Source organism: Idiotropiscis lumnitzeri, unplaced genomic scaffold (assembly GCF_059441095.1).
Source record: "Idiotropiscis lumnitzeri isolate Australia: NSW breed Sydney's pygmy pipehorse unplaced genomic scaffold, RoL_Ilum_1.0 HiC_scaffold_244, whole genome shotgun sequence".
In the NCBI taxonomy this organism is placed as follows: domain Eukaryota; kingdom Metazoa; phylum Chordata; class Actinopteri; order Syngnathiformes; family Syngnathidae; genus Idiotropiscis; species Idiotropiscis lumnitzeri.
In genome coordinates this window covers 1-64,095 of record NW_028283782.1, presented here as the reverse complement: position 1 = coordinate 64,095, position 64,095 = coordinate 1, and the positions used below count along the sequence as shown (strand labels likewise).

Genomic DNA, 64,095 nt, shown 5'->3' with positions numbered 1-64,095 from the left:
TCCATTCCTTTTCAGTGCTCCCAAAACAAAAAAGACAAGAAGTCAACTTAGTAAAGCTATTTAATGATTGTGAAACCTTATGGGACATGCTGAAATGTCTTCACACCACAATCCCTTAAAAAAAAAATATATATATATATATATATTACCGTATAGAACATCAGAAAAAGGCAGGTCTCGGCGCTTGTTCTTGCTACGATGTCCAAAGAGATTGTACTTCAGAGACAGAGGATTTGTCATGATGAACGCCATCATTGTTCTGACACTATCGTCCAATCCACCAATACCTGCAACCATTATAACATGGGTGTCACTCGATCCAGATAATCATCACACACTTAAAAATATTTTGGCAGTTAAACTGGGTATGATAAACGTCACAGGAAAGGAATTGTCGATTAAGTGAACAGCTTCGGTAACGCCATATACACTCAAAGGGCAAGAGCCCAACATTCTACCAAAATGATTATGATTAGGGAGGTAACGATTCACTCTAGCCCCAATTCGATTTTTGATTTTCAGTTCCCGATTTCGATTCGATATTTTAATTGTTTTAAGTTGCTGCCACGTTTGTCTCTGTGCGCTCGTGTGATGCTGCAGCGATCCACAAACAAAATATGTCTATACGTCTTGTGCATTTTGAATGGAACCAAAAAACAATACACGATGCCAAATTGTACTATTATTATGAAACTGCCTATGAGTAGTAAAAGAAATACTTGTAAAAATATTTCACATTTTTAGAGCCCCAATACATTCTTTTAAATATAGAAGGGACTGAAATCATGTGAAAATTGAGTCTTTTTCTCAGTTTCCGACTTGGGGTGAACACATTCGGCTTATCATAGTTGCAGTTGACCATCTTGAACTCTGAAGTCTTTCAACTCGGCCTTCCGAATCAGGGTTTTAGAGGTGGGGCTATTTAGTGATACAGTAGGATGGTTTGATCTCTGTAGCTCCAGAATCAGGAATGTACTGGGACTGGGGTTCCTACTTGGGTTTAGGGTACCTAATTTTATATTTCAAGAAATTAAATAATTATTTATAATTTTGAAGATAATACATTAAAATGTCATCATTTTCATACCTGCATTAGATCCTGCAGTAGACTCACAGACTCAACACGTTGGACGTACTCAAGGACCTTCTGCAGCGCCTCTCTTGGTTAGGAAGCTTTTTCTCTGTGACAATCCATGGGGAGGTGTAGATGGTACTTCGTCATCACAGGCTTCAGACTCGTCACTTGAGAAAACATCCCTGCAATGGATGCATAGACACTTGGGCATGAATGTCATTTAACAACAAAAGCTAGAACAAAAAGCTTTGCATTTAAAAGAATACATCTGTGATGGGGAAGCCAGGTTAAAGTGTTAATTTTATAATTATGTAATTAGCTGCAGGTTAGTCTAGTGAAGGTGTAATCACTTCTATTTTGGAGCATAGCTTTTGCTCTGTCCAATCATTGCCTCACCGGCTGAAACCCACATTCGGGTATTTTACAAACCAAAAACTTAAATACCTGTACAGCTCTCATTTTTAACTTATTTTCTCTAACCTTTACCCACAAAATTTGAATATTCAAAATAAAAGTACACAAAGAAGTCACAATTTTTCCACATTAGTTACTTACGTAGTTCCTCTCAAATGCAGCTCAACACTGCATTGAATTAGAGCTTGATAAGCCTAAACACAAAACATACAAAGCACATTGTGGCATGATTCTGAATGAGCCAATCTAGCATTTCAACATCTGTTCAACTGTTGGAACTATTATCTGACTCTATTAACCAACATTCATCCAACAATTATGCGCGCTCGTTTTGGACACTGCATTGAATTAGAGCTTGATAAACCCACACACAAAACATACAAAGCACATTGTGGCATGATTCTGAATGAGCCAATCTAGCATTTCAATATCTGTTCAACTTTCATCTTGAATTTCTATTATTTAAATAACAGGCAACATTCAACAGTTAATATGTTTTGCTTTACTTACCCAAATCAAACACATCACAAAAAAGCCTTAAATGAGCTAGTGGAGTAGATTGTATTAATTTGAGTGAAAGCTTAAGTCTTTTGGAGAATTTTGGAGAGAGATCGAGGGACACTGTGTTTAGCGTCGTAGGCCCAATGCTAACAATATGTAGCTCGTTGTAAAGGTCCTCATAAAAATAAATAAAACACACAACGCTTATCAGTATTATTAAAAGGGTGATTATAATGTACTTAAGTTTTCCCCAAAATAATTCGAGTACGTACGTTGTTGATATACCCTCTGTGTTCTCGTCACTTATCATTTTAGCATACTGTGTTTTAGCTAACGCACCAAGCAGTTTTCCAACACAGGCAACCTTGAAAAATTACAAAACACATTGTAAAGTAAGTCTAAAAAATGAGAGCCAGACATTTACCCAAGATTAATTAATTAATTCAATTATCGTTCGGGACTCACCGTGCTTTCAGCTCTTCTGCCGCACCTCAAAGACCGCGTAGCTTGCATTCGCTCCTTTTCTCACAGTTTGAATATGCTGCCTTCAAAAGAATCTGTAATTTTGACAACTCCGAATTGAATCTACAAAAATCAAGCAATAAGGTAGAAATAACTTCAAATATACTTTGAATAAAGATCTTTCACAGCATACAGAATTAATAAAATAACATTAATTAATAATGTTGATTTTGTTTATTTAAAAAAAAGTAACTGTGTTGACTGTTGGATGTGGCTGACAATGCTGGACCTGCCTTGTCAAATAGTTCATAGATGACAATCTTAGCTGTCTGGTATATTATAAAATGTTATCTTGTCCCTTAAGGGTTATTAAGTCACAGTTGGGGGTACATGTAAATTCACAAAATATAACGTCCAGCCTTGTTAAATTTAGCATAGATAAATACATGAATTTAATTTTAATAAATCAATCAATCCTCTGTACTGCTTCTTGTCCTCACAAGGGTCCCCGGGAGTGCTGGAGCCTATCCCAGCTGTCTTCGGGCAGTCGACAGGGTACACCCTGAACTGGTTGCCAGTCAATCGCAGGGCACACAGAGACAAGCAACCATCCGCTCTCACACTCAGACCTTGGACCAGTGACCAATCAACCTATCATGGATGTTTTTGGAAAGTGGGAGGAAACCGGCGAAAACCCTAGCAGGCACAGGGAGAACCTTGCACTTCTGTACTGTGATGCGGACTTGCTAACCAGTCCGCCACCGTGCCGCTTGTTCTAAAGAGTCCCAGAAAATAAAAACACCCGTCCATTAGTCAAAAGCGGAAAAAGTCCAACAACAACCCGACCATAATTTGCATTGTTCCATAAGTTAAATCAATGTCAAACCTAATAAAAGCTGACTTCTGGTCCTCAAAAATCCTACACTTATTTTAGTCCTTTCACAATCTCGCAGCATAGGCTCCATGGCCATGTCTCTATCGTTTTGGCATCCATTGAATAGTTCTACTGAGAATAGTCTTCGGGTGGTTACTATTAGCATAGCATGCATTAAATATCAAAAAGGCTCCAGAACAAATTTTCAAACCCATGCCCGCTTAGCTCATCTATAACCCATAACAGGACCCAGACATGGTTGACCAGCTCTAACCTATGCCCACTTATCCCACACATAACCCAAACAGGACCGATAAATGGTGACCACTTCTAACCCATGCCCACTTAGCCCACACATAACCCAAATAGGACCCAGACATGGTTGACCAGCTCTAACCCATGCCCACTTGGCCCATATACAGCCCATATGAGACCCTCACATGGTTGACCAGTTCTAACCCATGCCCACTTAGCCCACACATAACCCAAATAGGACCTATAAATGGTTTCAGTAGTAGATTCAGTAGTTTTTATCATTACAGCATTTTCCCCTCTGTATAATGGACAGACATTAGGAGTCTTTCCTTACACTTAGATACGTTTATACTGTGTATATTTGCATGCTTTTTATGAATGTCTGCTGCTAATGTTATACATTAACGGCTACATTACGCCGCCGACTCTGTGTGAGCTATATCTTTGCTGCTGTAACACCTCAAATTTCCCCATTGTGGGACTAATAAAGGACATCTTTATCTTTATCTTTACCAGTTCTAACCCATGCCCACTTAGCCCATACACAACCCGTATTGCACCCACAACATTTGCCCAGTTTAAGCCCATGCCCACCAATCCCAGATGGCGCCCACATGGAACCCTGTACCATTGCCCACTTCTAGCCCATTCCCACTTGGTACCCAGGAATCCCGCATTTACCCCATTTGGGGCCCAGTTGGACATGTTGGCTGGGTACAGTACTTTTATTCTTGCAGTATTTTTATCATTGCAGTATTTTCAATCATTCAGTATTTTTTTTTATCATTGCAGCGTTTTTATTTATTTCCCCTCTGAACCATAGACAGGCATTAGGAGTGTTTCCTTACACTTGTATATGTTGTGGGCTGTAAGTGTGTATATACATGGGGATCTGTGTATATACGTATATACTGTGTATATTTGCATGCTTTTTATGAATGCCTGCTGCCAATGTTATACATTAACGGCTACATTACGTCGGTGCCACTGTGTGATGTATATCTTTGCTGCTGTAACACTGCAAATGTCCCCGTTATGGGACAATTAAAAGACATCTTTATCTTTAGAAATTGAAGATTCACTTGCGAGGCCATTTTCAACACGGACCTTTCAAGAGAAGCTATATCGTCCAACACTCGGTCAGTGCTGTCTAAGTGCTTTTCTGTATATTGTTTGTCCACCCGTGGTGTCATAAATTATGGTATTATGAGGGGGATTTATTCAAGTAGGACGAAGTAGGACTTCATTGAAGGCCCAGGTGTGAAATGCATGGCCCTCCACTGGTTCAAATAATATCTAAAACTAAATTACCAGTTACATGTGCAATTTCAATATTCAACAATTATCTCAACAAAAAAGGACAATCTGAATTTTTTTTAAATGCACAATAAAACAGAAAAGCCATTTCCGGGTATTTTACAATTCAGTCTTCATTGGGGAAAAAACATTCAACAATTTGCTTTTCTTATTTAATACATAGTTCAGCACAGCAGGTGGCGGACAAGCACCTTAAAACGTCATTCGCCTACACAAGGAAGAAGAACATGCCCGAGGCGCTCCCGTGTCCTCGTCTTTCGGTCAACCTGAGAATAATGTTCTTGAGGATTAAAGTTTATAAATGTAAGTATGATGTGATTTTTTATTTTATTTTATGTTGTTGAACAGTGTTTTTGTTTATTTTATAATTTCGTCATTAAAAGGCTGTGGCGGTTGGAGAGTCAGCTTCGTGTTAGGGCGTGTTAAAGATCCCGATACCCACACTACACCCTCATTGAAGTATATACGAGTAAAATTATTCGAGCGCGCAGCCAAAGTATATTGTTCACTATTATTTGCGGACTTAACCAAAATCCCATTGAACTGGCGATGTTCGGTGGAATTCTTGTGCCCATGCTGAAAAAAATTATACACACAGCGCCGCCAAGTGGAATCAAAAATTTTTTTTAATTTTAATTTTCACGTACTGCACGGTGCCCTTTTGACGAATCCGACTGAAAATTAGTCAGAAAAGACTCACTTACTCTCTGCCGAATTTTGTGACGTTTTGGCAAAAGGCGTGGCTATTACGGTGCTGAAAAGTCCGATTGTACTCTGTGGCAACAAAAGCTCCGGCAACATTACTCAGATGATACTATCTTCTCGAAGTTGTACACATTTGAGGATACTTCAGCCCTGAAGACATCCACCAACTTATTTTTCATCGTAGTAGTAGCGCCACCAACTGGTAAAAGCTAATACAAGTTATTTTTTTGGATGTTTTTCTCCGTGCAACTCAACAAGGTCGCCCTCATATATGCTCGGATGACTGTTTCGGCCATGAGGATGTCACAATACGAAATTCATCCTTTTTCGTGAAAAGTTGTGGGCAATAAAACAACGCTGATTATGAGGTTCTAAATATGAACGACAACTCGTGAAACTTTACACACACATCAGGCAGAGCAAATTTATCAATATTTTATACGTTAGTTGTGCAGCTATTTTGAAATGGCTCGCCATGGCCCTCGAGAAATGTTAAAAAAAGCAGCCCTGGTTGAGTGTTTCACCTCGCTTTTTGTAAATTTTATGGAGTACAGTGAACCCTCGGTTATCGCGGTTAATGGGGACCGAGACCACCCGCGAAAACTGAAAATCCGCGAAGTAGCGGCGCACCTTCAAAAATGCTTAAAAAAAAATACAATATATATAATATATATATATATATACGGGGAGAGAGAGAGAGAGTGAAATTCATGTTAGAACAAAAAAAACAAATTATTATTAAAACGTATTATTTTTTTATTCCCCAGCCATTCTTTTTGTATTTATTTAATTACTCAGACTTTTACCTGCTGGTACGCCGTCTGGTGTGCCCTGTGAAATGAAAGGTGCCATTCTTTATTTATTTATTTATTTATTCATTTATTCATTCATAACTGACAGCTTCGCGCTCCGCTCGTGCCCGGGCGGAAGAGGTGCTCCAATTCGGCTTAACTGTGACACACGCCCACCCTCCTCCCCCGGAGCTTCCATTCGGTTAAACTTAGGGGCCGCTTGGCACCGCCCGTGCCCGGGGAAGGTGCTCCTCTTCGGCTTACTGTGACGCGAGCATGCCCTCCTCCTCCGGAGCTTCCATTCGGTTAAACTTAGGGGCCGCTTGGAACCGCCCGTGGCCGGGGAAGGTGCTCCTCTTCGGCTTACTGTGACGCGAGCATGCCCTCCTCCTCCGGAGCTTCCATTCGGTTAAACTTAGGGGCCGCTTGGAACCGCCCGTGCCCGGGGAAGGTGCTCCTCTTCGGCTTACTGTGACGCGAGCATGCCCTCCTCCTCCGGAGCTTCCATTCGGTTAAACTTAGGGGCCGCTTGGCACCGCCCGTGCCCGGGGAAGGTGCTCCTCTACGGCTTAACTGCCACGCGAGCATGCCCTCCTCCTCCGGAGCTTCCAATCGGTTAAACTTAGGGGCCGCTTGACACCGCCCGTGCCCGGGGAAGGTGCTCCTCTACGGCTTAACTGCCACGCACGCTGGCCGGAGCTCTGGTACTGTCCGAACCGCGCGAAACGTCGCCACCGATCGTGTCCGGGGGAACGTGCTCTTCTTCGTCCACTCTCCTCTTCGCCCACGCTCTTCTTTGGTGCACGCCGGCCGTCTAACCGCTCCAGCGCCCCGTCGTGCCGCTCGGCGAAACTACAATGCCCCCGAATATTTTTTAGACCCGCGAAGCACTGAACCCGCGAAAGGTGAACCGCCAAGTAGCGAGGGTTCACTGTATGTATAAGACCAAGACCTACAAAAAAGACTCTTGGAGCAATGAGCTAGGTTTTACAGGAAGTCGGCCATTTTGAATTTACTTAAAAGGGGGCGGGTCACCACAATGGACTTTGTGTAGAAATTATTATTGGGGCCCGAGCCGCGACCGCGGCGAGGTCCCTATTGTTTTTGTAGAAATTATTATTAGGGCCCGAGCAGCGACCGCTACGAGGTCCCCATTGTTTTTGTGGAAATTATTATTATTATTATTATTAGGGCCCGAGCAGTGACCTGTTTATTTTTTTTAAGCATTTTTGAAGGTGCGCCGCTACTTCGCGGATTTTCAGTTTTCGCGGGTGGTCTCGGTCCCCATTAACCGCGATAACCGAGGGTTCACTGTACTCCATAAAATTTACAAAAAGCGAGGTGAAACACTCAACCAGAGCTGCTTTTTTTAACATTTCTCGAGGGCCATGGCGAGCCATTTCAAAAAAGCTGCACAACTAACGTACATCGGCCTGATGTGTGTGTAAAGTTTTACAAGTTGTCGTTCATATTTAGAACCTCATAATCAGCTTTGTTTTGTTGCCGAACAGTGCAATGCCACTCCCACAACTTTTCATGAAAAAGGACGAATTTCGTATTGTGACATCCTCATGGCCGAAACAGTCATCCGAGCATATATGAGGGCGACCTTGTTGAGTTGCACGGAGAAAAACATCCAAGAAAATAACTTGTATTAGCTTTTACCAGTTGGTGGCGCTACTACTACGATGTAAAATAAGTTGGTAGATGTCTTCAGGGCTGAAGTATCCTCAAATGTGTACAACTTCGAGAAGATAGGATCATCTGAGTCATGTTGCCGGAGCTTTTGTTGCCACAGAGTACAATCGGACTTTTCAGCACCTTAATAGCCACGCCTTTTGCCAAAACGTCACAAAATTCGGCAGAGAGTAAGATCATTGTCTTGAATCTTTTCTGACTCATTTTCAGTCGGATTCGTCAAAAGGGCACCGTGCAGTACGTGAAAATTAAAATAAAAACAAATTTTTGATTCCACTTGGCGGCACTGTGTGTATAACAAAATAATAACATTAAGATGTCTTCAGGTCGGGACGTTTTATTTACAGGTGAAGGTTTGGATTTTTAGGAGCATGTGCAGGGGAGTTATTAAGCATTCATTTATTTGTATTAGGTTCATTTTGTCTTCTTATTATTGATATTTGACTGATTCATTAAAAGCAGACAATTATGTTTTAGGTTAATTTTTTACCTGACATGTTTCGGCGAGTCTTTCGCCTTCTTCAGAGTGTCGCATGATGGTGTCTTGAGCTGATGTTCCATGAGGGTGTGACTTACCTGTCAAAACAATGAAAAAATCAGAGCAGTAAAAGAACAAGCACAACATGAACATTACAAATCAGCAATCACTGACCACTGCAAAAGGGAAAACCACATCATGGACCGGGAGAAGGGCAGGGTCATCCGCACAGAAGAGAACAAACAACAGCGCTGGATCAGAGAGGCCATTGAGATCTGCAAGCGAGGCATAAAAACCATGAACAGAGACAAGGGAGCCTTCATCCTCTCTACCACCTGGACCAGCATCTTGGCGGAGTGAACGGACAGCGGGGGGCGTGACTTGCCTTCATTCTTGTGACAGGTAAGTCACGCCCTCATGGAACATCAGCTGATAAAGACGGGTCACAAGACAGCATCATGTGACACTCTGAAGAAGGCGAAAGACTTTCGTATTGTGACATGCTCAAGGCCTAAACACTCATCCGAGCAAATATAAGGTAGATTTTGTTCACCTGCCCGGAGAAAAACATCAACGAAAATAATTTGTATTTGTTTTAACCAGTTGGTAGCACTACCACTGCGATCAAAAATAAGTTGGCAGCCGTCTTCAGGGCCTGAATATCCTCAAATGTGAAAGATTTCCAGAAGATGGATCATCTGAATCATTTTGCAGGAACTTTTGTTGCCACGGAGAATAATCAGACTCTGCGGCACCGTAATAGCCACGCCCTTTGAAGGAAAGTCGTAAAAATAGGGATAGAGTAAGATCAATGTCTTGAGTCTTTTCTAGCCAATTTTCAATCGGATTCGTTAAAAGGGCACCGAGCAGTACGTCAAAATGTAAAAATTGATATTGATTGGCGCAAGGTGTATAACTGAATATAAACATATAGATGTCTTCAGGTACCGACTCTTTATGTACATGTGAAGTTTTGGATTTTTAGCAGCATGTGCAGGAGAGTTATTAAGCATTTTGTCCATTGCGGCGAAGGAAATCTTAAGTGAAAACTTTGAAGCCCCGCCCCCGTCATATAGTATTTCGGAAACAAAAAATTTTAGCCCCAGTGTTTGTCCCAGGTCTTAAGATGCTCCAGACAGAACTTTAAGGCAATCAGATGAAGCCTTTAGGATCAGGGTGCAAAAGAATGACCCCTGTAAACATGCAAAAAAGGGCAAAAGTCGGACTTTCAAAAATTCATAACTCACTTCCTGTTCATATTAGACGTTAAAAAATATAAAATTTTTCGCCATGCCCGATGAGACTGCCAAGTTTGGTGAGTTTTTGTGCATGTTTCGGGGGTCAAAAATGCGATCGAACAATCGGAAAAATAATAATAATACTAATTTCTACAAAAACAATAGGGAATTCGCAGCGGTCGCTGCTCAGGCCCTAATAATAATAATAATAATAATAATAATAATAAAAGTAATAATATTTTCGACAAAAACAATAGGGACCTCGCCGTGGTCGCTGCTCGGGCCCCAATAATAATTTCTACACAAAGTCCATTGTGGTGACCCGCCCCCTTTTAAGTAAATTCAAAATGGCCGACTTCCTGTAAAACCTAGCTCATTGCTCCAAGAGACTTTTTTGTAGGTCTTGGTCTTATACATACAGTGAACCCTCGCTACTTCGCGGTTCACCTTTCGCGGGTTCAGTGCTTCGCGGGTCTAAAAAATATTCGGGGGCATTGTAGTTTCGCCAAGCGGCACGACGGGGCGCTGGAGCGGTTAGACGGCCGGCGTGCGCCGAAGAAGAGCGTGGGCGAAGAGGAGAGTGGACGAAGAAGAGCACGTTCCCCCGGACACGATCGGTGGCGACGTTTCGCGCGGTTCGGACCGTACCAGAGCTCCGGCCGGCGTGCGTGGCAGTTAAGCCGTAGAGGAGCACCTTCCCCGGGCACGGGCGGTGCCAAGCGGCCCCTAAGTTTAACCGAATGGAAGCTCCGGAGGAGGAGGGCATGTTCGCGTCACAGTAAGCCGAAGAGGAGCACCTTCCCCGGGCACGGGCGGTTCCAAGCGGCCCCTAAGTTTAACCGAATGGAAGCTCCGGAGGAGGAGGGCATGCTCGCGTCACAGTAAGCCGAAGAGAAGCCCCTTCCCCGGGCACGGGCGGTTCCAAGCGGCCCCTAAGTTTAACCGAATGGAAGCTCCGGAGGAGGAGGGCATGCTCGCGTCACAGTAAGCCGAAGAGGAGCACCTTCCCCGGGCACGGCGGTGCCAAGCGGCCCCTAAGTTTAACCGAATGGAAGCTCCGGGGGAGGAGGGCGGGCGTGTGTCACAGTTAAGCCGAATTGGAGCACCTCTTCTGCCCGGGCACGAGCGGAGCGCGAGGCTGTCAGTTATGAATGAATAAATGAATAAATAAATAAAGAATGCCACCTTTCATTTCACAGGGCACACCGGACGGCGTACCAGCAGGTAAAAGTCGGAGTAATTAAATAAATACAAAAAGAATGGCTGGGGAATAAAAAAATAATACGTTTTAATAATAATTTGTTTTTTTTGTTATAACATGAATTTCACTCTCTCTCTCCCCGTATATATATATATATATATCTATATATATATATATATATATATATATATATATCTATATATATATATATATATATATATAGATATATATATATATTTATATATATATATATTTCTATATTTATTATATATATTGTATTTTTTTTTAAGCATTTTTGAAGGTGCGCCGCTACTTCGCGGATTTTCAGTTTTCGCGGGTGGTCTCGGTCCCCATTAACCGCGATAACCGAGGGTTCACTGTACTCCATAAAATTTACAAAAAGCGAGGTGAAACACTCAATCAGGGCTGCTTTTTTTAACATTTCTCGAGGGCCATGGCGAGCCATTTAAAAAAAGCTGCACAACTAACGTATAAAATATTGATACATTTGCTCGGCCTGATGTGTGTGTAAAGTTTCACGAGTTGTCGTTCATATTTAGAACCTCATAATCAGCGTTGTTTTATTGCCGAACAGTGCAATGCCACTCCCACAACTTTTCACGAAAAATCACGAATTTCGTATTGTGACATCCTCATGGCCGAAACAGTCATCCGAGCATATATGAGGGCGACCTTGTTGAGTTGCACGGAGAAAAACATCCAAGAAAATAACTTGTATTAGCTTTTACCAGTTGGTGGCGCTACTACTACGATGTAAAATAAGTTGGTAGATGTCTTCAGGGCTGAAGTATCCTCAAATGTGTACAACTTCGAGAAGATAGGATCATCTGAGTCATGTTGCCGGAGCTTTTGTTGCCACAGAGTACAATCGGACTTTTCAGCACCTTAATAGCCACGCCTTTTGCCAAAACGTCACAAAATTCGGCAGAGAGTAAGATCATTGTCTTGAGTCTTTTCTGACTAATTTTCAGTCGGATTCGTCAAAAGGGCACCGTGCAGTACGTGAAAATTAAAATAAAAACAAATTTTTGATTCCACTTGGCGGCACTGTGTGTATAACAAAATAATAACATTAAGATGTCTTCAGGTCGGGACGTTTTATTTACAGGTGAAGGTTTGGATTTTTAGGAGCATGTGCAGGGGAGTTATTAAGCATTCCTTTATTTGTATTAGGTTCATTTTGTCTTCTTATTATTGATATTTGACTGATTCATTAAAAGCAGACAATTATGTTTTAGGTTAATTTTTTACCTGACATGTTTCGGCGAGTCTTTCGCCTTCTTCAGAGTGTCGCATGATGGTGTCTTGAGACCCGTCTTTATCAGCTGATGTTCCATGAGGGTGTGACTTACCTGTCAAAAAAATGAAAAAATCAGAGCAGTAAAAGAACAAGCACAACATGAACATTACAAATCAGCAATCACTGACCACTGCAAAAGGGAAAACCACATCATGGACCGGGAGAAGGGCAGGGTCATCCGCACAGAAGAGAACAAACAACAGCGCTGGATCAGAGAGGCCATTGAGATCTGCAAGCGAGGCATAAAAACCATGAACAGAGACAAGGGAGCCTTCATCCTCTCTACCACCTGGACCAGCATCTTGGCGGAGTGAACGGACAGCGGGGGGCGTGACTTGCCTTCATTCTTGTGACAGGTAAGTCACGCCCTCATGGAACATCAGCTGATAAAGACGGGTCACAAGACACCATCATGTGACACTCTGAAGAAGGCGAAAGACTTTCGTATTGTGACATGCTCAAGGCCTAAACACTCATCCGAGCAAATATAAGGTAGATTTTGTTAACCTGCCCGGAGAAAAACATCAACGAAAATAATTTGTATTTGTTTTAACCAGTTGGTGGCGCTACCACTGCGATCAAAAATAAGTTGGCAGCCGTCTTCAGGGCCTGAATATCCTCAAATGTGAAAGATTTCCAGAAGATGGATCATCTGAATCATTTTGCAGGAACTTTTGTTGCCACGGAGAATAATCAGACTCTGCGGCACCGTAATAGCCACGCCCTTTGAAGGAAAGTCATAAAAATAGGGATAGAGTAAGATCAATGTCTTGAGTCTTTTCTAGCCAATTTTCAGTCGGATTCGTTAAAAGGGCACCGTGCAGTACGTCAAAATGTAAAGATTTATATTGATTGGCGCAAGGTGTATAACTGAATATAAACATATAGATGTCTTCAGGTACAGACTCTTTATGTACATGTGAAGTTTTGGATTTTTAGCATCACGTGCAGGAGAGTTATTAAGCATTTTGTCCATTGCGGCGAAGGAAATCTTAAGTGAAAACTTTGAAGCCCCGCCCCCGTCATATAGTATTTCGGAAACAAAAAATTTTAGCCCCAGTGTTTGTCCCAGGTCTTAAGATGCTCCAGACAGAACTTTAAGGCAATCAGATGAAGCCTTTAGGATCAGGGTGCAAAAGAATGACCCCTGTAAACATGCAAAAAAGGGCAAAAGTCGGACTTTCAAAAATTCATAACTCACTTCCTGTTCATATTAGACGTTAAAATATCAAATTTCTCGCCATGCCCGATGAGACTGCCAAGTTTGGTGAGTTTTTGTGCATGTTTCGGGGGTCAAAAATGCGATCGAACAATCGGAAAAATAATAATAATAATAATTTCTACAAAAACAACAGGGACTTCGCAGCGGTCGCTGCTCAGGCCCTAATAATAATAATAATAATAATAATAAAAGTAATAATATTTTCTACAAAAACAATAGGGACCTCGCAGCCGTCGCAGCTCGGGCCCTAATAATAATCTCTACACAAAGTCCATTGTGGTGACCCGCCCCCTTTTAAGTAAATTCAAAATGGCCGACTTCCTGTAAAACCTAGCTCATTGCTCCAAGAGACTTTTTTGTAGGTCTTGGTCTTATACATACAGTGAACCCTCGCTACTTCGCGGTTCACCTTTCGCGGGTTCAGTGCTTCGCGGGTCTAAAAAATATTCGGGGGCATTGTAGTTTCGCCGAGCGGCACGACGGGGCGCTGGAGCGGTTAGACGGCCGGCGTGCGCCGAAGAAGAGCGTGGGCGAAGAGGAGAGTGGACGAAGAAGAGCACGTTCCCCCGGACACGATCGGTGGCGACGTTTCGCGCGGTTCGGACCGTACCAGAGCTCCGGCCAGCGTGCGTGGCAGTTAAGCCGTAGAGGAGCACCTTCCCCGGGCACGGGCGGTGCCAAGCGGCCCCTAAGTTTAACCGAATGGAAGCTCCGGAGGAGGAGGGCATGCTCGCGTCACAGTAAGCCGAAGAGGAGCACCTTCCCCGGGCACGGGCGGTTCCAAGCGGCCCCTAAGTTTAACCGAATGGAAGCTCCGGAGGAGGAGGGCATGCTCGCGTCACAGTAAGCCGAAGAGGAGCACCTTCCCCGGGCACGGGCGGTGCCAAGCGGCCCCTAAGTTTAACCGAATGGAAGCTCCGGGGGAGGAGGACGGGCGTGTGTCACAGTTAAGCCAAATTGGAGCACCTCTTCTGCCCGGGCACGAGCGGAGCGCGAGGCTGTCAGTTATGAATGAATAAATGAATAAATAAATAAAGAATGCCACCTTTCATTTCACAGGGCACACCGGACGGCGTACAAGCAGGTAAAAGTCGGAGTAATTAAATAAATACAAAAAGAATGGCTGGGGAATAAAAAAATAATACGTTTTAATAATAATTTGTTTTTTTTGTTATAACATGAATTTCACTCTCTCTCTCCCCGTATATATATATATATATATCTATATATATATATATATATATATATATATATATCTATATATATATATATATATATATATATAGATATATATATATATTTATATATATATATATTTCTATATTTATTATATATATTGTATATTTTTTTTAAGCATTTTTGAAGGTGCGCCGCTACTTCGCGGATTTTCAGTTTTCGCGGGTGGTCTCGGTCCCCATTAACCGCGATAACCGAGGGTTCACTGTACTCCATAAAATTTACAAAAAGCGAGGTGAAACACTCAACCAGAGCTGCTTTTTTTTAACATTTCTCGAGGGCCATGGCGAGCCATTTCAAAAAAGCTGCACAACTAACGTATAAAATATTGATAAATTTGCTCGGCCTGATGTGTGTGTAAAGTTTTACGAGTTGTCGTTCATATTTAGAACCTCATAATCAGCTTTGTTTTATTGCCGAACAGTGCAATGCCACTCCCACAATTTTTCACGAAAAATCACGAATTTCGTATTGTGACATCCTCATGGCCGAAACAGTCATCCGAGTATATATGAGGGCGACCTTGTTGAGTTGCACGGAGAAAAACATCCAAGAAAATAACTTGTATTAGCTTTTACCAGTTGGTGGCGCTACTACTACGATGTAAAATAAGTTGGTAGATGTCTTCAGGGCTGAAGTATCCTCAAATGTGTACAACTTCGAGAAGATAGGATCATCTGAGTCATGTTGCCGGAGCTTTTGTTGCCACAGAGTACAATCGGACTTTTCAGCACCTTAATAGCCACGCCTTTTGCCAAAACGTCACAAAATTCGGCAGAGAGTAAGATCATGTCTTGAGTCTTTTCTGACTAATTTTCAGTCGGATTCGTCAAAAGGGCACCGTGCAGTACGTGAAAATTAAAATAAAAACAAATTTTTGATTCCACTTGGCGGCACTGTGTGTATAACAAAATAATAACATTAAGATGTCTTCAGGTCGGGACGTTTTATTTACAGGTGAAGGTTTGGATTTTTAGGAGCATGTGCAGGGGAGTTATTAAGCATTCATTTATTGGTATTAGGTTCATTTTGTCTTCTTATTATTGATATTTGACTGATTCATTAAAAGCAGACAATTATGTTTTAGGTTAATTTTTTACCTGACATGTTTCGGCGAGTCTTTCGCCTTCTTCAGAGTGTCGCATGATGGTGTCTTGAGACCCGTCTTTATCAGCTGATGTTCCATGAGGGTGTGACTTACCTGTCAAAAAAATGAAAAATCAGAGCAGTAAAAGAACAAGCACAACATGAACAGTACAAATCAGCAATCACTGACCACTGCAAAAGGGAAAACCACATCATGGACCGGGAGAAGGGCAGGGTCATCCGCACCGAAGAGAACAAACAACAGCGCTGGATCAGAGAGGCCATTGAGATCTGCAAGCGAGGCATAAAAACCATTAACAGAGACAAGGGAGCCTTCATCCTCTCTACCACCTGGAGCAGCATTTTGGCGGAGTGAACGGACAGCGGGGGGCGTGACTTGCCTTCATTCTTGTGACAGGTAAGTCACGCCCTCATGGAACATCAGCTGATAAAGACGGGTCACAAGACACCATCATGTGACACTCTGAAGAAGGCGAAAGACTTTCGGATTGTGACATGCTCAAGGCCTAAACACTCATCCGAGCAAATATAAGGTAGATTTTGTTCACCTGCCCGGAGAAAAACATCAACGAAAATAATTTGTATTTGTTTTAACCAGTTGGTGGCGCTACCACTGCGATCAAAAATAAGTTGGCAGCCGTCTTCAGGGCCTGAATATCCTCAAATGTGAAAGATTTCCAGAAGATGGATCATCTGAATCATTTTGCAGGAACTTTTTTTGCCACGGAGAATAATCAGACTCTGCGGCACCGTAATAGCCACGCCCTTTGAAGGAAAGTCATAAAAATAGGGATAGAGTAAGATCAATGTCTTGAGTCTTTTCTAGCCAATTTTCAATCGGATTCGTTAAAAGGGCACCGTGCAGTACGTCAAAATGTAAAAAATGATATTGATTGGCGCAAGGTGTATAACTGAATATAAACATATAGATGTCTTCAGGTACAGACTCTTTATGTACATGTGAAGTTTTGGATTTTTAGCAGCATGTGCAGGAGAGTTATTAAGCATTTTGTCCATTGCGGCGAAGGAAATCTTAAGTGAAAACTTTGAAGCCCCGCCCCCGTCATATAGTATTTCGGAAACAAAAAATTTTAGCCCCAGTGTTTGTCCCAGGTCTTCAGATGCTACAGACAGAATTTTAAGGCAATCAGATGAAGCCTTTAGGATCAGGGTGCAAAAGAATGACCCCTGTAAACATGCAAAAAAGGGCAAAAGTCGGACTTTCAAAAATTCATAACTCACTTCCTGTTCATATTAGACGTTAAAATATCAAATTTTTCGCCATGCCCGATGAGACTGCCAAGTTTGGTGAGTTTTTGTGCGTGTTTCGGGGGTCAAAAATGCGATCGAACAATCGGAAAAATAATAATAATAATAATTTCTACAAAAACAATAGGGACTTCGCAGCGGTCGCTGCTCAGGCCCTAATAATAATAATAATAATAATAATAAAAGTAATAATGTTTTCTACAAAAACAATAGGGACCTCGCCGCGGTCGCTGCTCGGGCCCCAATAATAATTTCGACACAAAGTCCATTGTGGTGACCCGCCCCCTTTTAAGTAAATTAAAAATGGCCGACTTCCTGTAAAACCTAGCTCATTGCTCCAAGAGACTTTTTTGTAGGTCTTGGTCTTATACATACAGTGAACCCTCGCTACTTCGCGGTTCACCTTTCGCGGGTTCAGTGCTTCGCGGGTCTAAAAAATATTCGGGGGCATTGTAGTTTCGCCGAGCGGCACGACGGGTCGCTGGAGAGATTAGACGGCCGGCGTGCGCCAAAGAAGAGCGTGGGCGAAGAGGAGAGTGGACGAAGAAGAGCACGTTCCCCCGGACACGATCGGTGCCGACGTTTCGCGCGGTTCGGACCGTACCAGAGCTCCGGCCGGCGTGCGTGGCAGTTAAGCCGTAGAGGAGCACCTTCCCCGGGCACGGGCGGTTCCAAGCGGCCCCTAAGTTTAACCGAATGGAAGCTCCGGTGGAGGAGGGCATGCTCACGTCACAGTAAGCCGAAGAGGAGCACCTTCCCCGGGCACGGGCGGTGCCAAGCGGCCCCTAAGTTTAACCGAATGGAAGCTCCGGGGGAGGAGGGCGGGCGTGTGTCACAGTTAAGCCAAATTGGAGCACCTCTTCTGCCCGGGCACGAGCGGAGCGCGAGGCTGTCAGTTATGAATGAATAAATAAATAAAGAATGCCACCTTTCATTTCAAAGGGCACACCGGACGGCGTACCAGCAGGTAAAAGTCGGAGTAATTAAATAAATACAAAAAGAATGGCTGGGGAATAAAAAAATAATACGTTTTAATAATAATTTGGTTTTTTTGTTATAACATGAATTTCACTCTCTCTCTCCCCGTATATATATATATATATATATATATATATTTATTATATATATTGTATATTTTTTTTAAGCATTTTTGAAGGTGCACCGCTACTTCGCGGATTTTCAGTTTTCGCGGGTGGTCTCGGTCCCCATTAACCGCGATAACCGAGGGTTCACTGTACTCCATAAAATTTACAAAAAGCGAGGTGAAACACTCAACCAGAGCTGCTTTTTTTAACATTTCTCGAGGGCCATGGCGAGCCATTTCAAAAAAGCTGCACAACTAACGTATAAAATATTGATAAATTTGCTCGGCCTGATGTGTGTGTAAAGTTTTACGAGTTGTCGTTCATATTTAGAACCTCATAATCAGCTTTGTTTTATTGCCGAACAGTGCAATGCCACTCCCACAACTTTTCACGAAAAAGGACGAATTTCGTATTGTGACATCCTCATGGCCGAAACAGTCATCCGAGCATATATGAGGGCGACCTTGTTGAGTTGCACGGAGAAAAACATCCAAGAAAATAACTTGTATTAGCTTTTACCAGTTGGTGGCGCTACTACTACGATATAAAATAAGTTGGTAGATGTCTTCAGGGCTGAAGTATCCTCAAATGTGTACAACTTCGAGAAGATAGGATGATCTGAGTCATGTTGCCGGAGCTTTTGTTGCCACAGAGTACAATCGGACTTTTCAGCACCTTAATAGCCACGCCTTTTGCCAAAACGTCACAAAATTCGGCAGAGAGTAAGATCATTGTCTTGAGTCTTTTCTGACTAATTTTCAGTCGGATTCGTCGAAAGGGCACCGTGCAGTACGTGAAAATTAAAATAAAAACAAATTTTTGATTCCACTTGGCGGCACTGTGTGTATAACAAAATAATAACATTAAGATGTATTCAGGTCGGGACGTTTTATTTACAGGTGAAGGTTTGGATTTTTAGGAGCATGTGCAGGGGAGTTATTAAGCATTCATTTATTTGTATTAGGTTCATTTTGTCTTCTTATTATTGATATTTGACTGATTCATTAAAAGCAGACAATTATGTTTTAGGTTAATTTTTTACCTGACATGTTTCGGCGAGTCTTTCGCCTTCTTCAGAGTGTCGCATGATGGTGTCTTGAGACCCGTCTTTATCAGCTGATGTTCCATGAGGGTGTGACTTACCTGTCAAAAAAATGAAAAATCAGAGCAGTAAAAGAACAAGCACAACATGAACATTACAAATCAGCAATCACTGACCACTGCAAAAGGGAAAACCACATCATGGACCGGGAGAAGGGCAGGGTCATCCGCACCGAAGAGAACAAACAACAGCGCTGGATCAGAGAGGCCATTGAGATCTGCAAGCGAGGCATAAAAACCATGAACAGAGACAAGGGAGCCTTCATCCTCTCTACCACCTGGAGCAGCATTTTGGCGGAGTGAACGGACAGCGGGGGGCGTGACTTGCCTTCATTCTTGTGACAGGTAAGTCACGCCCTCATGGAACATCAGCTGATAAAGACGGGCCACAAGACACCATCATGTGACACTCTGAAGAAGGCGAAAGACTTTCGTATTGTGACATCCTCAAGGCCTAAACACTCATCCGAGCAAATGTAAGGTAGATTTTGTTAACCTGCCCGGAGAAAAAAATCAACGAAAATAATTTGTATTTGTTTTAACCAGTTGGTGGCGCTACCACTGCGATCAAAAATAAGTTGGCAGCCGTCTTCAGGGCCTGAATATCCTCAAATGTGAAAAATTTCGAGAAGATGGATCATCTGAATCATTTTGCAGGAACTTTTGTTGCCACGGAGAATAATCAGACTCTGCGGCACCGTAATAGCCACGCCCTTCGAAGGAAAGTCACAAAAATAGGGATAGAGTAAGATCAATGTCTTGAGTCTTTTCTAGCCAATTTTCAATCAGATTCGTTAAAAGGGCACCGTGCAGTACGTCAAAATGTAAAAAATGATATTGATTGGCGCAAGGTGTATAACTGAATATAAACATATAGATGTCTTCAGGTACCGACTCTTTATGTACATGTGAAGTTTTGGATTTTTAGCAGCACGTGCAGGAGAGTTATTAAGCATTTTGTCCATTGCGGCGAAGGAAATCTTAAGTGAAAACTTTGAAGCCCCGCCCCCGTCATATAGTATTTCGGAAACAAAAATTTTTAGCCCCAGTGTTTGTCCCAGGTCTTAAGATGCTCCAGACAGAATTTTAAGGCAATCAGATGAAGCCTTTAGGATCAGGGTGCAAAAGAATGACCCCTGTAAACATGCAAAAAAGGGCAAAAATCGGACTTTCAAAAATTCATAACTCACTTCCTGTTCATATTAGACGTTAAAATATCAAATTTTTCGCCATGCCCGATGAGACTGCCAAGTTTGGTGAGTTTTTGTGCATGTTTCGGGGGTCAAAAATGCGATCGAACAATCGGAAAAATAATAATAATAATAATTTCTACAAAAACAATAGGGACCTCGCCGCGGTCGCTGCTCGGGCCCCAATAATAATTTCTACACAAAGTCCATTGTGGTGACCCGCCCCCTTTTAAGTAAATTCAAAATGGCCGACTTCCTGTAAAACCTAGCTCATTGCTCCAAGAGACTTTTTTGTAGGTCTTGGTCTTATACATACAGTGAACCCTCGCTACTTCGCGGTTCACCTTTCGCGGGTTCAGTGCTTCGCGGGTCTAAAAAATATTCGGGGGCATTGTAGTTTCGCCGAGCGGCACGACGGGGCGCTGGAGCAGTTAGACGGCCGGCGTGCGCCGAAGAAGAGCGTGGGCGAAGAGGAGAGTGGACGAAGAGAGCACGTTCCCCCGGACACGATCGGTGGCGACGTTTCGCGCGGTTCGGACCGTACCAGAGCTCCGGCCGGCGTGCGTGGCAGTTAAGCCGTAGAGGAGCACCTTTCCCGGGCACGGGCGGTGCCAAGCGGCCCCTAAGTTTAACCGAATGGAAGCTCCGGAGGAGGAGGGCATGCTCGCGTCACAGTAAGCCGAAGAGGAGCACCTTCCCCGGGCACGGGCGGTTCCAAGCGGCCCCTAAGTTTAACCGAATGGAAGCTCCGCAGGAGGAGGGCATGCTCGCGTCACAGTAAGCCGAAGAGGAGCACCTTCCCCGGGCACGGGCGGTGCCAAGCGGCCCCTAAGTTTAACCGAATGGAAGCTCCGGGGGAGGAGGGCGGGCGTGTGTCACAGTGAAGCCGAATTGGAGCACCTCTTCTGCCCGGGCACGAGCGGAGCGCGAGGCTGTCAGTTATGAATGAATAAATGAATGAATAAATAAAGAATGCCACCTTTCATTTCACAGGGCACACCGGACGGCGTACCAGCAGGTAAAAGTCGGAGTAATTAAATAAATACAAAAAGAATGGTTGGGGAATAAAAAAATAATAAGTTTTAATAATAATTTGTTTTTTTTGTTATAACATGAATTTCACTCTCTGTCTCTCTCTCTCCCCCGTATATATATATATATATATATATATATATATATATATATATATATATATATATATATATATATATATATATATATATATATATATATATATATTTATATATTTATTATATATATTGTATATTTTTTTTAAGCATTTTTGAAGGTGCGCCGCTACTTCGCGGATTTTCAGTTTTTGCGGGTGGTCTCGGTCCCCATTAACCGCGATAACCGAGGGTTCACTGTACTCCATAAAATTTACAAAAAGCGAGGTGAAACACTCAACCAGGGCTGCTTTTTTGAACATTTCTCGAGGGCCATGGCGAGCCATTTCAAAAAAGCTGCACAACTAACGTATAAAATATTGATAAATTTGCTCGGCCTGATGTGTGTGTAAAGTTTCACGAGTTGTCGTTCATATTTAGAACCTCATAATCAGCTTTGTTTTATTGCCGAACAGTGCAATGCCACTCCCACAACTTTTCATGAAAAAGGACGAATTTCGTATTGTGACATCCTCATGGCCGAAACAGTCATCCGAGCATATATGAGGGCGACCTTGTTGAGTTGCACGGAGAAAAACATCCAAGAAAATAACTTGTATTAGCTTTTACCAGTTGGTGGCGCTACTACTACGATGAAAAATAAGTTGGTAGATGTCTTCAGGGCTTAAGTATCCTCAAATGTGTGCAACTTCGAGAAGATAGGATCACCTGAGTCATGTTGCTGGAGCTTTTGTTGCCACAGAGTACAATCGGACTTTTCAGCACCGTAATAGCCACGCCTTTTGCCAAAATGTCACAAAATTCGGCAGAGAGTAAGATCATTGTCTTGAGTCTTTTCTGACTAATTTTCAGTCGGATTCGTCGAAAGGGCACCGTGCAGTACGTGAAAATTAAAATAAAAACAAATTTTTGATTCCACTTGGCGGCACTGTGTGTATAACAAAATAATAACATTAAGATGTATTCAGGTCGGGACGTTTTATTTACAGGTGAAGGTTTGGATTTTTAGGAGCATGTGCAGGGGAGTTATTAAGCATTCATTTATTTGTATTAGGTTCATTTTGTCTTCTTATTATTGATATTTGACTGATTCATTAAAAGCAGACAATTATGTTTTAGGTTAATTTTTTACCTGACATGTTTCGGCGAGTCTTTCGCCTTCTTCAGAGTGTCGCATGATGGTGTCTTGAGACCCGTCTTTATCAGCTGATGTTCCATGAGGGTGTGACTTACCTGTCAAAAAAATGAAAAATCAGAGCAGTAAAAGAACAAGCACAACATGAACATTACAAATCAGCAATCACTGACCACTGCAAAAGGGAAAACCACATCATGGACCGGGAGAAGGGCAGGGTCATCCGCACCGAAGAGAACAAACAACAGCGCTGGATCAGAGAGGCCATTGAGATCTGCAAGCGAGGCATAAAAACCATGAACAGAGACAAGGGAGCCTTCATCCTCTCTACCACCTGGAGCAGCATTTTGGCGGAGTGAACGGACAGCGGGGGGCGTGACTTGCCTTCATTCTTGTGACAGGTAAGTCACGCCCTCATGGAACATCAGCTGATAAAGACGGGCCACAAGACACCATCATGTGACACTCTGAAGAAGGCGAAAGACTTTCGTATTGTGACATCCTCAAGGCCTAAACACTCATCCGAGCAAATGTAAGGTAGATTTTGTTAACCTGCCCGGAGAAAAAAATCAACGAAAATAATTTGTATTTGTTTTAACCAGTTGGTGGCGCTACCACTGCGATCAAAAATAAGTTGGCAGCCGTCTTCAGGGCCTGAATATCCTCAAATGTGAAAAATTTCGAGAAGATGGATCATCTGAATCATTTTGCAGGAACTTTTGTTGCCACGGAGAATAATCAGACTCTGCGGCACCGTAATAGCCACGCCCTTCGAAGGAAAGTCACAAAAATAGGGATAGAGTAAGATCAATGTCTTGAGTCTTTTCTAGCCAATTTTCAATCAGATTCGTTAAAAGGGCACCGTGCAGTACGTCAAAATGTAAAAAATGATATTGATTGGCGCAAGGTGTATAACTGAATATAAACATATAGATGTCTTCAGGTACCGACTCTTTATGTACATGTGAAGTTTTGGATTTTTAGCAGCACGTGCAGGAGAGTTATTAAGCATTTTGTCCATTGCGGCGAAGGAAATCTTAAGTGAAAACTTTGAAGCCCCGCCCCCGTCATATAGTATTTCGGAAACAAAAATTTTTAGCCCCAGTGTTTGTCCCAGGTCTTAAGATGCTCCAGACAGAATTTTAAGGCAATCAGATGAAGCCTTTAGGATCAGGGTGCAAAAGAATGACCCCTGTAAACATGCAAAAAAGGGCAAAAATCGGACTTTCAAAAATTCATAACTCACTTCCTGTTCATATTAGACGTTAAAATATCAAATTTTTCGCCATGCCCGATGAGACTGCCAAGTTTGGTGAGTTTTTGTGCATGTTTCGGGGGTCAAAAATGCGATCGAACAATCGGAAAAATAATAATAATAATAATTTCTACAAAAACAATAGGGACCTCGCCGCGGTCGCTGCTCGGGCCCCAATAATAATTTCTACACAAAGTCCATTGTGGTGACCCGCCCCCTTTTAAGTAAATTCAAAATGGCCGACTTCCTGTAAAACCTAGCTCATTGCTCCAAGAGACTTTTTTGTAGGTCTTGGTCTTATACATACAGTGAACCCTCGCTACTTCGCGGTTCACCTTTCGCGGGTTCAGTGCTTCGCGGGTCTAAAAAATATTCGGGGGCATTGTAGTTTCGCCGAGCGGCACGACGGGGCGCTGGAGCAGTTAGACGGCCGGCGTGCGCCGAAGAAGAGCGTGGGCGAAGAGGAGAGTGGACGAAGAGAGCACGTTCCCCCGGACACGATCGGTGGCGACGTTTCGCGCGGTTCGGACCGTACCAGAGCTCCGGCCGGCGTGCGTGGCAGTTAAGCCGTAGAGGAGCACCTTTCCCGGGCACGGGCGGTGCCAAGCGGCCCCTAAGTTTAACCGAATGGAAGCTCCGGAGGAGGAGGGCATGCTCGCGTCACAGTAAGCCGAAGAGGAGCACCTTCCCCGGGCACGGGCGGTTCCAAGCGGCCCCTAAGTTTAACCGAATGGAAGCTCCGCAGGAGGAGGGCATGCTCGCGTCACAGTAAGCCGAAGAGGAGCACCTTCCCCGGGCACGGGCGGTGCCAAGCGGCCCCTAAGTTTAACCGAATGGAAGCTCCGGGGGAGGAGGGCGGGCGTGTGTCACAGTGAAGCCGAATTGGAGCACCTCTTCTGCCCGGGCACGAGCGGAGCGCGAGGCTGTCAGTTATGAATGAATAAATGAATGAATAAATAAAGAATGCCACCTTTCATTTCACAGGGCACACCGGACGGCGTACCAGCAGGTAAAAGTCGGAGTAATTAAATAAATACAAAAAGAATGGTTGGGGAATAAAAAAATAATAAGTTTTAATAATAATTTGTTTTTTTTGTTATAACATGAATTTCACTCTCTGTCTCTCTCTCTCCCCCGTATATATATATATATATATATATATATATATATATATATATATATATATATATATATATATATATATATATATATATATATATATATATATATTTATATATTTATTATATATATTGTATATTTTTTTTAAGCATTTTTGAAGGTGCGCCGCTACTTCGCGGATTTTCAGTTTTTGCGGGTGGTCTCGGTCCCCATTAACCGCGATAACCGAGGGTTCACTGTACTCCATAAAATTTACAAAAAGCGAGGTGAAACACTCAACCAGGGCTGCTTTTTTGAACATTTCTCGAGGGCCATGGCGAGCCATTTCAAAAAAGCTGCACAACTAACGTATAAAATATTGATAAATTTGCTCGGCCTGATGTGTGTGTAAAGTTTCACGAGTTGTCGTTCATATTTAGAACCTCATAATCAGCTTTGTTTTATTGCCGAACAGTGCAATGCCACTCCCACAACTTTTCATGAAAAAGGACGAATTTCGTATTGTGACATCCTCATGGCCGAAACAGTCATCCGAGCATATATGAGGGCGACCTTGTTGAGTTGCACGGAGAAAAACATCCAAGAAAATAACTTGTATTAGCTTTTACCAGTTGGTGGCGCTACTACTACGATGAAAAATAAGTTGGTAGATGTCTTCAGGGCTTAAGTATCCTCAAATGTGTGCAACTTCGAGAAGATAGGATCACCTGAGTCATGTTGCTGGAGCTTTTGTTGCCACAGAGTACAATCGGACTTTTCAGCACCGTAATAGCCACGCCTTTTGCCAAAATGTCACAAAATTCGGCAGAGAGTAAGATCATTGTCTTGAGTCTTTTCTGACTAATTTTCAGTCGGATTCGTCGAAAGGGCACCGTGCAGTACGTGAAAATTAAAATAAAAACAAATTTTTGATTCCACTTGGCGGCACTGTGTGTATAACAAAATAATAACATTAAGATGTATTCAGGTCGGGACGTTTTATTTACAGGTGAAGGTTTGGATTTTTAGGAGCATGTGCAGGGGAGTTATTAAGCATTCATTTATTTGTATTAGGTTCATTTTGTCTTCTTATTATTGATATTTGACTGATTCATTAAAAGCAGACAATTATGTTTTAGGTTAATTTTTTACCTGACATGTTTCGGCGAGTCTTTCGCCTTCTTCAGAGTGTCGCATGATGGTGTCTTGAGACCCGTCTTTATCAGCTGATGTTCCATGAGGGTGTGACTTACCTGTCAAAAAAATGAAAAATCAGAGCAGTAAAAGAACAAGCACAACATGAACATTACAAATCAGCAATCACTGACCACTGCAAAAGGGAAAACCACATCATGGACCGGGAGAAGGGCAGGGTCATCCGCACCGAAGAGAACAAACAACAGCGCTGGATCAGAGAGGCCATTGAGATCTGCAAGCGAGGCATAAAAACCATGAACAGAGACAAGGGAGCCTTCATCCTCTCTACCACCTGGAGCAGCATTTTGGCGGAGTGAACGGACAGCGGGGGGCGTGACTTGCCTTCATTCTTGTGACAGGTAAGTCACGCCCTCATGGAACATCAGCTGATAAAGACGGGCCACAAGACACCATCATGTGACACTCTGAAGAAGGCGAAAGACTTTCGTATTGTGACATCCTCAAGGCCTAAACACTCATCCGAGCAAATGTAAGGTAGATTTTGTTAACCTGCCCGGAGAAAAAAATCAACGAAAATAATTTGTATTTGTTTTAACCAGTTGGTGGCGCTACCACTGCGATCAAAAATAAGTTGGCAGCCGTCTTCAGGGCCTGAATATCCTCAAATGTGAAAAATTTCGAGAAGATGGATCATCTGAATCATTTTGCAGGAACTTTTGTTGCCACGGAGAATAATCAGACTCTGCGGCACCGTAATAGCCACGCCCTTCGAAGGAAAGTCACAAAAATAGGGATAGAGTAAGATCAATGTCTTGAGTCTTTTCTAGCCAATTTTCAATCAGATTCGTTAAAAGGGCACCGTGCAGTACGTCAAAATGTAAAAAATGATATTGATTGGCGCAAGGTGTATAACTGAATATAAACATATAGATGTCTTCAGGTACCGACTCTTTATGTACATGTGAAGTTTTGGATTTTTAGCAGCACGTGCAGGAGAGTTATTAAGCATTTTGTCCATTGCGGCGAAGGAAATCTTAAGTGAAAACTTTGAAGCCCCGCCCCCGTCATATAGTATTTCGGAAACAAAAATTTTTAGCCCCAGTGTTTGTCCCAGGTCTTAAGATGCTCCAGACAGAATTTTAAGGCAATCAGATGAAGCCTTTAGGATCAGGGTGCAAAAGAATGACCCCTGTAAACATGCAAAAAAGGGCAAAAATCGGACTTTCAAAAATTCATAACTCACTTCCTGTTCATATTAGACGTTAAAATATCAAATTTTTCGCCATGCCCGATGAGACTGCCAAGTTTGGTGAGTTTTTGTGCATGTTTCGGGGGTCAAAAATGCGATCGAACAATCGGAAAAATAATAATAATAATAATTTCTACAAAAACAATAGGGACCTCGCCGCGGTCGCTGCTCGGGCCCCAATAATAATTTCTACACAAAGTCCATTGTGGTGACCCGCCCCCTTTTAAGTAAATTCAAAATGGCCGACTTCCTGTAAAACCTAGCTCATTGCTCCAAGAGACTTTTTTGTAGGTCTTGGTCTTATACATACAGTGAACCTTCGCTACTTCGCAGTTCACCTTTCGCGGGTTCAGTGCTTCGCGGGTCTAAAAAATATTCGGGGGCATTGTAGTTTCGCCGAGCGGCACGACGGGGCGCTGGAGCAGTTAGACGGCCGGCGTGCGCCGAAGAAGAGCGTGGGCGAAGAGGAGAGTGGACGAAGAGAGCACGTTCCCCCGGACACGATCGGTGGCGACGTTTCGCGCGGTTCGGACCGTACCAGAGCTCCGGCCGGCGTGCGTGGCAGTTAAGCCGTAGAGGAGCACCTTCCCCGGGCACGGGCGGTGCCAAGCGGCCCCTAAGTTTAACCGAATGGAAGCTCCGGAGGAGGAGGGCATGCTCGCGTCACAGTAAGCCGAAGAGGAGCACCTTCCCCGGGCACGGGCGGTTCCAAGCGGCCCCTAAGTTTAACCGAATGGAAGCTCCGCAGGAGGAGGGCATGCTCGCGTCACAGTAAGCCGAAGAGGAGCACCTTCCCCGGGCACGGGCGGTGCCAAGCGGCCCCTAAGTTTAACCGAATGGAAGCTCCGGGGGAGGAGGGCGGGCGTGTGTCACAGTGAAGCCGAATTGGAGCACCTCTTCTGCCCGGGCACGAGCGGAGCGCGAGGCTGTCAGTTATGAATGAATAAATGAATGAATAAATAAAGAATGCCACCTTTCATTTCACAGGGCACACCGGACGGCGTACCAGCAGGTAAAAGTCGGAGTAATTAAATAAATACAAAAAGAATGGTTGGGGAATAAAAAAATAATAAGTTTTAATAATAATTTGTTTTTTTTGTTATAACATGAATTTCACTCTCTGTCTCTCTCTCTCCCCCGTATATATATATATATATATATATATATATATATATATATATATATATATATATATATATATATATATATATATATATATATATATATATATATATATATTTATATATTTATTATATATATTGTATATTTTTTTTAAGCATTTTTGAAGGTGCGCCGCTACTTCGCGGATTTTCAGTTTTTGCGGGTGGTCTCGGTCCCCATTAACCGCGATAACCGAGGGTTCACTGTACTCCATAAAATTTACAAAAAGCGAGGTGAAACACTCAACCAGGGCTGCTTTTTTGAACATTTCTCGAGGGCCATGGCGAGCCATTTCAAAAAAGCTGCACAACTAACGTATAAAATATTGATAAATTTGCTCGGCCTGATGTGTGTGTAAAGTTTTACGAGTTGTCGTTCATATTTAGAACCTCATAATCAGCTTTATTTTATTGCCGAACAGTGCAATGCCACTCCCACAACTTTTCACGAAAAATCACGAATTTCGTATTGTGACATCCTCATGGCCGAAACAGTCATCCGAGCATATATGAGGGCGACCTTGTTGAGTTGCACGGAGAAAAACATCCAAGAAAATAACTTGTATTAGCTTTTACCAGTTGGTGGCGCTACTACTACGATGTAAAATAAGTTGGTAGATGTCTTCAGGGCTGAAGTATCCTCAAATGTGTACAACTTCGAGAAGATAGGATCATCTGAGTCATGTTGCCGGAGCTTTTGTTGCCACAGAGTACAATCGGACTTTTCAGCACCTTAATAGCCACGCCTTTTGCCAAAACGTCACAAAATTCGGCAGAGAGTAAGATCATTGTCTTGAGTCTTTTCTGACTAATTTTCAGTCGGATTCGTCAAAAGGGCACCGTGCAGTATGTGAAAATTTAAATAAAAACAAATTTTTGATTCCACTTGGCGGCACTGTGTGTATAACAAAATAATAACATTAAGATGTCTTCAGGTCGGGACGTTTTATTTACAGGTGAAGGTTTGGATTTTTAGGAGCATGTGCAGGGGAGTTATTAAGCATTCATTTATTTGTATTAGGTTCATTTTGTCTTCTTATTATTGATATTTGACTGATTCATTAAAAGCAGACAATTATGTTTTAGGTTAATTTTTTACCTGACATGTTTCGGCGAGTCTTTCGCCTTCTTCAGAGTGTCGCATGATGGTGTCTTGAGACCCGTCTTTATCAGCTGATGTTCCATGAGGGTGTGACTTACCTGTCAAAAAAATGAAAAATCAGAGCAGTAAAAGAACAAGCACAACATGAACATTACAAATCAGCAATCACTGACCACTGCAAAAGGGAAAACCACATCATGGACCGGGAGGAGGGCAGGGTCATCCGCACCGAAGAGAACAAACAACAGCGCTGGATCAGAGAGGCCATTGAGATCTGCAAGCGAGGCATAAAAACCATGAACAGAGACAAGGGAGCCTTCATCCTCTCTACCACCTGGAGCAGCATTTTGGCGGAGTGAACGGACAGCGGGGGGCGTGACTTGCCTTCATTCTTGTGACAGGCAAGTCACGCCCTCATGGAACATCAGCTGATAAAGACGGGCCACAAGACACCATCATGTGACACTCTGAAGAAGGCGAAAGACTTTCGTATTGTGACATCCTCAAGGCCTAAACACTCATCCGAGCAAATGTAAGGTAGATTTTGTTAACCTGCCCGGAGAAAAAAATCAATGAAAATGATTTGTATTTGTTTTAACCAGTTGGTGGCGCTACCACTGCGATCAAAAATAAGTTGGCAGCCGTCTTCAGGGCCTGAATATCCTCAAATGTGAAAAATTTCGAGAAGATGGATCATCTGAATCATTTTGCAGGAACTTTTGTTGCCACGGAGAATAATCAGACTCTGCGGCACCGTAATAGCCACGCCCTTCGAAGGAAAGTCACAAAAATAGGGATAGAGTAAGATCAATGTCTTGAGTCTTTTCTAGCCAATTTTCAATCAGATTCGTTAAAAGGGCACCGTGCAGTACGTCAAAATGTAAAAAATGATATTGATTGGCGCAAGGTGTATAACTGAATATAAACATATAGATGTCTTCAGGTACAGACTCTTTATGTACATGTGAAGTTTTGGATTTTTAGCAGCATGTGCAGGAGAGTTATTAAGCATTTTGTCCATTGCGGCGAAGGAAATCTTAAGTGAAAACTTTGATGCCCCGCCCCCGTCATATAGTATTTCGGAAACAAAAAATTTTAGCCCCAGTGTTTGTGCCAGGTCTTCAGATGCTACAGACAGAATTTTAAGGCAATCAGATGAAGCCTTTAGGATCAGGGTGCAAAAGAATGACCCCTGTAAACATGCAAAAAAGGGCAAAAGTCGGACTTTCAAAAATTCATAACTCACTTCCTGTTCATATTAGACGTTAAAATATCAAATTTTTCGCCATGCCCGATGAGACTGCCAAGTTTGGTGAGTTTTTGTGCATGTTTCAGGGGTCAAAAATGCGATCGAACAATCGGAAAAATAATAATAATAATAATTTCAACAAAAACAATAGGGACTTCGCAGCGGTCGCTGCTCAGGCCCTAATAATAATAATAATAATAATAATAAAAGTAATAATATTTTCTACAAAAACAATAGGGACCTCGCCACGGTCGCTGCTCGGGCCCCAATAATAATTTCTACACAAAGTCCATTGTGGTGACCCGCCCCCTTTTAAGTAAATTCAAAATGGCCGACTTCCTGTAAAACCTAGCTCATTGCTCCAAGAGACTTTTTTGTAGGTCTTGGTCTTATACATACAGTGAACCCTCGCTACTTCGCGGTTCACCTTTCGCGGGTTCAGTGCTTCGCGGGTCTAAAAAATATTCGGGGGCATTGTAGTTTCGCCGAGCGGCACGACGGGGCGCTGGAGCGGTTAGACGGCCGGCGTGCGCCGAAGAAGAGCGTGGGCGAAGAGGAGAGTGGACGAAGAAGAGCACGTTCCCCCGGACACGATCGGTGGCGACGTTTCGCGCGGTTCGGACCGTACCAGAGCTCCGGCCAGCGTGCGTGGCAGTTAAGCCGTAGAGGAGCACCTTCCCCGGGCACGGGCAGTGCCAAGCGGCCCCTAAGTTTAACCGAATGGAAGCTCCGGAGGAGGAGGGCATGCTCGCGTCACAGTAAGCCGAAGAGGAGCACCTTCCCCGGGCACGGGCGGTTCCAAGCGGCCCCTAAGTTTAACCGAATGGAAGCTCCGGAGGAGGAGGGCATGCTCGCGTCACAGTAAGCCGAAGAGGAGCACCTTCCCCGGGCACGGGCGGTGCCAAGCGGCCCCTAAGTTTAACCGAATGGAAGCTCCGGGGGAGGAGGACGGGCGTGTGTCACAGTTAAGCCAAATTGGAGCACCTCTTCTGCCCGGGCACGAGCGGAGCGCGAGGCTGTCAGTTATGAATGAATAAATGAATAAATAAATAAAGAATGCCACCTTTCATTTCACAGGGCACACCGGACGGCGTACCAGCAGGTAAAAGTCGGAGTAATTAAATAAATACAAAAAGAATGGCTGGGGAATAAAAAAATAATACGTTTTAATAATAATTTGTTTTTTTTGTTATAACATGAATTTCACTCTCTCTCTCCCCGTATATATATATATATATATATATATATATATATTTATATATTTATTATATATATTGTATTTTTTTTTTAAGCATTTTTGAAGGTGCGCCGCTACTTCGCGGATTTTCAGTTTTCGCGGGTGGTCTCGGTCCCCATTAACCGCGATAACCGAGGGTTCACTGTACTCCATAAAATTTACAAAAAGCGAGGTGAAACACTCAACCAGAGCTGCTTTTTTTTAACATTTCTCGAGGGCCATGGCGAGCCATTTCAAAAAAGCTGCACAACTAACGTATAAAATATTGATAAATTTGCTCGGCCTGATGTGTGTGTAAAGTTTTACGAGTTGTCGTTCATATTTAGAACCTCATAATCAGCTTTGTTTTATTGCTGAACAGTGCAATGCCACTCCCACAACTTTTCACGAAAAATCACGAATTTCGTATTGTGACATCCTCATGGCCGAAACAGTCATCCGAGCATATATGAGGGCGACCTTGTTGAGTTGCACGGAGAAAAACATCCAAGAAAATAACTTGTATTAGCTTTTACCAGTTGGTGGCGCTACTACTACGATGTAAAATAAGTTGGTAGATGTCTTCAGGGCTGAAGTATCCTCAAATGTGTACAACTTCGAGAAGATAGGATCATCTGAGTCATGTTGCCGGAGCTTTTGTTGCCACAGAGTACAATCGGACTTTTCAGCACCTTAATAGCCACGCCTTTTGCCAAAACGTCACAAAATTCGGCAGAGAGTAAGATCATTGTCTTAAGTCTTTTCTGACTAATTTTCAGTCGGATTCGTCAAAAGGGCACCATGCAGTACGTGAAAATTAAAATAAAAACAAATTTTTGATTCCACTTGGCGGCACTGTGTGTATAACAAAATAATAACATTAAGATGTCTTCAGGTCGGGACGTTTTATTTACAGGTGAAGGTTTGGATTTTTAGGAGCATGTGCAGGGGAGTTATTAAGCATTCATTTATTTGTATTAGGTTCATTTTATCTTCTTATTATTGATATTTGACTGATTCATTAAAAGCAGACAATTATGTTTTAGGTTAATTTTTTACCTGACATGTTTCGGCGAGTCTTTCGCCTTCTTCAGAGTGTCGCATGATGGTGTCTTGAGCTGATGTTCCATGAGGGTGTGACTTACCTGTCAAAAAAATGAAAAAATCAGAGCAGTAAAAGAACAAGCACAACATGAACATTACAAATCAGCAATCACTGACCACTGCAAAAGGGAAAACCACATCATGGACCGGGAGAAGGGCAGGGTCATCCGCACAGAAGAGAACAAACAACAGCGCTGGATCAGAGAGGCCATTGAGATCTGCAAGCGAGGCATAAAAACCATGAACAGAGACAAGGGAGCCTTCATCCTCTCTACCACCTGGACCAGCATCTTGGCGGAGTGAACGGACAGCGGGGGGCGTGACTTGCCTTCATTCTTGTGACAGGTAAGTCACGCCCTCATGGAACATCAGCTGATAAAGACGGGTCACAAGACACCATCATGTGACACTCTGAAGAAGGCGAAAGACTTTCGTATTGTGACATGCTCAAGGCCTAAACACTCATCCGAGCAAATATAAGGTAGATTTTGTTAACCTGCCCGGAGAAAAACATCAACGAAAATAATTTGTATTTGTTTTAACCAGTTGGTGGCGCTACCACTGCGATCAAAAATAAGTTGGCAGCCGTCTTCAGGGCCTGAATATCCTCAAATGTGAAAGATTTCCAGAAGATGGATCATCTGAATCATTTTGCAGGAACTTTTGTTGCCACGGAGAATAATCAGACTCTGCGGCACCGTAATAGCCACGCCCTTTGAAGGAAAGTCATAAAAATAGGGATAGAGTAAGATCAATGTCTTGAGTCTTTTCTAGCCAATTTTCAGTCGGATTCGTTAAAAGGGCACCGTGCAGTACGTCAAAATGTCAACATTTATATTGATTGGCGCAAGGTGTATAACTGAATATAAACATATAGATGTCTTCAGGTACCGACTCTTTATGTACATGTGAAGTTTTGGATTTTTAGCAGCACGGGCAGGAGAGTTATTAAGCATTTTGTCCATTGCGGCGAAGGAAATCTTAAGTGAAAACTTTGAAGCCCCGCCCCCGTCATATAGTATTTCGGAAACAAAAAATTTTAGCCCCAGTGTTTGTCCCAGGTCTTAAGATGCTCCAGACAGAACTTTAAGGCAATCAGATGAAGCCTTTAGGATCAGGGTGCAAAAGAATGACCCCTGTAAACATGCAAAAAAGGGCAAAAGTCGGACTTTCAAAAATTCATAACTCACTTCCTGTTCATATTAGACGTTAAAAAATATCAAATTTTTCGCCATGCCCGATGAGACTGCCAAGTTTGGTGAGTTTTTGTGCATGTTTCGGGGGTCAAAAATGCGATCGAACAATCGGAAAAATAATAATAATAATAATTTCTACAAAAACAATAGGGACTTCGCAGCGGTCGCTGCTCAGGCCCTAATAATAATAATAATAATAATAATAATAATAATAAAAGTAATAATATTTTCTACAAAAACAATAGGGACCTCGCCGCGGTCGCTGCTCGGGCCCCAATAATAATTTCTACACAAAGTCCATTGTGGAGACCCGCCCCCTTTTAAGTAAATTCAAAATGGCCGACTTCCTGTAAAACCTAGCTCATTGCTCCAAGAGACTTTTTTGTAGGTCTTGGTCTTATACATACAGTGAACCCTCGCTACTTCGAGGTTCACCTTTCGCGGGTTCAGTGCTTCGCGGGTCTAAAAAATATTCGGGGGCATTGTAGTTTCGCCGAGCGGCACGACGGGGCGCTGGAGCGGTTAGACGGCCGGCGTGCGCCGAAGAAGAGCGTGGGCGAAGAGGAGAGTGGACGAAGAAGAGCACGTTCCCCCGGACACGATCGGTGGCGACGTTTCGCGCGGTTCGGACCGTACCAGAGCTCCGGCCGGCGTGCGTGGCAGTTAAGCCGTAGAGGAGCACCTTCCCCGGGCACGGGCGGTTCCAAGCGGCCCCTGAGTTTAACCGAATGGAAGCTCCGGAGGAGGAGGGCATGCTCGCGTCACAGTAAGCCGAAGAGGAGCACCTTCCCCGGGCACGGGCGGTTCCAAGCGGCCCCTAAGTTTAACCGAATGGAAGCTCCGGAGGAGGAGGGCATGCTCGCGTCACAGTAAGCCGAAGAGGAGCACCTTCCCCGGGCACGGGCGGTGCCAAGCGGCCCCTAAGTTTAACCGAATGGAAGCTCCGGGGGAGGAGGGCGGGCGTGTGTCACAGTTAAGCCGAATTGGAGCACCTCTTCTGCCGGGCACAAGCGGAGCGCGAGGCTGTCAGTTATGAATGAATAAATGAATAAATAAATAAAGAATGCCACCTTTCATTTCACAGGGCACACCGGACGGCGTACCAGCAGGTAAAAGTCGGAGTAATTAAATAAATACAAAAAGAATGGTTGGGGAATAAAAAAATAATAAGTTTTAATAATAATTTGTTTTTTTTGTTATAACATGAATTTCACTCTCTCTCTCTCTCTCTCCCCCCGTATATATATATATATATATATATATATATATATATATATATATATATATATTTATATATTTATTATATATTTTTTTTAAGCATTTTTGAAGGTGCGCCGCTACTTCGCGGATTTTCAGTTTTCGCGGGTGGTCTCGGTCCCCATTAACCGCGATAACCGAGGGTTCACTGTACTCCATAAAATTTACAAAAAGCGAGGTGAAACACTCAACCAGGGCTGCTTTTTTGAACATTTCTCGAGGGCCATGGCGAGCCATTTCAAAAAAGCTGCACAACTAACGTATAAAATATTGATAAATTTGCTCGGCCTGATGTGTGTGTAAAGTTTCACGAGTTGTCGTTCATATTTAGAACCTCATAATCAGCTTTGTTTTATTGCCGAACAGTGCAATGCCACTCCCACAACTTTTCATGAAAAAGGACGAATTTCGTATTGTGACATCCTCATGGCCGAAACAGTCATCCGAGCATATATGAGGGCGACCTTGTTGAGTTGCACGGAGAAAAACATCCAAGAAAATAACTTGTATTAGCTTTTACCAGTTGGGGGCGCTACTACTACGATGAAAAATAAGTTGGTAGATGTCTTCAGGGCTGAAGTATCCTCAAATGTGTGCAACTTCGAGAAGATAGGATCATCTGAGTCATGTTGCTGGAGCTTTTGTTGCCACAGAGTACAATCGGACTTTTCAGCACCGTAATAGCCACGCCTTTTGTCAAAACGTCACAAAATTCGGCAGAGAGTAAGATCATTGTCTTGAGTCTTTTCTGACTAATTTTCAGTCGGATTCGTCGAAAGGGCACCGTGCAGTACGTGACAATTAAAATAAAAACAAATTTTTGATTCCACTTGGCGGCACTGTGTGTATAACAAAATAATAACATTAAGATGTCTTCAGGTCGGGACGTTTTATTTACAGGTGAAGGTTTGGATTTTTAGGAGCATGTGCAGGGGAGTTATTAAGCATTCATTTATTTGTATTAGGTTCATTTTGTCTTCTTATTATTGATATTTGACTGATTCATTAAAAGCAGACAATTATGTTTTAGGTTAATTTTTTACCTGACATGTTTCGGCGAGTCTTTCGCCTACTTCAGAGTGTCGCATGATGGTGTCTTGAGCTGATGTTCCATGAGGGTGTGACTTACCTGTCAAAAAAATGAAAAAAATCAGAGCAGTAAAAGAACAAGCACAACATGAACATTACAAATCAGCAATCACTGACCACTGCAAAAGGGAAAACCACATCATGGACCGGGAGAAGGGCAGGGTCATCCGCACAGAAGAGAACAAACAACAGCGCTGGATCAGAGAGGCCATTGAGATCTGCAAGCGAGGCATAAAAACCATGAACAGAGACAAGGGAGCCTTCATCCTCTCTACCACCTGGACCAGCATCTTGGCGGAGTGAACGGACAGCGGGGGGCGTGACTTGCCTTCATTCTTGTGACAGGTAAGTCACGCCCTCATGGAACATCAGCTGATAAAGGCGGGTCACAAGACACCATCATGTGACACTCTGAAGAAGGCGAAAGACTTTCGTATTGTGACATGCTCAAGGCCTAAACACTCATCCGAGCAAATATAAGGTAGATTTTGTTAACATGCCCGGAGAAAAACATCAACGAAAATAATTTATATTTGTTTTAACCAGTTGGTGGCGCTACCACTGCGATCAAAAATAAGTTGGCAGCCGTCTTCAGGGCCTGAATATCCTCAAATGTGAAAAATTTCGAGAAGATGGATCATCTGAATCATTTTGCAGGAACTTTTGTTGCCACGGAGAATAATCAGACTCTGCGGCACCGTAATAGCCACGCCCTTCGAAGGAAAGTCACAAAAATAGGGATAGAGTAAGATCAATGTCTTGAGTCTTTTCTAGCCAATTTTCAATCAGATTCGTTAAAAGGGCACCGTGCAGTACGTCAAAATGTAAAAAATGATATTGATTGGCGCAAGGTGTATAACTGAATATAAACATATAGATGTCTTCAGGTACAGACTCTTTATGTACATGTGAAGTTTTGGATTTTTAGCAGCATGTGCAGGAGAGTTATTAAGCATTTTGTCCATTGCGGCGAAGGAAATCTTAAGTGAAAACTTTGATGCCCCGCCCCCGTCATATAGTATTTCGGAAACAAAAATTTTTAGCCCCAGTGTTTGTCCCAGGTCTTCAGATGCTACAGACAGAATTCTAAGGCAATCAGATGAAGCCTTTAGGATCAGGGTGCAAAAGAATGACCCCTGTAAACATGCAAAAAAGGGCAAAAGTCGGACTTTCAAAAATTCATAACTCACTTCCTGTTCATATTAGACGTTAAAATATCAAATTTTTCGCCATGCCCGATGAGACTGCCAGGTTTGGTGAGTTTTTGTGCATGTTTCGGGGGTCAAAAATGCGATCGAACAATCGGAAAAATAATAATAATAATTTCTACAAAAACAATAGGGACTTCGCAGCGGTCGCTGCTCAGGCCCTAATAATAATAATAATAATAATAATAAAAGTAATAATATTTTCTACAAAAACAATAGGGACCTCGCCGCGGTCGCTGCTCGGGCCCCAATAATAATTTCTACACAAAGTCCATTGTGGTGACCCGCCCCCTTTTAAGTAAATTCAAAATGGCCGACTTCCTGTAAAACCTAGCTCATTGCTCCAAGAGACTTTTTTGTAGGTCTTGGTCTTATACATACAGTGAACCCTCGCTACTTCGCGGTTCACCTTTCGCAGGTTCAGTGCTTCGCGGGTCTAAAAAATATTCGGGGGCATTGTAGTTTCGCCGAGCTGCACGACGGGGCGCTGGAGCGGTTAGACGGCCGGCGTGCGCCGAAGAAGAGCGTGGGCGAAGAGGAGAGTGGACGAAGAAGAGCACGTTCCCCCGGACACGATCGGTGGCGACGTTTCGCGCGGTTCGGACCGTACCAGAGCTCCGGCCAGCGTGCGTGGCAGTTAAGCCGTAGAGGAGCACCTTCCCCGGGCACGGGCGGTGCCAAGCGGCCCCTAAGTTTAACCGAATGGAAGCTCCGGAGGAGGAGGGCATGCTCGCGTCACAGTAAGCCGAAGAGGAGCACCTTCCCCGGGCACGGGCGGTTCCAAGCGGCCCCTAAGTTTAACCGAATGGAAGCTCCGGAGGAGGAGGGCATGCTCGCGTCACAGTAAGCCGAAGAGGAGCACCTACCCCGGGCACGGGCGGTGCCAAGCGGCCCCTAAGTTTAACCGAATGGAAGCTCCGGACGGAGGAGGACGGGCGTGTGTCACAGTTAAGCCAAATTGGAGCACCTCTTCTGCCCGGGCACGAGCGGAGCGCGAGGCTGTCAGTTATGAATGAATAAATGAATAAATAAATAAAGAATGCCACCTTTCATTTCACAGGGCACACCGGACGGCGTACCAGCAGGTAAAAGTCGGAGTAATTAAATAAATACAAAAAGAATGGCTGGGGAATAAAAAAATAATACGTTTTAATAATAATTTGGTTTTTTTGTTATAACATGAATTTCACTCTCTCTCTCCCCGTATATATATATATATATATATATATATATATATATATATATATATATATATATATATATATATTTATTATATATATTGTATATTTTTTTTAAGCATTTTTGAAGGTGCGCCGCTACTTCGCGGATTTTCAGTTTTCGCGGATGGTCTCGGTCCCCATTAACGGCGATAACCGAGGGTTCACTGTACTCCATAAAATTTACAAAAAGCGAGGTGAAACACTCAACCAGAGCTGCTTTTTTTTAACATTTCTCGAGGGCCATGGCGAGCCATTTCAAAAAAGCTGCACAACTAACGTATAAAATATTGATAAATTTGCTCGGCCTGATGTGTGTGTAAAGTTTTACGAGTTGACGTTCATATTTAGAACCTCATAATCAGCTTTGTTTTATTGCCGAACAGTGCAATGCCACTCCCACAACTTTTCACGAAAAATCACGAATTTCGTATTGTGACATCCTCATGGCCGAAACAGTCATCCGAGTATATATGAGGGCGACCTTGTTGAGTTGCACGGAGAAAAACATCCAAGAAAATAACTTGTATTAGCTTTTACCAGTTGGTGGCGCTACTACTACGATGTAAAATAAGTTGGTAGATGTCTTCAGGGCTGAAGTATCCTCAAATGTGTACAACTTCGAGAAGATAGGATCATCTGAGTCATGTTGCCGGAGCTTTTGTTGCCACAGAGTACAATCGGACTTTTCAGCACCTTAATAGCCACGCCTTTTGCCAAAACGTCACAAAATTCGGCAGAGAGTAAGATCATTGTCTTGAGTCTTTTCTGACTAATTTTCAGTCGGATTCGTCAAAAGGGCACCGTGCAGTACGTGAAAATTAAAATAAAAACAAATTTTTGATTCCACTTGGCGGCACTGTGTGTATAACAAAATAATAACATTAAGATGTCTTCAGGTCGGGACGTTTTATTTACAGGTGAAGGTTTGGATTTTTAGGAGCATGTGCAGGGGAGTTATTAAGCATTCATTTATTTGTATTAGGTTCATTTTGTCTTCTTATTATTGATATTTGACTGATTCATTAAAAGCAGACAATTATGTTTTAGGTTAATTTTTTACCTGACATGTTTCGGCGAGTCTTTCGCCTTCTTCAGAGTGTCGCATGATGGTGTCTTGAGACCCGTCTTTATCAGCTGATGTTCCATGAGGGTGTGACTTACCTGTCAAAAAAATGAAAAATCAGAGCAGTCAAAGAACAAGCACAACATGAACATTACAAATCAGCAATCACTGACCACTGCAAAAGGGAAAACCACATCATGGACCGGGAGAAGGGCAGGGTCATCCGCACCGAAGAGAACAAACAACAGCGCTGGATCAGAGAGGCCATTGAGATCTGCAAGCGAGGCATAAAAACCATGAACAGAGACAAGGGAGCCTTCATCCTCTCTACCACCTGGAGCAGCATTTTGGCGGAGTGAACGGACAGCGGGGGGCGTGACTTGCCTTCATTCTTGTGACAGGTAAGTCACGCCCTCATGGAACATCAGCTGATAAAGACGGGCCACAAGACACCATCATGTGACACTCTGAAGAAGGCGAAAGACTTTCGTATTGTGACATCCTCAAGGCCTAAACACTCATCCGAGCAAATGTAAGGTAGATTTTGTTAACCTGCCCGGAGAAAAAAATCAACGAAAATAATTTGTATTTGTTTTAACCAGTTGGTGGCGCTACCACTGCGATCAAAAATAAGTTGGCAGCCGTCTTCAGGGCCTGAATATCCTCAAATGTGAAAAATTTCGAGAAGATGGATCATCTGAATCATTTTGCAGGAACTTTTGTTGCCACGGAGAATAATCAGACTCTGCGGCACCGTAATAGCCACGCCCTTCGAAGGAAAGTCACAAAAATAGGGATAGAGTAAGATCAATGTCTTGAGTCTTTTCTAGCCAATTTTCAATCAGATTCGTTAAAAGGGCACCGTGCAGTACGTCAAAATGTAAAAAATGATATTGATTGGCGCAAGGTGTATAAATGAATATAAATATATAGATGTCTTCAGGTACAGACTCTTTATGTACATGTGAAGTTTTGGATTTTTAGCAGCATGTGCAGGAGAGTTATTAAGCATTTTGTCCATTGCGGCGAAGGAAATCTTAAGTGAAAACTTTGATGCCCCGCCCCCGTCATATAGTATTTCGGAAACAAAAAATTTTAGCCCCAGTGTTTGTGCCAGGTCTTCAGATGCTACAGACAGAATTTTAAGGCAATCAGATGAAGCCTTTAGGATCAGGGTGCAAAAGAATGACCCCTGTAAACATGCAAAAAAGGGCAAAAGTCGGACTTTCAAAAATTCATAACTCACTTCCTGTTCATATTAGACGTTAAAATATCAAATTTTTCGCCATGCCCGATGAGACTGCCAAGTTTGGTGAGTTTTTGTGCATGTTTCGGGGGTCAAAAATGCGATCGAACAATCGGAAAAATAATAATAATAATAATTTCTACAAAAACAATAGGGACTTCGCAGCGGTCGCTGCTCAGACCCTAATAATAATAATAATAATAATAATAAAAGTAATAATATCTTCTACAAAAACAATAGGGACCTCGCCGCGGTCGCTGCTCGGGCCCCAATAATAATTTCTACACAAAGTCCATTGTGATGACCCGCCCCCTTTTCAGTAAATTCAAAATGGCCGACTTCCTGTAAAACCTAGCTCATTGCTCCAAGAGACTTTTTTGTAGGTCTTGGTCTTATACATACAGTGAACCCTCGCTACTTCGCGGTTCACCTTTCGCGGGTTCAGTGCTTCGCGGGTCTAAAAAATATTCGGGGGCATTGTAGTTTCGCCGAGCGGCACGACGGGGCGCTGGAGCGGTTAGACGGCCGGCGTGCGCCGAAGAAGAGCGTGGGCGAAGAGGAGAGTGGACGAAGAAGAGCACGTTCCCCCGGACACGATCGGTGGCGACGTTTCGCGCGGTTCGGACCGTACCAGAGCTCCGGCCAGCGTGCGTGGCAGTTAAGCCGTAGAGGAGCACCTTCCCCGGGCACGGGCAGTGCCAAGCGGCCCCTAAGTTTAACCGAATGGAAGCTCCGGAGGAGGAGGGCATGCTCGCGTCACAGTAAGCCGAAGAGGAGCACCTTCCCCGGGCACGGGCGGTTCCAAGCGGCCCCTAAGTTTAACCGAATGGAAGCTCCGGAGGAGGAGGGCATGCTCGCGTCACAGTAAGCCGAAGAGGAGCACCTTCCCCGGGCACGGGCGGTGCCAAGCGGCCCCTAAGTTTAACCGAATGGAAGCTCCGGGGGAGGAGGACGGGCGTGTGTCACAGTTAAGCCAAATTGGAGCACCTCTTCTGCCCGGGCACGAGCGGAGCGCGAGGCTGTCAGTTATGAATGAATAAATGAATAAATAAATAAAGAATGCCACCTTTCATTTCACAGGGCACACCGGACGGCGTACCAGCAGGTAAAAGTCGGAGTAATTAAATAAATACAAAAAGAATGGCTGGGGAATAAAAAAATAATACGTTTTAATAATAATTTGTTTTTTTTGTTATAACATGAATTTCACTCTCTCTCTCCCCGTATATATATATATATATATATATATATATATATATATATATATATATATATTTATATATTTATTATATATATTGTATATTTTTTTTAAGCATTTTTGAAGGTGCGCCGCTACTTCGCGGATTTTCAGTTTTCGCGGGTGGTCTCGGTCCCCATTAACCGCGATAACCGAGGGTTCACTGTACTCCATAAAATTTACAAAAAGCGAGGTGAAACACTCAACCAGAGCTGCTTTTTTTTAACATTTCTCGAGGGCCATGGCGAGCCATTTCAAAAAAGCTGCACAACTAACGTATAAAATATTGATAAATTTGCTCGGCCTGATGTGTGTGTAAAGTTTTACGAGTTGTCGTTCATATTTAGAACCTCATAATCAGCTTTGTTTTATTGCTGAACAGTGCAATGCCACTCCCACAACTTTTCACGAAAAATCACGAATTTCGTATTGTGACATCCTCATGGCCGAAACAGTCATCCGAGCATATATGAGGGCGACCTTGTTGAGTTGCACGGAGAAAAACATCCAAGAAAATAACTTGTATTAGCATTTACCAGTTGGTGGCGCTACTACTACGATGTAAAATAAGTTGGTAGATGTCTTCAGGGCTGAAGTATCCTCAAATGTGTACAACTTCGAGAAGATAGGATCATCTGAGTCATGTTGCCGGAGCTTTTGTTGCCACAGAGTACAATCGGACTTTTCAGAACCTTAATAGCCACGCCTTTTGCCAAAACGTCACAAAATTCGGCAGAGAGTAAGATCATTGTCTTAAGTCTTTTCTGACTAATTTTCAGTCGGATTCGTCAAAAGGGCACCATGCAGTACGTGAAAATTAAAATAAAAACAAATTTTTGATTCCACTTGGCGGCACTGTGTGTATAACAAAATAATAACATTAAGATGTCTTCAGGCCGGGACGTTTTATTTACAGGTGAAGGTTTGGATTTTTAGGAGCATGTGCAGGGGAGTTATTAAGCATTCATTTATTTGTATTAGGTTCATTTTGTCTTCTTATTATTGATATTTGACTGATTCATTAAAAGCAGACAATTATGTTTTAGGTTAATTTTTTACCTGACATGTTTCGGCGAGTCTTTCGCCTTCTTCAGAGTGTCGCATGATGGTGTCTTGAGCTGATGTTCCATGAGGGTGTGACTTACCTGTCAAAAAAATGAAAAAATCAGAGCAGTAAAAGAACAAGCACAACATGAACATTACAAATCAGCAATCACTGACCACTGCAAAAGGGAAAACCACATCATGGACCGGGAGAAGGGCAGGGTCATCCGCACAGAAGAGAACAAACAACAGCGCTGGATCAGAGAGGCCATTGAGATCTGAGAGCGAGGCATAAAAACCATGAACAGAGACAAGGGAGCCTTCATCCTCTCTACCACCTGGACCAGCATCTTGGCGGAGTGAACGGACAGCGGGGGGCGTGACTTGCCTTCATTCTTGTGACAGGTAAGTCACGCCCTCATGGAACATCAGCTGATAAAGACGGGTCACAAGACACCATCATGTGACACTCTGAAGAAGGCGAAAGACTTTCGTATTGTGACATGCTCAAGGCCTAAACACTCATCCGAGCAAATATAAGGTAGATTTTGTTAACCTGCCCGGAGAAAAACATCAACGAAAATAATTTGTATTTGTTTTAACCAGTTGGTGGCGCTACCACTGCGATCAAAAATAAGTTGGCAGCCGTCTTCAGGGCCTGAATATCCTCAAATGTGAAAGATTTCCAGAATATGGATCATCTGAATCATTTTGCAGGAACTTTTGTTGCCACGGAGAATAATCAGACTCTGCGGCACCGTAATAGCCACGCCCTTTGAAGGAAAGTCATAAAAATAGGGATAGAGTAAGATCAATGTCTTGAGTCTTTTCTAGCCAATTTTCAGTCGGATTCGTTAAAAGGGCACCGTGCAGTACGTCAAAATGTAAACATTTATATTGATTGGCGCAAGGTGTATAACTGAATATAAACATATAGATGTCTTCAGGTACCGACTCTTTATGTACATGTGAAGTTTTGGATTTTTAGCAGCACGGGCAGGAGAGTTATTAAGCATTTTGTCCATTGCGGCGAAGGAAATCTTAAGTGAAAACTTTGAAGCCCCGCCCCCGTCATATAGTATTTCGGAAACAAAAAATTTTAGCCCCAGTGTTTGTCCCAGGTCTTAAGATGCTCCAGACAGAACTTTAAGGCAATCAGATGAAGCCTTTAGGATCAGGGTGCAAAAGAATGACCCCTGTAAACATGCAAAAAAGGGCAAAAGTCGGACTTTCAAAAATTCATAACTCACTTCCTGTTCATATTAGACGTTAAAAAATATCAAATTTTTCGCCATGCCCGATGAGACTGCCAAGTTTGGTGAGTTTTTGTGCATGTTTCGGGGGTCAAAAATGCGATCGAACAATCGGAAAAATAATAATAATAATAATTTCTACAAAAACAATAGGGACTTCGCAGCGGTCGCTGCTCAGGCCCTAATAATAATAATAATAATAATAATAATAATAATAAAAGTAATAATATTTTCTACAAAAACAATAGGGACCTCGCCGCGGTCGCTGCTCGGGCCCCAATAATATTTTCTACACAAAGTCCATTGTGGAGACCCGCCCCCTTTTAAGTAAATTCAAAATGGCCGACTTCCTGTAAAACCTAGCTCATTGCTCCAAGAGACTTTTTTGTAGGTCTTGGTCTTATACATACAGTGAACCCTCGCTACTTCGAGGTTCACCTTTCGCGGGTTCAGTGCTTCGCGGGTCTAAAAAATATTCGGGGGCATTGTAGTTTCGCCGAGCGGCACGACGGGGCGCTGGAGCGGTTAGACGGCCGGCGTGCGCCGAAGAAGAGCGTGGGCGAAGAGGAGAGTGGACGAAGAAGAGCACGTTCCCCCGGACACGATCGGTGGCGACGTTTCGCGCGGTTCGGACCGTACCAGAGCTCCGGCCGGCGTGCGTGGCAGTTAAGCCGTAGAGGAGCACCTTCCCCGGGCACGGGCGGTTCCAAGCGGCCCCTGAGTTTAACCGAATGGAAGCTCCGGAGGAGGAGGGCATGCTCGCGTCACAGTAAGCCGAAGAGGAGCACCTTCCCCGGGCACGGGCGGTTCCAAGCGGCCCCTAAGTTTAACCGAATGGAAGCTCCGGAGGAGGAGGGCATGCTCGCGTCACAGTAAGCCGAAGAGGAGCACCTTCCCCGGGCACGGGCGGTGCCAAGCGGCCCCTAAGTTTAACCGAATGGAAGCTCCGGGGGAGGAGGGCGGGCGTGTGTCACAGTTAAGCCGAATTGGAGCACCTCTTCTGCCGGGCACAAGCGGAGCGCGAGGCTGTCAGTTATGAATGAATAAATGAATAAATAAATAAAGAATGCCACCTTTCATTTCACAGGGCACACCGGACGGCGTACCAGCAGGTAAAAGTCGGAGTAATTAAATAAATACAAAAAGAATGGTTGGGGAATAAAAAAATAATAAGTTTTAATAATAATATGTTTTTTTTGTTATAACATGAATTTCACTCTCTCTCTCTCTCTCTCCCCCCGTATATATATATATATATATATATATATATATATATATATATATATATATTTATATATTTATTATATATTTTTTTTAAGCATTTTTGAAGGTGCGCCGCTACTTCGCGGATTTTCAGTTTTCGCGGGTGGTCTCGGTCCCCATTAACCGCGATAACCGAGGGTTCACTGTACTCCATAAAATTTACAAAAAGCGAGGTGAAACACTCAACCAGGGCTGCTTTTTTGAACATTTCTCGAGGGCCATGGCGAGCCATTTCAAAAAAGCTGCACAACTAACGTATAAAATATTGATAAATTTGCTCGGCCTGATGTGTGTGTAAAGTTTCACGAGTTGTCGTTCATATTTAGAACCTCATAATCAGCTTTGTTTTATTGCCGAACAGTGCAATGCCACTCCCACAACTTTTCATGAAAAAGGACGAATTTCGTATTGTGACATCCTCATGGCCGAAACAGTCATCCGAGCATATATGAGGGCGACCTTGTTGAGTTGCACGGAGAAAAACATCCAAGAAAATAACTTGTATTAGCTTTTACCAGTTGGGGGCGCTACTACTACGATGAAAAATAAGTTGGTAGATGTCTTCAGGGCTGAAGTATCCTCAAATGTGTGCAACTTCGAGAAGATAGGATCATCTGAGTCATGTTGCTGGAGCTTTTGTTGCCACAGAGTACAATCGGACTTTTCAGCACCGTAATAGCCACGCCTTTTGCCAAAACGTCACAAAATTCGGCAGAGAGTAAGATCATTGTCTTGAGTCTTTTCTGACTAATTTTCAGTCGGATTCGTCGAAAGGGCACCGTGCAGTACGTGACAATTAAAATAAAAACAAATTTTTGATTCCACTTGGCGGCACTGTGTGTATAACAAAATAATAACATTAAGATGTCTTCAGGTCGGGACGTTTTATTTACAGGTGAAGGTTTGGATTTTTAGGAGCATGTGCAGGGGAGTTATTAAGCATTCATTTATTTGTATTAGGTTCATTTTGTCTTCTTATTATTGATATTTGACTGATTCATTAAAAGCAGACAATTATGTTTTAGGTTAATTTTTTACCTGACATGTTTCGGCGAGTCTTTCGCCTACTTCAGAGTGTCGCATGATGGTGTCTTGAGCTGATGTTCCATGAGGGTGTGACTTACCTGTCAAAAAAATGAAAAAAATCAGAGCAGTAAAAGAACAAGCACAACATGAACATTACAAATCAGCAATCACTGACCACTGCAAAAGGGAAAACCACATCATGGACCGGGAGAAGGGCAGGGTCATCCACACAGAAGAGAACAAACAACAGCGCTGGATCAGAGAGGCCATTGAGATCTGCAAGCGAGGCATAAAAACCATGAACAGAGACAAGGGAGCCTTCATCCTCTCTACCACCTGGACCAGCATCTTGGCGGAGTGAACGGACAGCGGGGGGCGTGACTTGCCTTCATTCTTGTGACAGGTAAGTCACGCCCTCATGGAACATCAGCTGATAAAGGCGGGTCACAAGACACCATCATGTGACACTCTGAAGAAGGCGAAAGACTTTCGTATTGTGACATGCTCAAGGCCTAAACACTCATCCGAGCAAATATAAGGTAGATTTTGTTAACATGCCCGGAGAAAAACATCAACGAAAATAATTTATATTTGTTTTAACCAGTTGGTGGCGCTACCACTGCGATCAAAAATAAGTTGGCAGCCGTCTTCAGGGCCTGAATATCCTCAAATGTGAAAAATTTCGAGAAGATGGATCATCTGAATCATTTTGCAGGAACTTTTGTTGCCACGGAGAATAATCAGACTCTGCGGCACCGTAATAGCCACGCCCTTCGAAGGAAAGTCACAAAAATAGGGATAGAGTAAGATCAATGTCTTGAGTCTTTTCTAGCCAATTTTCAATCAGATTCGTTAAAAGGGCACCGTGCAGTACGTCAAAATGTAAAAAATGATATTGATTGGCGCAAGGTGTATAACTGAATATAAACATATAGATGTCTTCAGGTACAGACTCTTTATGTACATGTGAAGTTTTGGATTTTTAGCAGCATGTGCAGGAGAGTTATTAAGCATTTTGTCCATTGCGGCGAAGGAAATCTTAAGTGAAAACTTTGATGCCCCGCCCCCGTCATATAGTATTTCGGAAACAAAAAATTTTAGCCCCAGTGTTTGTCCCAGGTCTTCAGATGCTACAGACAGAATTTTAAGGCAATCAGATGAAGCCTTTAGGATCAGGGTGCAAAAGAATGACCCCTGTAAACATGCAAAAAAGGGCAAAAGTCGGACTTTCAAAAATTCAGAACTCACTTCCTGTTCATATTAGACGTTAAAATATCAAATTTTTCGCCATGCCCGATGAGACTGCCAGGTTTGGTGAGTTTTTGTGCATGTTTCGGGGGTCAAAAATGCGATCGAACAATCGGAAAAATAATAATAATAATTTCTACAAAAACAATAGGGACTTCGCAGCGGTCGCTGCTCAGGCCCTAATAATAATAATAATAATAATAATAAAAGTAATAATATTTTCTACAAAAACAATAGGGACCTCGCCGCGGTCGCTGCTCGGGCCCCAATAATAATTTCTACACAAAGTCCATTGTGGAGACCCGCCCCCTTTTAAGTAAATTCAAAATGGCCGACTTCCTGTAAAACCTAGCTCATTGCTCCAAGAGACTTTTTTGTAGGTCTTGGTCTTATACATACAGTGAACCCTCGCTACTTCGAGGTTCACCTTTCGCGGGTTCAGTGCTTCGCGGGTCTAAAAAATATTCGGGGGCATTGTAGTTTCGCCGAGCGGCACGACGGGGCGCTGGAGCGGTTAGACGGCCGGCGTGCGCCGAAGAAGAGCGTGGGCGAAGAGGAGAGTGGACGAAGAAGAGCACGTTCCCCCGGACACGATCGGTGGCGACGTTTCGCGCGGTTCGGACCGTACCAGAGCTCCGGCCAGCGTGCGTGGCAGTTAAGCCGTAGAGGAGCACCTTCCCCGGGCACGGGCGGTGCCAAGCGGCCCCTAAGTTTAACCGAATGGAAGCTCCGGAGGAGGAGGGCATGCTCGCGTCACAGTAAGCCGAAGAGGAGCACCTTCCCCTGGCACGGGCGGTTCCAAGCGGCCCCTAAGTTTAACCGAATGGAAGCTCCGGAGGAGGAGGGCATGCTCGCGTCACAGTAAGCCGAAGAGGAGCACCTTCCCCGGGCACGGGCGGTGCCAAGCGGCCCCTAAGTTTAACCGAATGGAAGCTCCGGGGGAGGAGGACGGGCGTGTGTCACAGTTAAGCCAAATTGGAGCACCTCTTCTGCCCGGGCACGAGCGGAGCGCGAGGCTGTCAGTTATGAATGAATAAATGAATAAATAAATAAAGAATGCCACCTTTCATTTCACAGGGCACACCGGACGGCGTACCAGCAGGTAAAAGTCGGAGTAATTAAATAAATACAAAAAGAATGGCTGGGGAATAAAAAAATAATACGTTTTAATAATAATTTGGTTTTTTTGTTATAACATGAATTTCACTCTCTCTCTCCCCGTATATATATATATATATATATATATATATATATATATATATATATATATATATATATATTTATTATATATATTGTATATTTTTTTTAAGCATTTTTGAAGGTGCGCCGCTACTTCGCGGATTTTCAGTTTTCGCGGGTGGTCTCGGTCCCCATTAACCGCGATAACCGAGGGTTCACTGTACTCCATAAAATTTACAAAAAGCGAGGTGAAACACTCAACCAGAGCTGCTTTTTTTTAACATTTCTCGAGGGCCATGGCGAGCCATTTCAAAAAAGCCTCACAACTAACGTATAAAATATTGATAAATTTGCTCGGCCTGATGTGTGTGTAAAGTTTTACGAGTTGTCGTTCATATTTAGAACCTCATAATCAGCTTTGTTTTATTGCCGAACAGTGCAATGCCACTCCCACAACTTTTCACGAAAAATCACGAATTTCGTATTGTGACATCCTCATGGCCGAAACAGTCATCCGAGCATATATGAGGGCGACCTTGTTGAGTTGCACGGAGAAAAACATCCAAGAAAATAACTTGTATTAGCTTTTACCAGTTGGTGGCGCTACTACTACGATATAAAATAAGTTGGTAGATGTCTTCAGGGCTGAAGTATCCTCAAATGTGTACAACTTCGAGAAGATAGGATGATCTGAGTCATGTTGCCGGAGCTTTTGTTGCCACAGAGTACAATCGGACTTTTCAGCACCTTAATAGCCACGCCTTTTGCCAAAACGTCACAAAATTCGGCAGAGAGTAAGATCATTGTCTTGAGTCTTTTCTGACTAATTTTCAGTCGGATTCGTCAAAAGGGCACCGTGCAGTACGTGAAAATTAAAATAAAAACAAATTTTTGATTCCACTTGGCGGCACTGTGTGTATAACAAAATAATAACATTAAGATGTCTTCAGGTCGGGACGTTTTATTTACAGGTGAAGGTTTGGATTTTTAGGAGCATGTGCAGGGGAGTTATTAAGCATTCATTTATTTGTATTAGGTTCATTTTGTCTTCTTATTATTGATATTTGACTGATTCATTAAAAGCAGACAATTATGTTTTAGGTTAATTTTTTACCTGACATGTTTCGGCGAGTCTTTCGCCTTCTTCAGAGTGTCGCATGATGGTGTCTTGAGACCCGTCTTTATCAGCTGATGTTCCATGAGGGTGTGACTTACCTGTCAAAAAAATGAAAAATCAGAGCAGTAAAAGAACAAGCACAACATGAACATTACAAATCAGCAATCACTGACCACTGCAAAAGGGAAAACCACATCATGGACCGGGAGAAGGGCAGGGTCATCCGCACCGAAGAGAACAAACAACAGCGCTGGATCAGAGAGGCCATTGAGATCTGCAAGCGAGGCATAAAAACCATGAACAGAGACAAGGGAGCCTTCATCCTCTCTACCACCTGGAGCAGCATTTTGGCGGAGTGAACGGACAGCGGGGGGCGTGACTTGCCTTCATTCTTGTGACAGGTAAGTCACGCCCTCATGGAACATCAGCTGATAAAGACGGGCCACAAGACACCATCATGTGACACTCTGAAGAAGGCGAAAGACTTTCGTATTGTGACATCCTCAAGGCCTAAACACTCATCCGAGCAAATGTAAGGTAGATTTTGTTAACCTGCCCGGAGAAAAAAATCAACGAAAATGATTTGTATTTGTTTTAACCAGTTGGTGGCGCTACCACTGCGATCAAAAATAAGTTGGCAGCCGTCTTCAGGGCCTGAATATCCTCAAATGTGAAAAATTTCGAGAAGATGGATCATCTGAATCATTTTGCAGGAACTTTTGTTGCCACGGAGAATAATCAGACTCTGCGGCACCGTAATAGCCACGCCCTTCGAAGGAAAGTCACAAAAATAGGGATAGAGTAAGATCAATGTCTTGAGTCTTTTCTAGCCAATTTTCAATCAGATTCGTTAAAAGGGCACCGTGCAGTACGTCAAAATGTAAAAAATGATATTGATTGGCGCAAGGTGTATAACTGAATATAAACATATAGATGTCTTCAGGTACAGACTCTTTATGTACATGTGAAGTTTTGGATTTTTAGCAGCATGTGCAGGAGAGTTATTAAGCATTTTGTCCATTGCGGCGAAGGAAATCTTAAGTGAAAACTTTGATGCCCCGCCCCCGTCATATAGTATTTCGGAAACAAAAAATTTTAGCCCCAGTGTTTGTGCCAGGTCTTCAGATGCTACAGACAGAATTTTAAGGCAATCAGATGAAGCCTTTAGGATCAGGGTGCAAAAGAATGACCCCTGTAAACATGCAAAAAAGGGCAAAAGTCGGACTTTCAAAAATTCATAACTCACTTCCTGTTCATATTAGACGTTAAAATATCAAATTTTTCGCCATGCCCGATGAGACTGCCAAGTTTGGTGAGTTTTTGTGCATGTTTCAGGGGTCAAAAATGCGATCGAACAATCGGAAAAATAATAATAATAATAATTTCAACAAAAACAATAGGGACTTCGCAGCGGTCGCTGCTCAGGCCCTAATAATAATAATAATAATAATAATAAAAGTAATAATATTTTCTACAAAAACAATAGGGACCTCGCCGCGGTCGCTGCTCGGGCCCCAATAATAATTTCTACACAAAGTCCATTGTGGTGACCCGCCCCCTTTTAAGTAAATTCAAAATGGCCGACTTCCTGTAAAACCTAGCTCATTGCTCCAAGAGACTTTTTTGTAGGTCTTGGTCTTATACATACAGTGAACCCTCGCTACTTCGCGGTTCACCTTTCGCGGGTTCAGTGCTTCGCGGGTCTAAAAAATATTCGGGCGCATTGTAGTTTCGCCGAGCGGCACGACGGGGCGCTGGAGCGGTTAGACGGCCGGCGTGCGCCGAAGAAGAGCGTGGGCGAAGAGGAGAGTGGACGAAGAAGAGCACGTTCCCCCGGACACGATCGGTGGCGACGTTTCGCGCGGTTCGGACCGTACCAGAGCTCCGGCCAGCGTGCGTGGCAGTTAAGCCGTAGAGGAGCACCTTCCCCGGGCACGGGCAGTGCCAAGCGGCCCCTAAGTTTAACCGAATGGAAGCTCCGGAGGAGGAGGGCATGCTCGCGTCACAGTAAGCCGAAGAGGAGCACCTTCCCCGGGCACGGGCGGTTCCAAGCGGCCCCTAAGTTTAACCGAATGGAAGCTCCGGAGGAGGAGGGCATGCTCGCGTCACAGTAAGCCGAAGAGGAGCACCTTCCCCGGGCACGGGCGGTGCCAAACGGCCCCTAAGTTTAACCGAATGGAAGCTCCGGGGGAGGAGGACGGGCGTGTGTCACAGTTAAGCCAAATTGGAGCACCTCTTCTGCCCGGGCACGAGCGGAGCGCGAGGCTGTCAGTTATGAATGTATAAATGAATAAATAAATAAAGAATGCCACCTTTCATTTCACAGGGCACACCGGACGGCGTACCAGCAGGTAAAAGTCGGAGTAATTAAATAAATACAAAAAGAATGGCTGGGGAATAAAAAAATAATACGTTTTAATAATAATTTGTTTTTTTTGTTATAACATGAATTTCACTCTCTCTCTCCCCGTATATATATATATATATATATATATATATATATATATATATATATTTATATATTTATTATATATATTGTATATTTTTTTTAAGCATTTTTGAAGGTGCGCCGCTACTTCGCGGATTTTCAGTTTTCGCGGGTGGTCTCGGTCCCCATTAACCGCGATAACCGAGGGTTCACTGTACTCCATAAAATTTACAAAAAGCGAGGTGAAACACTCAACCAGAGCTGCTTTTTTTTAACATTTCTCGAGGGCCATGGCGAGCCATTTCAAAAAAGCCTCACAACTAACGTATAAAATATTGATAAATTTGCTCGGCCTGATGTGTGTGTAAAGTTTTACGAGTTGTCGTTCATATTTAGAACCTCATAATCAGCTTTGTTTTATTGCCGAACAGTGCAATGCCACTCCCACAACTTTTCACGAAAAATCACGAATTTCGTATTGTGACATCCTCATGGCCGAAACAGTCATCCGAGCATATATGAGGGCGACCTTGTTGAGTTGCACGGAGAAAAACATCCAAGAAAATAACTTGTATTAGCTTTTACCAGTTGGTGGCGCTACTACTACGATATAAAATAAGTTGGTAGATGTCTTCAGGGCTGAAGTATCCTCAAATGTGTACAACTTCGAGAAGATAGGATGATCTGAGTCATGTTGCCGGAGCTTTTGTTGCCACAGAGTACAATCGGACTTTTCAGCACCTTAATAGCCACGCCTTTTGCCAAAACGTCACAAAATTCGGCAGAGAGTAAGATCATTGTCTTGAGTCTTTTCTGACTAATTTTCAGTCGGATTCGTCAAAAGGGCACCGTGCAGTACGTGAAAATTAAAATAAAAACAAATTTTTGATTCCACTTGGCGGCACTGTGTGTATAACAAAATAATAACATTAAGATGTCTTCAGGTCGGGACGTTTTATTTACAGGTGAAGGTTTGGATTTTTAGGAGCATGTGCAGGGGAGTTATTAAGCATTCATTTATTTGTATTAGGTTCATTTTGTCTTCTTATTATTGATATTTGACTGATTCATTAAAAGCAGACAATTATGTTTTAGGTTAATTTTTTACCTGACATGTTTCGGCGAGTCTTTCGCCTTCTTCAGAGTGTCGCATGATGGTGTCTTGAGACCCGTCTTTATCAGCTGATGTTCCATGAGGGTGTGACTTACCTGTCAAAAAAATGAAAAATCAGAGCAGTAAAAGAACAAGCACAACATGAACATTACAAATCAGCAATCACTGACCACTGCAAAAGGGAAAACCACATCATGGACCGGGAGAAGGGCAGGGTCATCCGCACCGAAGAGAACAAACAACAGCGCTGGATCAGAGAGGCCATTGAGATCTGCAAGCGAGGCATAAAAACCATGAACAGAGACAAGGGAGCCTTCATCCTCTCTACCACCTGGAGCAGCATTTTGGCGGAGTGAACGGACAGCGGGGGGCGTGACTTGCCTTCATTCTTGTGACAGGTAAGTCACGCCCTCATGGAACATCAGCTGATAAAGACGGGCCACAAGACACCATCATGTGACACTCTGAAGAAGGCGAAAGACTTTCGTATTGTGACATCCTCAAGGCCTAAACACTCATCCGAGCAAATGTAAGGTAGATTTTGTTAACCTGCCCGGAGAAAAAAATCAACGAAAATGATTTGTATTTGTTTTAACCAGTTGGTGGCGCTACCACTGCGATCAAAAATAAGTTGGCAGCCGTCTTCAGGGCCTGAATATCCTCAAATGTGAAAAATTTCGAGAAGATGGATCATCTGAATCATTTTGCAGGAACTTTTGTTGCCACGGAGAATAATCAGACTCTGCGGCACCGTAATAGCCACGCCCTTCGAAGGAAAGTCACAAAAATAGGGATAGAGTAAGATCAATGTCTTGAGTCTTTTCTAGCCAATTTTCAATCAGATTCGTTAAAAGGGCACCGTGCAGTACGTCAAAATGTAAAAAATGATATTGATTGGCGCAAGGTGTATAACTGAATATAAACATATAGATGTCTTCAGGTACAGACTCTTTATGTACATGTGAAGTTTTGGATTTTTAGCAGCATGTGCAGGAGAGTTATTAAGCATTTTGTCCATTGCGGCGAAGGAAATCTTAAGTGAAAACTTTGATGCCCCGCCCCCGTCATATAGTATTTCGGAAACAAAAAATTTTAGCCCCAGTGTTTGTGCCAGGTCTTCAGATGCTACAGACAGAATTTTAAGGCAATCAGATGAAGCCTTTAGGATCAGGGTGCAAAAGAATGACCCCTGTAAACATGCAAAAAAGGGCAAAAGTCGGACTTTCAAAAATTCATAACTCACTTCCTGTTCATATTAGACGTTAAAATATCAAATTTTTCGCCATGCCCGATGAGACTGCCAAGTTTGGTGAGTTTTTGTGCATGTTTCAGGGGTCAAAAATGCGATCGAACAATCGGAAAAATAATAATAATAATAATTTCAACAAAAACAATAGGGACTTCGCAGCGGTCGCTGCTCAGGCCCTAATAATAATAATAATAATAATAATAAAAGTAATAATATTTTCTACAAAAACAATAGGGACCTCGCCGCGGTCGCTGCTCGGGCCCCAATAATAATTTCTACACAAAGTCCATTGTGGTGACCCGCCCCCTTTTAAGTAAATTCAAAATGGCCGACTTCCTGTAAAACCTAGCTCATTGCTCCAAGAGACTTTTTTGTAGGTCTTGGTCTTATACATACAGTGAACCCTCGCTACTTCGCGGTTCACCTTTCGCGGGTTCAGTGCTTCGCGGGTCTAAAAAATATTCGGGCGCATTGTAGTTTCGCCGAGCGGCACGACGGGGCGCTGGAGCGGTTAGACGGCCGGCGTGCGCCGAAGAAGAGCGTGGGCGAAGAGGAGAGTGGACGAAGAAGAGCACGTTCCCCCGGACACGATCGGTGGCGACGTTTCGCGCGGTTCGGACCGTACCAGAGCTCCGGCCAGCGTGCGTGGCAGTTAAGCCGTAGAGGAGCACCTTCCCCGGGCACGGGCAGTGCCAAGCGGCCCCTAAGTTTAACCGAATGGAAGCTCCGGAGGAGGAGGGCATGCTCGCGTCACAGTAAGCCGAAGAGGAGCACCTTCCCCGGGCACGGGCGGTTCCAAGCGGCCCCTAAGTTTAACCGAATGGAAGCTCCGGAGGAGGAGGGCATGCTCGCGTCACAGTAAGCCGAAGAGGAGCACCTTCCCCGGGCACGGGCGGTGCCAAGCGGCCCCTAAGTTTAACCGAATGGAAGCTCCGGGGGAGGAGGACGGGCGTGTGTCACAGTTAAGCCAAATTGGAGCACCTCTTCTGCCCGGGCACGAGCGGAGCGCGAGGCTGTCAGTTATGAATGTATAAATGAATAAATAAATAAAGAATGCCACCTTTCATTTCACAGGGCACACCGGACGGCGTACCAGCAGGTAAAAGTCGGAGTAATTAAATAAATACAAAAAGAATGGCTGGGGAATAAAAAAATAATACGTTTTAATAATAATTTGGTTTTTTTGTTATAACATGAATTTCACTCTCTCTCTCCCCGTATATATATATATATATATATATATATATATATATATATATTATATATTTATTATATATATTGTATATTTTTTTTAAGCATTTTTGAAGGTGCGCCGCTACTTCGCGGATTTTCAGTTTTCGCGGGTGGTCTCGGTCCCCATTAACCGCGATAACCGAGGGTTCACTGTACTCCATAAAATTTACAAAAAGCGAGGTGAAACACTCAACCAGAGCTGCTTTTTTTTAACATTTCTCGAGGGCCATGGCGAGCCATTTCAAAAAAGCTGCACAACTAACGTATAAAATATTGATAAATTTGCTCGGCCTGATGTGTGTGTAAAGTTTTACGAGTTGTCGTTCATATTTAGAACCTCATAATCAGCTTTGTTTTATTGCTGAACAGTGCAATGCCACTCCCACAACTTTTCACGAAAAATCACGAATTTCGTATTGTGACATCCTCATGGCCGAAACAGTCATCCGAGCATATATGAGGGCGACCTTGTTGAGTTGCACGGAGAAAAACATCCAAGAAAATAACTTGTATTAGCTTTTACCAGTTGGTGGCGCTACTACTACGATGTAAAATAAGTTGGTAGATGTCTTCAGGGCTGAAGTATCCTCAAATGTGTACAACTTCGAGAAGATAGGATCATCTGAGTCATGTTGCCGGAGCTTTTGTTGCCACAGAGTACAATCGGACTTTTCAGCACCTTAATAGCCACGCCTTTTGCCAAAACGTCACAAAATTCGGCAGAGAGTAAGATCATTGTCTTAAGTCTTTTCTGACTAATTTTCAGTCGGATTCGTCAAAAGGGCACCATGCAGTACGTGAAAATTAAAATAAAAACAAATTTTTGATTCCACTTGGCGGCACTGTGTGTATAACAAAATAATAACATTAAGATGTCTTCAGGTCGGGACGTTTTATTTACAGGTGAAGGTTTGGATTTTTAGGAGCATGTGCAGGGGAGTTATTAAGCATTCATTTATTTGTATTAGGTTCATTTTGTCTTCTTATTATTGATATTTGACTGATTCATTAAAAGCAGACAATTATGTTTTAGGTTAATTTTTTACCTGACATGTTTCGGCGAGTCTTTCGCCTTCTTCAGAGTGTCGCATGATGGTGTCTTGAGCTGATGTTCCATGAGGGTGTGACTTACCTGTCAAAAAAATGAAAAAATCAGAGCAGTAAAAGAACAAGCACAACATGAACATTACAAATCAGCAATCACTGACCACTGCAAAAGGGAAAACCACATCATGGACCGGGAGAAGGGCAGGGTCATCCGCACAGAAGAGAACAAACAACAGCGCTGGATCAGAGAGGCCATTGAGATCTGCAAGCGAGGCATAAAAACCATGAACAGAGACAAGGGAGCCTTCATCCTCTCTACCACCTGGACCAGCATCTTGGCGGAGTGAACGGACAGCGGGGGGCGTGACTTGCCTTCATTCTTGTGACAGGTAAGTCACGCCCTCATGGAACATCAGCTGATAAAGACGGGTCACAAGACACCATCATGTGACACTCTGAAGAAGGCGAAAGACTTTCGTATTGTGACATGCTCAAGGCCTAAACACTCATCCGAGCAAATATAAGGTAGATTTTGTTAACCTGCCCGGAGAAAAACATCAACGAAAATAATTTGTATTTGTTTTAACCAGTTGGTGGCGCTACCACTGCGATCAAAAATAAGTTGGCAGCCGTCTTCAGGGCCTGAATATCCTCAAATGTGAAAGATTTCCAGAAGATGGATCATCTGAATCATTTTGCAGGAACTTTTGTTGCCACGGAGAATAATCAGACTCTGCGGCACCGTAATAGCCACGCCCTTTGAAGGAAAGTCATAAAAATAGGGATAGAGTAAGATCAATGTCTTGAGTCTTTTCTAGCCAATTTTCAGTCGGATTCGTTAAAAGGGCACCGTGCAGTACGTCAAAATGTAAACATTTATATTGATTGGCGCAAGGTGTATAACTGAATATAAACATATAGATGTCTTCAGGTACCGACTCTTTATGTACATGTGAAGTTTTGGATTTTTAGCAGAGCACGGGCAGGAGAGTTATTAAGCATTTTGTCCATTGCGGCGAAGGAAATCTTAAGTGAAAACTTTGAAGCCCCGCCCCCGTCATATAGTATTTCGGAAACAAAAAATTTTAGCCCCAGTGTTTGTCCCAGGTCTTAAGATGCTCCAGACAGAACTTTAAGGCAATCAGATGAAGCCTTTAGGATCAGGGTGCAAAAGAATGACCCCTGTAAACATGCAAAAAAGGGCAAAAGTCGGACTTTCAAAAATTCATAACTCACTTCCTGTTCATATTAGACGTTAAAAAATATCAAATTTTTCGCCATGCCCGATGAGACTGCCAAGTTTGGTGAGTTTTTGTGCATGTTTCAGGGGTCAAAAATGCGATCGAACAATCGGAAAAATAATAATAATAATAATTTCTACAAAAACAATAGGGACTTCGCAGCGGTCGCTGCTCAGGCCCTAATAATAATAATAATAATAATAATAATAATAATAAAAGTAATAATATTTTCTACAAAAACAATAGGGACCTCGCCGCGGTCGCTGCTCGGGCCCCAATAATAATTTCTACACAAAGTCCATTGTGGAGACCCGCCCCCTTTTAAGTAAATTCAAAATGGCCGACTTCCTGTAAAACCTAGCTCATTGCTCCAAGAGACTTTTTTGTAGGTCTTGGTCTTATACATACAGTGAACCCTCGCTACTTCGAGGTTCACCTTTCGCGGGTTCAGTGCTTCGCGGGTCTAAAAAATATTCGGGGGCATTGTAGTTTCGCCGAGCGGCACGACGGGGCGCTGGAGCGGTTAGACGGCCGGCGTGCGCCGAAGAAGAGCGTGGGCGAAGAGGAGAGTGGACGAAGAAGAGCACGTTCCCCCGGACACGATCGGTGGCGACGTTTCGCGCGGTTCGGACCGTACCAGAGCTCCGGCCGGCGTGCGTGGCAGTTAAGCCGTAGAGGAGCACCTTCCCCGGGCACGGGCGGTTCCAAGCGGCCCCTGAGTTTAACCGAATGGAAGCTCCGGAGGAGGAGGGCATGCTCGCGTCACAGTAAGCCGAAGAGGAGCACCTTCCCCGGGCACGGGCGGTTCCAAGCGGCCCCTAAGTTTAACCGAATGGAAGCTCCGGAGGAGGAGGGCATGCTCGCGTCACAGTAAGCCGAAGAGGAGCACCTTCCCCGGGCACGGGCGGTGCCAAGCGGCCCCTAAGTTTAACCGAATGGAAGCTCCGGGGGAGGAGGGCGGGCGTGTGTCACAGTTAAGCCGAATTGGAGCACCTCTTCTGCCGGGCACAAGCGGAGCGCGAGGCTGCCAGTTATGAATGAATAAATGAATAAATAAATAAAGAATGCCACCTTTCATTTCACAGGGCACACCGGACGGCGTACCAGCAGGTAAAAGTCGGAGTAATTAAATAAATACAAAAAGAATGGTTGGGGAATAAAAAAATAATAAGTTTTAATAATAATTTGTTTTTTTTGTTATAACATGAATTTCACTCTCTCTCTCTCTCTCTCCCCCCGTATATATATATATATATATATATATATATATATATATATATATATATATTTATATATTTATTATATATTTTTTTTAAGCATTTTTGAAGGTGCGCCGCTACTTCGCGGATTTTCAGTTTTCGCGGGTGGTCTCGGTCCCCATTAACCGCGATAACCGAGGGTTCACTGTACTCCATAAAATTTACAAAAAGCGAGGTGAAACACTCAACCAGGGCTGCTTTTTTGAACATTTCTCGAGGGCCATGGCGAGCCATTTCAAAAAAGCTGCACAACTAACGTCTAAAATATTGATAAATTTGCTCGGCCTGATGTGTGTGTAAAGTTTCACGAGTTGTCGTTCATATTTAGAACCTCATAATCAGCTTTGTTTTATTGCCGAACAGTGCAATGCCACTCCCACAACTTTTCATGAAAAAGGACGAATTTCGTATTGTGACATCCTCATGGCCGAAACAGTCATCCGAGCATATATGAGGGCGACCTTGTTGAGTTGCACGGAGAAAAACATCCAAGAAAATAACTTGTATTAGCTTTTACCAGTTGGGGGCGCTACTACTACGATGAAAAATAAGTTGGTAGATGTCTTCAGGGCTGAAGTATCCTCAAATGTGTGCAACTTCGAGAAGATAGGATCATCTGAGTCATGTTGCTGGAGCTTTTGTTGCCACAGAGTACAATCGGACTTTTCAGCACCGTAATAGCCACGCCTTTTGCCAAAACGTCACAAAATTCGGCAGAGAGTAAGATCATTGTCTTGAGTCTTTTCTGACTAATTTTCAGTCGGATTCGTCGAAAGGGCACCCTGCAGTACGTGACAATTAAAATAAAAACAAATTTTTTATTCCACTTGGCGGCACTGTGTGTATAACAAAATAATAACATTAAGATGTCTTCAGGTCGGGACGTTTTATTTACAGGTGAAGGTTTGGATTTTTAGGAGCATGTGCAGGGGAGTTATTAAGCATTCATTTATTTGTATTAGGTTCATTTTGTCTTCTTATTATTGATATTTGACTGATTCATTAAAAGCAGACAATTATGTTTTAGGTTAATTTTTTACCTGACATGTTTCGGCGAGTCTTTCGCCTACTTCAGAGTGTCGCATGATGGTGTCTTGAGCTGATGTTCCATGAGGGTGTGACTTACCTGTCAAAAAAATGAAAAAAATCAGAGCAGTAAAAGAACAAGCACAACATGAACATTACAAATCAGCAATCACTGACCACTGCAAAAGGGAAAACCACATCATGGACCGGGAGAAGGGCAGGGTCATCCGCACAGAAGAGAACAAACAACAGCGCTGGATCAGAGAGGCCATTGAGATCTGCAAGCGAGGCATAAAAACCATGAACAGAGACAAGGGAGCCTTCATCCTCTCTACCACCTGGACCAGCATCTTGGCGGAGTGAACGGACAGCGGGGGGCGTGACTTGCCTTCATTCTTGTGACAGGTAAGTCACGCCCTCATGGAACATCAGCTGATAAAGGCGGGTCACAAGACACCATCATGTGACACTCTGAAGAAGGCGAAAGACTTTCGTATTGTGACATGCTCAAGGCCTAAACACTCATCCGAGCAAATATAAGGTAGATTTTGTTAACATGCCCGGAGAAAAACATCAACGAAAATAATTTATATTTGTTTTAACCAGTTGGTGGCGCTACCACTGCGATCAAAAATAAGTTGGCAGCCGTCTTCAGGGCCTGAATATCCTCAAATGTGAAAAATTTCGAGAAGATGGATCATCTGAATCATTTTGCAGGAACTTTTGTTGCCACGGAGAATAATCAGACTCTGCGGCACCGTAATAGCCACGCCCTTCGAAGGAAAGTCACAAAAATAGGGATAGAGTAAGATCAATGTCTTGAGTCTTTTCTAGCCAATTTTCAATCAGATTCGTTAAAAGGGCACCGTGCAGTACGTCAAAATGTAAAAAATGATATTGATTGGCGCAAGGTGTATAACTGAATATAAACATATAGATGTCTTCAGGTACAGACTCTTTATGTACATGTGAAGTTTTGGATTTTTAGCAGCATGTGCAGGAGAGTTATTAAGCATTTTGTCCATTGCGGCGAAGGAAATCTTAAGTGAAAACTTTGATGCCCCGCCCCCGTCATATAGTATTTCGGAAACAAAAAATTTTAGCCCCAGTGTTTGTCCCAGGTCTTCAGATGCTACAGACAGAATTTTAAGGCAATCAGATGAAGCCTTTAGGATCAGGGTGCAAAAGAATGACCCCTGTAAACATGCAAAAAAGGGCAAAAGTCGGACTTTCAAAAATTCATAACTCACTTCCTGTTCATATTAGACGTTAAAATATCAAATTTTTCGCCATGCCCGATGAGACTGCCAGGTTTGGTGAGTTTTTGTGCATGTTTCGGGGGTCAAAAATGCGATCGAACAATCGGAAAAATAATAATAATAATTTCTACAAAAACAATAGGGACTTCGCAGCGGTCGCTGCTCAGGCCCTAATAATAATAATAATAATAATAATAAAAGTAATAATATTTTCTACAAAAACAATAGGGACCTCGCCGCGGTCGCTGCTCGGGCCCCAATAATAATTTCTACACAAAGTCCATTGTGGTGACCAGCCCCCTTTTAAGTAAATTCAAAATGGCCGACTTCCTGTAAAACCTAGCTCATTGCTCCAAGAGACTTTTTTGTAGGTCTTGGTCTTATACATACAGTGAACCCTCGCTACTTCGCGGTTCACCTTTCGCAGGTTCAGTGCTTCGCGGGTCTAAAAAATATTCGGGGGCATTGTAGTTTCGCCGAGCGGCACGACGGGGCGCTGGAGCGGTTAGACGGCCGGCGTGCGCCGAAGAAGAGCGTGGGCGAAGAGGAGAGTGGACGAAGAAGAGCACGTTCCCCCGGACACGATCGGTGGCGACGTTTCGCGCGGTTCGGACCGTACCAGAGCTCCGGCCAGCGTGCGTGGCAGTTAAGCCGTAGAGGAGCACCTTCCCCGGGCACGGGCGGTGCCAAGCGGCCCCTAAGTTTAACCGAATGGAAGCTCCGGAGGAGGAGGGCATGCTCGCGTCACAGTAAGCCGAAGAGGAGCACCTTCCCCGGGCACGGGCGGTTCCAAGCGGCCCCTAAGTTTAACCGAATGGAAGCTCCGGAGGAGGAGGGCATGCTCGCGTCACAGTAAGCCGAAGAGGAGCACCTTCCCCGGGCACGGGCGGTGCCAAGCGGCCCCTAAGTTTAACCGAATGGAAGCTCCGGGGGAGGAGGACGGGCGTGTGTCACAGTTAAGCCAAATTGGAGCACCTCTTCTGCCCGGGCACGAGCGGAGCGCGAGGCTGTCAGTTATGAATGAATAAATGAATAAATAAATAAAGAATGCCACCTTTCATTTCACAGGGCACACCGGACGGCGTACCAGCAGGTAAAAGTCGGAGTAATTAAATAAATACAAAAAGAATGGCTGGGGAATAAAAAAATAATACGTTTTAATAATAATTTGGTTTTTTTGTTATAACATGAATTTCACTC

General features: G+C 43.4%; 1 long non-coding RNA gene across 7 annotated transcripts; it reads right to left on the bottom strand.

The window, feature by feature from the left end:
- Nucleotides 1–26,492: 26,492 nt before the first annotated feature.
- Nucleotides 26,493–58,207, bottom strand: LOC148314718 (uncharacterized). Of its 7 annotated transcripts, none has more exons than XR_015841567.1 (10): nt 54,576–54,677; nt 51,213–51,313; nt 51,037–51,137; nt 44,131–44,231; nt 43,969–44,054; nt 37,053–37,153; nt 36,890–36,975; nt 33,511–33,611; nt 33,349–33,434; nt 26,493–26,584 (listed from the first exon to the last, which is right to left on the bottom strand). It is a non-coding gene; the product is annotated as an uncharacterized LOC148314718 (long non-coding RNA). The 7 variants fall into 7 exon arrangements; XR_015841569.1 differs by having other exon boundaries at nt 44,161–44,231; XR_015841568.1 differs by lacking the exon at nt 26,493–26,584 and adding an exon at nt 29,998–30,098.
- Nucleotides 58,208–64,095: the final 5,888 nt, after the last annotated feature.